The sequence below is a fragment of the Erinaceus europaeus genome, chromosome 13 (genome assembly GCF_950295315.1).
Source record: "Erinaceus europaeus chromosome 13, mEriEur2.1, whole genome shotgun sequence".
Classification (NCBI taxonomy): domain Eukaryota; kingdom Metazoa; phylum Chordata; class Mammalia; order Eulipotyphla; family Erinaceidae; genus Erinaceus; species Erinaceus europaeus.
The window spans coordinates 79,451,425-79,523,513 of record NC_080174.1 but is presented as its reverse complement, the minus strand read 5'-3'; positions in this window follow the sequence as shown (position 1 = coordinate 79,523,513).

Here is a 72,089-nt window from a genome sequence, read left to right as displayed (position 1 = left end):
TATATATATTACCTATCTTCTATCATCTATCTATCTATCTATCTACCTATCTATCTATCGAATAGAGACATGGAGAAATACAGAAAGATAGACACTGGAAGAGAGAAGAGATACCTGCACCACTGCTTCCCAGCTTGTGAAGATTCTTCCTGCAAGTGGACACCGGGGGCTTGAACCTGGCTTCTTGTGCATGGTAGCACAAGGAAGCAGAGTCATGGGTATGTTTAAGAACTTACTGAAGATCACAGAGCTTGTAACTTTGGGTTCTATAACTGGACTATCAAAAGTTAACAGAAGGCAGTACGACTGGTCACCTGGATAGTGCACATGCCTTGTCATGTGATTCCATGCACATTATAGCCAGAACTCCACTACTGGAGAAGGCTTTAGAGTTACACCATATTTCCCTCCCTTCCTTCTCCACTGTCACTCAATTTCTGTATTGATTTTCATGTGAAATTTTTAGCTCAAAGCAATGAAGTACCAATGATGATAAAAAAATTAATGGAATAAGTTTCACACAATAAATAATTTGTTCTGAGACAATATAAAAACTGAGGTTTTTACATTGGAAGAAGAGAGCAAAGTCATCACTATCACTTTGCTTCCAATCATAATAGATTAGCAGGTCAAGTTTGTCTTCTTAAGAGTCTAAAATGAAGAAGTAAAACAAAGCGTGTAGATAATTATTTTTGTGACGTCAAACAGCAAGGCAGCAAGGAGTGTGTCCTCTGGCTAAGAGGAACAAGGTAAGTAACCTGTCCCAGTACTATGCCTGGAGGACTTTTCTGTGCCACTATAAGGAAAGGGAACCCAAATAGCATAGTGATTTCTTTGAAAGGATGCAGAAAGTATTTAGAACTTGAAAACACATATAATTTCTGAGGTAAAGAGAAATGAAAAAAGAGTTATGTTGAGAAAGTTTCAAGGTGCAATTTTCTTGGGTGTGACTGAACATGAAATTCACATGCATAATATAATAATACCTGTTTTCCCCAAATCAAGTAACTAACATAGTAGGAACAATTACTACAAGACTATACTCAGAATACTAAAAGAGTACACACAGGACTGTAAGACTTTCACATCAACCAAAGCAGAGAAAATGTACTTAAATCCCGGAGAACTCACTTGTTACTTCAAAAGTATCAGGTATCTGTAGTAAGTCTAACTAGGACTAAAGTAAAACAAACAAACAAAAAAACAAAAAAACCTCATCTATTTTCAAAGGATGACAACAAATCTATACACATTAAATCAACAAATTTAGTGTCTTATATAGAGCGATAATTCATGTAAATAAGCATAGGAAAATTTGTCCTATAGCATAAAGAAAAGCAAGAAATAGAAGCTGACCTGAAAATAAAAGGACTCACATCTTACGTGAGGTAATAGAAAAATAGTTGTCATCAGTATAATTAAGCATCTAAAAGGGAAAAAAAACTCAACTATAGCAAAGAAGGCAATGGAATGTATTAAAAAGAATTTTTAAAACATCAGATTGATCGGGTTTATAGTCAACAATATTTATACACATTTCCCATATTAGGGAGCTACTCTCTTCCCAGATCCAGCTTTCTGGTCCTTTTTCCAGCCATGACATCATCTCCCCAGACAATAAGTTGGATCCACCTGCATATCAGATTTCAGGCTCAGGGGAAAAAAGACAAAGAAAAAAAAAACTAGTATAGACACAGGCCCTTTGGAATTTAACTAAAATATGCCTACTAGCTATCTACAAAATGGAGGACCCTCAATTTTTCATCTGCACTATTCCAGCCTTTAGGTCCATGATTGGTCAACAATTTGTTTGGTTTTGTATGTTAACTCTCTTTTCAACCACCACGTTCCAGATGCTACCATGATGCTGACCAGACAGAATTCCCTGGACAGACAACCCCACCGATGTGTCCTGGAGCTCTGCTTCCCCAGAGCCCTTCCCTACTAGGGAAAGAGAGAGGCAGGCTGGGAGTATGGATGAACCTGTCAATGCCTATTTTCAGCAGGGAAGCAATTACAGAAGCCAGACCTTCAACCTCCTGCATCCCACAGTGACCTTGGGTCCAAACTCCCATCTACAGGGATGCAGAGGTCACATAGGATCCTAAGCTGAATATGGGTCCCAGATCACATCAAATCGATGGGGTTTACAGTGACAATATTTATACACCTTTCCCATATTTGGGAGCTACTCTCTTCCCTGATGCAGCTTTCTGGTCCTTCTGCCAGCCATGATATCACCTCCCCAGACAATAACTTGGATCTACCTGCATATCAGATTTCAGGCTCAGGCAAAAAAAAAAAAAAAAGCAAAACCCTAGTATAGCCACAGGTCCTTTAGAATATAACTAAAATATGCGTACTAGCTATCTACAAAATGGAGGGCCCCCCCAATTTTTCCTCTGCACTATTCCATCCTTTAGGATCATGATTGGTCAACAATTTGTTTGACTTTGTTTGTTAACTCTCTTTTCAACCACCAGATTCCAGATGCTAGCATGATGCCAACCAGACTTCCCTGGGCAGACAACCCCATCAATGCGTCCTGGAGCTCTGCTTCCCCAGAGCCCTTCCCCACTAGGGAAAGAGAAAGACAGGCTGGGAGTATGGATCGACCTGTCAATGACCATTTTCAGCAGGGATGCAATTATAGAAACCAGATCTTCCACCTTCTGCACCCCTAATGACCTTGGGTCCACACTCCCAGAGGGTTAAAGAAAAGGAAAGCTATGGGTGGGGGATGAGATACAGAGTTCTGGTGCTGGGAATTGTGTAAAGTTGCACCCCTATTATCCTATAGTTTACTCCATACTTCCTTTTTATAAATAATTTTTTTAAAAAAAAAAAGAATAGTAAAGTTATCAGGGGAGTGCTGTGCAGATGTCCCCTCAGGCTAGTGCCAGTTCCCGAGAGAGTTGGAACATTCTCGGAGCACCTGTTCCGCCATGTGCCCTCAGTCTAGTGCCAGTTTCCACGAGAGTTAATACAATATTCTCGAAGTGCCTTTCCCATCCAATACTGTCCCGGCTCATCACTCCTGGTTTTTGCCCTATAAATCCTGTCTTCTTCCGCCCCTCTCTCTCTTACCCGGTTTTTACCTCAGTGGTTAGACGCAAAAAAGGGTGCTTCACAAGGCAGCCATTTTGGCTAGCTCCACGTGGCCCGAACCACTGCACTCTAACCCAAATCTGAGGTGACCACGCGAATAAAGAATTGTGTTCCCTCTCTGCTCCGGATCTTCTCTCTCTCTTTCTCCTCCACGTTACAGCACGACAGGGGAGGGGATGGGATATGGAATTCTGCTGGTGGGAATTGTGTGGAGTTGTACCACTTTTGTCCTATGGTTTAGTCAATGTTTCCTTTTTATAAATAAAAAAAAATTTAAACCATATATATATATGTATATATACATATATATATATATATATATATATATATGGGTGATGTTGACTGAGTAGAACACTATTATAAGAGTATAAGAAATATTGTGCTATAATGATAAAATATATCCAAACTGAAGTAGAAAAATAAATGGGCTGAAAGACATGCAATATCGCAGTGACATAAGGAACAATGTTCACATAAGTAAGCATGCTACTTTATGTTTAATTAATTACAAGTGAAATAAAGAGAAGTATCATAAAAATCTATTTTAAAAAATAATGGTCATATTAATTCTACAGTGGAGAGGTGGTGATGACAACTTCCATGAACATATTATGCTGAGATGTAAAATTATGCTCCTGAAACAACAGTCATGTAAAATAAGATTTCCTCAATACAGCTTAAAGTAAATGAGAAAATAATAAAAGAAGGAAAACTGGGGGGGAAAGGAGTAGAGACAAGGGAGGGTATCTGCTTTCTCATGTGTACACAGCCTGGGCATCACATAGAAGGAGGGGAGGAAGGAAGGATGAAGGAAGGAAGGAATGAAGGGAGGAGAGGAAAGAAAGGAAACAGTCAATATTAGCAGAAAGAAAATAGCAAAGTGATAACTTTAAACACAGTCATACAATTATTCAAGAATAAAATAGTTTAAAACACATACTGTCTAAAACAAAGTCACAGAAGTTTAGAATAATAAAATACAACATGTAAGCATGTAAGAATGAACATGATAGCATGAAATTATATTTTAGTATATAACTGATGTATCATGTATACAGAAAATTAGTAAACATAGCACTATCAACCAGTTCCACCTAATTTATTATACGATACTAAAACCAATCGTGCAGACTACACATTCTTTTCAAATTCACATGAAAACTTCACCATACTAGACTACATTCTGAATCCTAAAACAAGACTAAATACATTACAAAAGACTGAAATTATAGAGTATCTTCTCTGACCACAACATAATTAAATTTCAAGTCAGTATTAGAACACCTGGAAATTTTCCAAATATTTGAAAATTTGCCTGAGGCAAATGCCTGTGAAGAATCAAAAGAATGTAAGTAGTGGTTTGTGCTAATTTCATACCAAATAAACTAGTAGTAACTCCTATCTAAGAGTTTTTTCTCCTATTGTCAATCAACATATAATAGCTCATTTTCATATATAGAGCACTCTTTTTTTAATTTTTTATTTATTTTTATTTTGTATTTATTTATTTTCCCTTCTGCTGCCCTTGTTGTTTAACATTGTTGTAGTTATTGATGTTATTGTTGTTGGATAGGACAGAGAGAAATGGAGAGAGAAGGGAAAGACAGAGAGGGGGGAGAGAAAGATAGACACCTGCAGACCTGCTTCACCGCCTGTGAAGCGACTCCCCTGCAGGTGGGGAGCCGGGGGCTCGAACCGGGATCCTTACGCCGGTCCTTGTGCTTTGCGCCATGTGCGCTTAACCCACTGCGCTACCGCCCAACTCCCAGTATAGAGCACTCTTAACAGTTTAACCATATATGTAATTGTATAGGAAAATAATAGTCTCCAAATAACTGCAATGTAAGTAAACATAATTTATTTTATTGAAAATAACACTGATTTAGTGCTAGAAATATAGCCGGAATTCAATGCATCTTCATTTACTATAGAATTATCTCTACCATTCTTAAAATCACTCACTGATACCTCAATTTTCTTATTAGATACATGCAAATGTTGAAATGGTGTAGAGTGTGTACATTATATCTGATTAGATTGTCAACATTTTAATCCTTGGGAGGGGAGTATAGACAGCATAATGGCTATGAAAAAAGATTTTCTTTTTTTTTAATTTTTATTTATAAAAGGGAAACACTGACAAAAGTCTTAGGATAAGAGGGGTACAACCTCAGACAATTCCCACTACCAGAACTCCTTATCCCATCCTCTCCCCTCATAGCTTCCTTATTCTTTATCCTTTTGGGAGTATGGAACCAGGTCATTATGGGGTGCAGTAGGTTCTGTAATTGTTTCCCTGCTGAACATGGGCATTCACAGGTCAATCTGTACTCCCAGCCTGTCTCTCTCTTTCCCTAGTGGGGTGGGGCTTTGGGGAAGTGGGGTTCCAGGACACATTGATGGGGTCGACTGCCTAGAGAATTCCAGTTGGCATCATGGTAGCATCTGGAACCTCATGGCTAATAAAAGAGTTAACATATAAAGCCAAACAAACTGTTTACTAATCAATAAACTAAAGGCTAGAATAATGTAGACAGAGATTTGGGGGTCTCCATTTTAGTCAGTAGGCCTATTTCAGTTATATTCTAAAGGGCCCATGACTATTCTAGTTTTTTTTTTTGGGGGGGTGGAGCTGACATCTTATATGCAGGTGGAATCCACGTTATTCTGGGGAGATGATGTTGTGGATGGAAAAAGGACCAGAAAGCTGGATCAGTGAAGAGAGTAGATCCCTAATATGGCAAAGTGGTATAAATATTGTTGACTGTAAACCCTACTGATTTGATCTCATATGGGGCCCATATTCAGCTTAGGAGCCTCCGTGACCTCTGCATCGCTCTAGATCTGAGCTCACATTCTGTGGTAATGAGTAGGAACATTTCAAGCTGCCCCAATTTCAGGGCCCATCTTCCTCATGTGGAATATAGAGTATGTTGTCCAGTCTCCCTTCAGAGGATGAAACATTCTCTACCATTATTGATCCACATTGAAGGCAAGGTCCTATGGGGGCCCTCAAAGAGGTCTATTGTATTGTTCCTGATAGAGATGACTGATAACAATGAAAAGAGGGATCTTTTCTAGGTCTAGGCCCTCCGTGTCTGTTTGAGAATCTCAGGACTGATGTGGTGGCCTGATAGTGACTGAAGAGTCATTGTAAAAGTATGCCAGTCTCTTGCCCTTATTCAGCTTTTGCAGTCCTTATTTTGATAAGGTTAGCTTTGGAGTGAGTGAGGGAAGTGTAGTAGGAAGTAGGTGAGGAGGGTAGCTAAGTCTAAGTAGACACTATGTCATTAAGAACTTTATGGTGTCTTTTTAGGTCTTTCTACTTGCTTGCTGTATATACTCACAGGTGGTAAAGCAGGTCTGCAGATGTCTATCACTGGCTTCTGATAGTTTTACAATAAATGGGCCTTGACATTGGTCTTTTTGTACTTATAAATCTGGGTGATCATTCTGCCTCTTGAATGAGAATGTTCTGAGGGTTTCCTAAGTGAGGGAAGTTCTCAGCTAAAATTGCTCTGAAAGTGTATTCTGGGCTTTTGGCCTTGTCCTCCTCCTCAGATATACCTATCACTCCTATGTTCTATCTTTTGATGGAGTCTGCAATTTCACAGAAAGTTGCTTCAGTCTTTCTGAATAATTCCTCTCCTTCATCTTTGAATTGAAAGAGTGAGCTGGTAATATCTTCCATATTGGAGATTATTTCTTCTGAATGTGTGTGTCTACTTCCAAACCTTCTACCTGGGCATGAATTGCACGTAGAGTGTCTTTTATTCCATGGAATTCTGTTTGAAATTTTCCTTTTGTGCTTCCTAACTGCTTAGTGAGTTCAGACTTAAGTTCTTCTTTCAATATTTGAAGATTCTTAGTGAACTCTAAGTTCTTCTCTTGTGTGTTTTAATTCTATAGTAAAATGCTCTTTTAATTCTTGCTTAAATTCTTGGAGAGTCTTCATAATGAGATTTCTGTAATCTGCCTCTGAGAGTCTCTCTAAATCTGTAATTCCTTGGATTACATCTGTTTCATTTATGTCCAGCTGATACAGCATGGTTGACTGTTTAGTTGTTTCTCTGATTGCACATTTTTTGTGCTGGTTATTGATGGCCAGCAGGTGGTACTATTGTGATCTCCAGGTTTCTCTTGTTTGTATGCTCTGCAGCAGGTGTGATGGGGTGGGGATTGGGTTGCTTTGGGCTCTCTTGTGGTCACAAATGCCCCATTTTATTTTGTGTCCTTGCCTTAAATTCAAAAGGCTAAAAACTCCCTGAGTCAAAGATGGAGAGGTTTTAAGCCCCTGTCTCTTTTCTTCCAGCACTAGGAACAATGATACATGCTTGCTGTGCCTAAAGTGAAATTGCCAAAATGGTGCAGTTCAGTGCCTGTGCAGCCCAGTGCTCTGATTTGACTTTGCTGTTGTTCAGCCTGCTCCCATTTTTGCACCAACTGCATGCGAGCACTCACTTGAGCCTACAGAACTTTCATCTGTAGATTATGACTTAAGTTAGGTCTCTTGTATTTATTTGTTGTTTGGGGAGGAGAGGCAATTGGATCCCAGTTATTACATGGCCACACCTTCCCAGAAGGCCCTGCATCATCTATAGTGTCCAAAAACTTGCAAATGACTTTACCTAAAACCTCTAAATTTGCAGGATGTGTTCACAAAGTAAGGGCACTAGTATATTTTGAAGCTTTAATTCTTATAGTAAATTCTAGTACCTTTTACAAGGCAAAGGACAAAGAGAAATAAATAGAAAGAGTGGCCCAGCAGCTTCTGTTATATTTCTTGTTAAAGTGTTAATCCATGCCTCAAAGACTCTCACAAATAATAAGCTGTTGATCTTATAATGAAATTAAGGCATGCACAAACACTTAAACATTTCCCCTTCAAAGCACAGAAGGTGGGCAATAGGTAGTGGGTGACAGCATCTCGTTTTGATATGCACTACTAGTTCTGCCATTAGTATCCTCTTTAGAGGATAAGATTTTTTTTAAAAAATCTTCTAAAACTTGCCAGAAACATGATATGTTTTAAAAAGTTATTAGAGATTATACTCAGCAGTGATCTGTACTAGAGAAATATTGGCAGCAATGCTAAGGGTTAGCAGTTCCAGCTCCCATCCTCTGAGATTTGCTGCCCACCATGCAAATATCTGGGAATTTTACTATTGGCTCTTTAGTTCCCAAAGGAAATTACTTGTCTCCCTTTTTCTGTACTACAGAATAGATTACATCTAGAGAATCCAGAAAGATCCCCCACCACCACCTGCTAATCTTAGAAGTGAGAATTTCAGAATTTTATAAACCTGAGTTTGAGGAGGGTAAACATAAAGTCAATAGAATTAAGGCTATTCCTTATTTTCTATTGGAAAAAAATAGGGTGAAAGTGAGTAAAATTTCTTTTCTTTCTTTCAAGTTTCTCTGTGCTATGTTTATGCTATGAGTCATTGTTTATGTAATTTAATTAACATTGGCCAATGCCTGCAAAGTAAAGCACTGTCTTAAAGCATTTACATCTTGACTTACTTGAAAAGTCTCCTTGTCCCTGAGCTGTCATTTTTTTTTTTTACCATGATGGATAATGGATAGGAACAATTACCCAGAACAAGGCTAGACAGCTTAAATGATTAGAGTGTAAAAGAATTATCAGCTTTAGCTAAACGTCTTATTTTTCAAGATGCATTATTAAAAGAAAATACCGTAGAGACTGTGATGAATCTGAAAATCCTCTTAAAACAGTTCCATTGTTTTAGGGGCACTGTTTGATGGGTAACTTTACACCAAATATGTATTTTCAGAGACTCATTTAAATCAGCTTGTCATCAACAACTTCATAAATCCCTCCACCAAAGAGCTTGTGATAACTTTGAATGTCAAGCAGCCAAACAGGACACATATAATTGGAAATGTTGAGATTTGGCTTGGACATCCCAGCGTTTGATTAATCCCTCAGAGACAGCCCTCAGGGTCACTTCTACAGCCTAAGTATGTGATAGTTTTGCTTCTTAAATATAAGATTAGATATTTTCCCATAAGTAAGACTGCATTTCCCAGTGAAGGAGTTTTTTCTTGTTTTCCATGGAATTTCTGCCTATGCTGCACCTTTAGTAATTAGTACATTTTTACTATTTGATAACAATTTAATTTTAAGTGGCCAGAATATAATGATAAACTTTGAAGACATTCAGTTAGTTAAAGAAGTAAGCAGGACTTCCAGGAGGCGTGGCCTGTATGGTTTCAAATATACCACAATAATAACCCAGTTCTCTCTCTCTCTCTCTCTCTCTCACTAATAAAGTTTCAAATAATGTTTCTCAGATGATTCATACACAGTCTGCACAGCATTAAAGTACAATATTATGTAGCCCAGGTGCATTTTTTTTCCTCCAGGGTTCTTGCTGAAGCTGGGTGCCTGCACTGTGCCACAGAAAGATAGACAACTGGTGGTGGTGGTGTGGGGTAGGGGGATAGCATAATTATTATGCAAAAAAGGCTTTCATGCCTGAGACTCTAAAGTCCCAAGTTCAATACTCCACTGCCCTATAATCCAGAGGTGGGCAGTGCTATGATAAAAATACATAACACAACATAAAATAAAAAAGAAAGACACCTGCAGACCTGTTTTACCACTCATGAACCATCCCCACTGCAGGTGGAAAACCAGGGTTTCAAACCTGGGTCTTTGTGTGGGTCCTTGCTCTTAACAGCTACGTCACTGCCTGTACCTTGCTGTAACCTATCTTTGGTTACACCATTCCAGCTGCTAACTACTAAAAACAAGTTTTAGACAATGTGTTGCCAAGAAAGTTACAAAAATACTAGTATATGTTAGCTAACATTTACAAAAGCTTCCCAAACTCCACACAGTGCTTATAATTAGAGACAGTGTAGTCTTGAAGAGTGAATTAATTTTCCCAAAGTCAGACAAATAGCAGAGCTAAGCTAGACACCCATGTTCAGTATTCAAGGCTGTGACTTCTAATTACCCTTTATGTCAATGGTTCCGAGATCCTGTAGGAACCGGTTGTAAATGACCCCAGTTCATATGTAATCAGTCAGAAATTCTGAAACTTTATTCTATCAGTCAATAATTGAAGAAACCATACAGGTTATTCTGATACAAACAACTTCTTGTGAACCATAATCTATATACTTTTACTTCATCATCTATCTTCTGAGACAGGGGTCTAGTCTCCAAGGCACTGAGCCAGGCATTCTCCATGTCACCTGGAGATTTTCTGTGACTTTTCTTAGTACAGAGAAGATGGAGTCTAGGAACTGGAATCAGCTTCACATGGAGCACATCAGATCTGTTAGGATAGGGGTGAACTGAACAATGATTGATTCCATTTAACAGCAGAAAAAAAAAGAAATTATAATACAGTTGTTGACACAAGGATACAATGTCTCATCTACTAGATGAGATAGGTGTCTGAAAACACTCCCACCCCCAACTTAGGGTCATAAGTCCCCCAGTAATGGAATAAAATATGGAAGGGGATCAAAACAACCATAGTAAATCATTAATATAACAGTTGACATCCGTGTGGGTAAATTTTTTTACTTACATTTGCATTAAAAGAGTTTCATTTCTAGTAGAATTGTACTTATGTACAAGTGTTAAGAGTAAAATAAAAGTGGGCCCTATCCAAGGGTTCCAGGACTGGGGGAAGTAGGGGCTCTATAGTGGAGATGTGAGGTTCCTGCTGTCTTAGGGTTCAAAGAGACAATTGATAGTTAATGTTATCATCACATTATTTGTTAATTGGGTTAACTTTGAAAAGTCCTTTTGTTATGGTTTGCTGTACAGTATCCAGTATCTTGTATATAGCTGTGCTATTGGATGCTTCTAATCTACTTGGTCTGGGCTTTTGAGAGAGTCTGCATATCAAATACACAGCCTATATATTAAAAGGATTCAGTTTGTGTTTTGAGAAACTTTGAGACATACAATTGATTTCCCCCTCTCGTATTAACTACTGATTTATATGTCTACATTTTGCTAGGAGTGTACATAAACACCATTCCCACCACCAAAGGACTGTGACCCATCCCTCCCGCCCACTCCCACCCCCCACTGGCCCAGGAAGCTGCATGTCTACCCCTCACCACAGGGTTTTTACTTTGGTGCCCTACTTGGATAGGGCCCACTTTCCCATATGCATCTCCCAATCCAAACCAAATAATATTGCATCCGCCGATCACAACCTAACCAACGCAACGATTGCCACCTCAACATGCTTCACCTCAGACTGTGTCCAGAGACTTCACGTGTGGAATGACAACCCTTCAGCTTCATTACTCGGGTGAGACCTTTCCTTTTATAGTACACTCTAATTTCATCTCAGGTAGTTCACTTTCTAACAAAGTCCCATAACCTAGATATACACCAGTTTTTGTGAGAGAGAGCTTATGTGCACACGTATCCATAAACTACTGCAAAATATATACCTGAAAGCAGAAGTACACTAGAGTTTGCAGTGAGTACCTCCCTAACACTTCCTCTCCACTATTCCAAGCTTAGGGTCCATGATTGCTCAACAATTTGTTTGGCTTCGTATGTTAACTCGTAATTAAAAAAAAAAAGAGTAAAATAAAACCATAGTGTTAATTTTATAAAAAGCAAAAAGAGTCCGAAACCACTGCCTCCTCCTTCTAGATGAGTCAATCCTTCTCCAATCTGACTTCAGGGATGCTAGAATCGACAAAATATAAGTGATGGAAATAATTTTCTTTTTTTAAATGAGTTACTGTGTATACTTCACTACTAAAGAGTGCAGTAATAAGTAGGCATATCATTATAAAATCTTTTAATTACTTAATTTCAACCTTAAAACTTTTTCATGTAGGTGTAATTTGGTCAGAGCCTGAATATTTTTCATAATTTAAAACTATGATAGTTCTATTTCCTATGTTTATTCTGTTTCTTCTCCATGTTCAGACAAGTCTGGTCAACAGGAAAACCAAATTTCTAACATACTTGTTCTTTTTATAAATTGGCGTGAGCAGACTTGTAATAGAGCACTCAGTAGAGTGTATATACTTGAGAACACAGATTTGAGTCTCAAATCTGTATCTGCAGGTACAAGCTTCACAAGTGGTGGGGTCATGCTATAGGTATCTCTCTTTCTCTCTCCCTTTCATCCCTCCTTATATCTTTCTGTTTCTATAAAAAATGAATAGAGGGGCTGGATAGTGGCACACTAGGTTGAGCCCACCTGTTATCATACCAAGGACGTGGGCTCAAAACCCCAGTCCTCAACAATAGATGTAAGCTTCATAAGCTGTGAAACAAAGCTGCTTTCTCTTTCCCTCCCCTCTCTGTCTTGGCTTTTCAATTCAATTTCTGCTGTCTCTATCTGTGGGACTATGTGAAAGCTTAGTAGAGCTTAAGGGAGCTCTCCCATCCTTCGGTGGAGGTCTGGAAAGACACCCTACTTGTTGGCTTCTCCCATATAGGGATGAGCTATGAGGGAAAATCTTCCATGACTCAGTTTCCCCGTGTTAGTATCTCAAGCCCACAGAAAGCCTACAAGCCTCTCACATTTAGTTCCCTCTGCTAGCAGGCCAAATGGCTGCCTGCTTGAGAGTTCATTCAAAGTTCACATGTGTTGTTGTGGTGGTCTGGTGTCAGGCTCCACCGCGGAGAAGAGAGTGGATGTCCAGAGCAAAAGGGTACACAAATCTTTATTATAGGATGGGGGGGTTGGTTCAGACCACGTGGAGCCAGCCGGCAATGGCCGTCCCCACTACCTGACCACGGGGGGAGAGCAGGGAGCGAGATCTCAGAGAGGGAGAGCTGAGAGCCCAGAGAGAGGGGGGGTGAGGGGGATTTTTATTGGGCGACAACCAGGAGTGACGTGTAGGGCCAGGATTGGTTGAAGGGGGCACTGCTAGGATTTCGTGGGCGTAGTAAAACATGGGGGTGGAGACTGCATCAGAATAACTCCTCAGCAACATCTCCTCCTATCCCTTTATATCTAAATGGACACAGTAAAGAAAAATGGAATGGAGCAGGCTTAAATGTTTTAGAGGAATGCCGTGCTCAGGTGGGAAGATGTAGGACTTTCTGTGGAGGAGGGAAGGCTTAAATGGCTGTGAACCTTGTGAGATTTATGTGTCCTCCTGTGCTCAACCCCTCTTTAGAGAGAGAGAGACTTACCTGGAGAGACTCATCTCATAGGTTTAAGCGCAGCCTGCTCAACCATCTCTTCACAATATCTCTACATCTTTTCTATCTTTCTATCTAGTAATTGCATAAGATGTACAAAGTCTGTAAAAGACTATCATGGAGCAGAAACCTTTTGGGCATAAGCCTAAATGATATAACAAAACAGGAAGGGACAAGTAGGGGAGTAGTAAAAGCCAGTGTGGTGTGAAGGGAAGGATTGGTGTGTAAAGGAACATTCCCTGCTTGCGGTGGGGGAAGGGCAAGGGTACATAAAGAGGGGGAGGCGGGAGGGTATGACCCACCAAACAGAGGGGCTATTTGGCATTGTATAGTCCTCAAGGCAACAGTCTGTAAAGTCTATGAATTACTCAGGATCAGTCTATGAAAAACCAGCAGCGTGAAGGGAAATAAGCTGCTTCAAAATTGTGTAAAATGTATATAGGGCATGTCAGAAAGTCCGATACAAGTCTCAGTCCGAAGTAGATGGCTAGGGGAAGAATTGGCAGGGGATGTGACGCTGCATGAGGGAGGTCAGCCACTGGCATTGAGGGAGGTCAGCCGCTGGAATGTTGCTTTTCTGTAGATAGCCAGCTGGAACCGCCAACACGTGACAGGCAGGTCAGAAGCAGGAACGGCAACCAGGCATGAAGAAAGTTCTGTCCTTGGAGTCTGTGTATCAGGTTCTTCAGATCGCGTTGAGTGACATCTAGGGTTTTGGGGGGTGTGCCATGGTAGTCGTGCCATCTGGTGGGTGACGTCAGGGTGTGCAGGGGTTCAGATGGTTTTTCCGGGATTCCTGTGAAAGAAACACAAACAATCTGCTTCTCGTGGTTAATTTGAACTTGTAACAAGTTATAGGTTTGTTATAGTTGATACCTCGATTATTATAATTGGTTTAAAATCTCTTTATGATTTTATTTAAAGGTCATCTAATGTGACCTCCTGTAGCAGCCTCTACCGCAGGATCTTGAGACCAATTTTAGCTAAAATATGTATTTTAAACAGACTCAAATTGCTTAGAGAGTTAACACATATTCGTGACAATGATTTTAATGTTTACAGTGCCAGATTGATGCCAGATCTGTTGTGGATTAATTTCCACAAGATAGTTTACAGGGCACCTTTGGGGGCCCTTCAAAGGTGTCCTGTATATAAAATTTATATAGTTTAGTTTTGGGAATGAATAGTCACGTTGAACATTTAGACTTTTACCTAAATAGTAAGTTACCTTAACAAATTAATTTTTACCTTGTCTGGTAAAAGTGTAGCTGTAGGGTTACACTTTTGACCGTTAAGTTAGTATTACCAAACTTGAGACATACCCATAAACATTTAGTTATAACAAACTGGAGGAAAAAGAACTTTTGTTATAAAAACACATTATTTAAAAACAAATTTATATCTGTCATTAGTCACACAGTTTAAGACTAAACACTTACATATATACCAAAACTATATATAAAAATCAAAAGAGGGGGAAAGAAAAAAAATTTTGGAATGTTTCTGGACGTCTCCAGAAACTTTGGCTGCATCCAGCATTTTTATATAAAGCCAATTACCTTTTAGAGTACTCCAAGCAGATGGGTCATGCAAAAAATATATATATATATATTTTCATTCAGCACACTCACTCACAAAAACAACTGGCCAGTTATAACATAAGACATACAGGAAGAGGGTAGGAGAGAGGTCTCTGTGAGCCAGATTTTGTAGGTTCTGCCATTTCATATTATGGGTCCTGGGATGTATCCTGCATCTGGTCCTCTTGTAGTATTTCTTGTTCTTCAGGAATAACAGCACCATCCTGCGGGTATTGTCGGACATGGCGGGCAGGAACCTAGACAGGTTTAGAGAAATTTTGAGGGAAAACGCATGCGAAACCCCTTCCCATGGTCAATAATGGGTCAAGCCCTTTCCAAATTTTATTGAGTGGATCTCTCCATTTGACCTTAATAGATGGGAGGGTAGATGGTGTTTGCCAGTGAAGAATAATAGGGGTAAGGCCGAGTTATTGTAAATATTAAAGAGATTTAATGTAGTTAAGGCTTTTGCTAGCTGGATATTGGGGGGATATGTTCCTCCTTTATCTTTATTTAGTTGAGCCTTCAGAGTTTGATGGGCCCTCTCGACAATGCCTTGTCCCTGTGGATTGTAGGGAATGTCTGTGGTATGAGTAATATTCCAGAGGGAACAAAAATCTTTAAATTGTTTGCTTGTAAACATAGCTGCATTGTATGTTTTCAAAAGTAATGGGACCCCCATAACGGCAAAACAAGAGAGCATATGGCATACAAGCTTTTTAGCACTTTCTCCTGTCTGAGCTGTAGCCCACATAAATTTAGAAAAGGTATCAATTGAGACAAACACATATTTTTGTTTGCCAAAGTTTGGTATGTGGGTGACATCAATTTGCCAAATAGAATTAGCTTTTAAAACTCGGGGGTTAACCCCAAGGGTCTGGATAGCAGGTGTCTTTATGAGACTTGCACAAGAAGAGCATGTAGCGAGGGTATGTTTTAACTGTGGTACAGGAACATCAGGGAATCAAGCTCAAAGGCCTTTAAGATTAACATGGGTTAGAGTGTTGGGTAGTATGCCACCTCCCCCTGGCTTCTGCTTAACCATATGCCTATATAGGGATTTACTGATCCAAAGCTTTGGTCTATTTACATAAATCACTTTTACATAAAGCACTCCAGGGCATTGGTGGTTCAGTGATAGGATTCTCGCCTGTTCCACCCCCTCCTTGTCACACTCTGATTTTCACCAGTCACTTTTCTCTCCACCCTCTCTATATCACATCCTGTTTCCACCCTACTTGGAGAGTATAAAAACAGCTGCTCTTCTGATTAAAGACACTTGGAAATTGCTTTCCGGCTCCGAGAGTTCCAGAGTGTATCTCCTGCGGAAGTTGGTGCAGCACGAGTTCCTGATCCCTCCCCACACAGCAGCCTAGATCAGCTCCAGTTGAGTTCTCTCCAACCCAGAGAGCACTAGCTTGGGAAGAAGTACCCTCAGGCTATCCCGGCATTAGAGAATGAAAATTAGCAGGATCAGAGACAGAGACTGGGAAAGTTCCTGTGGAGGCAAGGCGGTCAACTGCGGCATTCCCTTCAGACAGGGAACCAGGAAGAAGGCTCTGGGAATGAAGGTGCTGAATATACAGTGGTTGGGTTCGAGAAGAGAGCATAGAGGCGATTTGAATCAAGAGAGGGGAAAGTGGGTTGTCATCAATTTTCACATAAGAACGAGCAAGCCATGGAAGTAAGTTAACAGTATACACACTGTCAGAAAAAAGGTTGAAGGATTCTGGTACAGCTTTTAATGCAAGGAAAACAGCATAAAGTTCTTTGTACTGAGGGGAATTCTCAGGAAGCTCAGTAAAGAGAGGTTTAGGAGATTCTTTGTCTGGGTAATATATAAGGGCAGCAGCTCCCCTTTTTCCGCCATCAGTAAAGATTGTAGGAGCGGAGGGAATGGGATCCCGAGAGAAAAGTTTAGGTGCTAGTAGAGGCAGAAGAGGTAAAGAAGCTATCAATTTATTAGAAGGAAAATGGTTATCTATTTGTCCTGGAAACCCCACGAAGCTTATGGCAAAGTAGGAATGATGGCGTATAAGCAAGCCACTCTGTATCTGTGAGCGAAAAGGGCAGAATGATTAAATCCAGTTCTTTCCCTAAGACCTGCACAGACCTATTTCTCCCTTGGCGAACCATGAATGCTAACACATCTATCTCAGTGAGGAGTCTTGGAGCTCCTCCTCCTGGCGTGTGAAGCCATTGAGAACCCCATGGTCTTGCCACAGTGCCCCTACTACTGTGGGGGTGGAGTTGAATATTAGAAGGTTTACCGGAGAGTAGGGGGAGAATCGAACAAGGTGCATGTCCTGGAGGGCCTGGTTAACCCTTTCCAGTGCCAAGGAGGCCTCAGGAGTTAACTTATGTTTTGAAGAGGGCTATTTGTTTCCTTTCAACAGGTCAAACAGTGGTTGGAGGCAGCTTGTGGGCAGATAGAGATACTGCCTAAGCCAATTTAAATTTCCCAGAAAACTTTGTAAAGAAGCAAGAGTAAGGTTAGAAGGGAAGGTAACATTAGGTTTTAAGGGACAAATTTGCGTTAGAGAAATCTCTGAACCTAGGAAGGATATTGGAGGGATTAGCTGTATCTTCTCAGGGGCTACATTAAGGCCGCTTTTCTTTAATGCTGGAATGAGAAAATCACGTAAGGCATAGAGATCTGTATCTGATTTTCCCCATATTAAAATATCATCTGTATAATGAAAAATATTAAGGCCCTTATGAATATATGGGACAAGGGCAGATTTAACAGCCTCCTGACAAATAGTAGGACTACTGGCCATACCCTGAGGCAGCACCACCCATTCAAATCTATCAGCAGGGCTGGCGTTATTAATAGACGGAACAGAGAAGGCAAAACGTTTACAATCTTGCGGATGCAAGGGGATAGAGAAAAAACAATCTTGTATATCAATAGCTATGATTGGAATTCCCATGGGAATTGCAGAAGCAAGAGGCAAACCCCTTTGGGGGGAGCCCCAGACCTGCATGGTTTTATTTACTGCACGGAGATCTTGAAGGAGGCGCCATTTTCCCGAGCGCTTTTTAATCACAAAGACAGGAGTATTCCATGGGCTTCGAGAATGACGAATGTGTCCCAAGGACAACTGCTCTTAGACGAGCTCTTTTAAAATTTTTAGCTTATCCCTAGGTAAAGGCCACTGTTCCACCCAGACAGGCTCATTAGAAAGCCAGCTTAAGCGGGGTGTTTGGCTACGAACAGTGGCATTTAGTATTGGGGGTGCTGAATAGACCTGGTATCGCAGGAACGAGTTTTACGCTCTGCAGAGGCATCTGTGGATATCCTAACATCAAGACATTCCAGAAGATCCCTGCCCAGTAAGTTGGTGCTAATATTAGCTACCAAAGGGCAGAAGTGTCCGGTAGAACCTTCTGGGTCTTCCCACATGAGCGAGTCTTGTGTGCAAAATGCTCTGGTCATCCCTCCTATTCCATGTATACTGGGTCCAGGGATAAGTTCCCAATCTTGGGGAACCTCTTCTTGCCTTAAAATCATCTTTTCTGCCCCCATGTCAATCAAAAATTTAAAGGGAATATTGCCAATCTTTACTGTCATAGAAGGGTGGCCCCGTTCTAAAACAGGAGTGGTCCACAAAAATCTCAGGCCCCGAATTTGTACCATTCAGGGGCGAACCATCTTTATGAAATTGGGACCAACAATCTCTCTTCCAATGAAACCCCTTACAACATTTTGGACAATCAGTATGTGGTCTCTGGCTCCCTGACTGAAATCGGGGTTGCTCTGGCTGGAGGCGTGGTTTCCCTGACTGGAGGCGTGGTCACAACTTATTAGGACATTGGTTATGCCAATGTCCTTGGCGACCGCACTGAAAGCAGGCCCCGTTTTGCTTACGTGGGGCAACTGCATAGACCTGTGTCGTAGCGGGTGCCCCATAATTGCCTGATATAAGTTCCTGTGTCGCTAGAATCCAATTATCTGGGTGTAGGTGTTTAAAATTAAGGCATACCTGACGGGGATCATAAAATATTGAGAGAATGTGCATACAAAGTCTTAGTGTAGTGTTTGACCTACAACTCAATAAGCGAGTGTCTTCTTCTTCTACCTCCTTGAAATGTGGTCCTATTTAAAATAAAGATTCTTTTCCTCAGAGAGAGGTCAAAGAATGAGTAATCAATTGAGCTTATCCCTCATTAATGAATTCCATTATTATTGGATATACCTCTGGATGTGGAGGTCACTAAGAGTTTTAAAAGTTTGGACTTCTAAAGAGACTGTTATTTTTGAATTATTCAATTATTTTTTTAAATTTATGCCACCAGGATTATCTCTACAGTTATGTTCCTGTGGGACTTCACTGTCTACAGAAGCCTACTCTTTCTCAGTTTTCTCTTGCTAAATGGGAAGAGAGAAACAGAGGAGAGAAACTTCATCTGTGCAGGTAGGCGCCATGGATATGAACCCAAGTTTTTTCTCACAGTAACACATACACTCTAATGGATGCATCATCTCCTGACCCCTCAAGTAGCTGTTAGCAATGAATACTGATTGTTTTGGGGATCTCAGTATTGTATTCTGTTGTCTACTGATATAGAGCTGGTCGGAAAAATAAAGAACTTTCATAAAAATCCAGAAAATTTCCTATGTTCCCTTTTACTTATCATGCTCTAGGATATTTTAATCCTCATTTCCTTTTCCCTAGCTATCCCAACATGTCAAACATCTGATTCAAATAGAGGAACAAAAGTAATAATGTTCCTAACAAGAGAAATCAATGTGACATATATGTAAATACATACAGTATTCATCTGCCAGAAATTTAGGGCTGCTGACTACATCTAACAATCTATAAATTTGCAGATTATGAGTTTAAAATTTAAATCCAAATTACTCCCAAGTAGAGTTTGCCTGATTTTTTGAAGCATAGATTTCATTACCAAGTAGACAGTGCTTGTCACACTTCTTGATCAAGTAGAATTGAAGCAATCTTGACTCAAATGATAGATATATAGTGTTTGATATGTAGAATGTAGTCAACAATTATAAACAATTATTTCATTTTAAATGTGTATTACCTAACTTTTTAATGCTATGAACAACACATGTTAATCCAAAAAACAGAATATAACACTACCCTAGAATACATAATAAGTCTAATAGTAAAACTGGTTGAAATTTTCCATCATGAAATCTAGGGTAAAAGGCAAAGCTTATCAAAAAGTCTTTAGGTAGTCTGGAAGAAAATTAACTGGTACATCCAGAAAGGAATACTACTCAATACTAAAAAGAAACACACCAGGCTGGGTGGTGGTGCACCTAGTTGAGTGCACATGTTACAATGCACAGTGACCCAGGTGCAAGCCCTTAATCCCCACCTGCAGGGGGAGAGATTTGCAAGTGGTGAAGCAGTGCTTGACGTGTCTCTCAGTCTCTTTTACCCTCTTCTCTCTTGATTTCTGATGCTGTCTATCTGACAATACAAAATAAATAAATGAAAACAAATACACTCTCAAACTATAGGGAGACACGAAGAAAACTTAAACACATATTATTAAGTGAAAGAAACTAAGCTAAAAAGGAAGGTTTCTAGTATATTTTGTATGACTCAAGCTATACAACACTTTGGAAAAGACAAAGTTAAAGGATCAATGACTGCCAAATGTTAGGGTTCTAGACATAAGGAATAATAAACAGAGCACAGAGAGTATTTAGGACAGTGAAAAACGTTCTGCATGATAAGCTGCAGGGGGCCAGCCTTGGCAGGTACCTGAATGAAAAGGGGAGTCAGCGAGTAATGATGTGAGAGACACGCCAGCTGCTTCAAGTTCAGGAGATAGGCACCACTGGTATTCCTCTGCAGAGCTTTATTTTTTAAACACTTTTCACTTGGATACAGTTGACATCATACAAGATTATTTTTATTAACATTAAAAATAACTCCAGACATTATTATCATTTTAGGCATTTTTTTTAAAGTTTCCTTGGTCTGAGACAGCCTGCCCTCTTCTAGGTTTTGACCACCTCTGTGTTCTTGATGTGGCCAAAACTTCAAACATTACTCCCTTTGTTTTGGCCATCTATGTTGGGTTAGCCTATATTTTCTGGAGCTTTTCTTCCTAACCCATTCTTGGATTGGTCTAAGTAGATCATTTAAACCAAGTAACACTTTTCTAATATCTAGTAAACTGTCTACCTAAAGAAATCTTCTGCTGTAAAATAATCACACAACATGGGGGCTCTCTTCTGGCTAACATTTTTTTTTAATTTTAAGATTTTATTTATTTATTAATGAAGATAGAAGCAGAGAGAGAGGAAGAACCAGACATCACTCTGGTACATGTGCTGCCAGGGATTGAACTCAGGACCTCATGTTTGAGAATCCAACGCTTCATCCACTGCACCACCTCCCAGACCATGTCTTCTTGCTAACCTTTATATATATGAGAGTTTACTAACTTCTACCCATTAACCTTTACCATTAACTACTTAACTACACAACCTCTATATTCATCATAGATACAAGCCACCCATAGTTCTGGATTTTGGTCTGAGTACAGCTAATTGAGAAGCTGCAGTGGTGACAAATAGCTCTTCTTCTGAAAGCCTTTTAATGAGTGCAGCAGCTTCTGCTCCTAGGCCATTTTTACTCTTGTTACACTCACTGCCATAATTGTTGTCACTATGCACTTCCCCTGGGGATCTCTTTTGATTATCCCAGGTAATATTTGTGTATTTCCAATATAGCCAATAAGTCTTCAAATTACCAATGTAATTGAAAACAAAAGGATGAATAGCTTCAGTTTGGACTAGGACTTCCTGCTTTGCAGGCAGTCTCAGACTTCCCTGACTTTGTCAGGCAGAAAACTTGACTTCACCTCCGCCATTAAATAAAAGGATGCATAGCTTCACTTTGGTCCAGGACTTCCCGCTCTGTAGGCAGTCCTAGCCTGCCAGGACTATGTCAGACAGCAAGCTTGACCTCGCCTCCGCCAATAAGCAATGAGAGATTATACGTTATACATTTTTTTTCTAACCATAGAATAGATGACAACAATAGAAAGCCCTAATATAAACTATAATTGTTGGTGATCATGTTGTGTCAAAGTAGGTTTAACAATCATTAACAAATGTACCACTCTGTGAGGACAATATTGATAATGGTGGAGGCTATCCATGTTTTAAGCAGAACTACATGAGAAATCTCTGAATCTTCCCCTTCATTTTGTGTGAGCTTTAAGGCACTCTAAAAAAAAAATAAATCCCAATAAAATTAATTTAATCCACTGGCTTTGGCTCAGTTCCAGTCATCCAACCCTTTCGTTATCTGTAAAATTAGAGAAATGTCCTCCATGAATGTTATAGTCACACACCCTGCTTTTATGGATTTGCATACAGACTACAGTCATAATGGATTGCTTGCTTATTTTACTAATACTTACATCATATTTTAAATCTCCACTAGAGACTGTCTTATTCATTCCAATACATCCTAGGATCTAATATAATACCTGTAACCTAGAAGGTTCCCTATAAATAAATCAGAGAATGTGACTGGGTGTAGCATAAAAATAATTGTTCTTTTACTTAACTTTCATTCATTCTCACAATGATCATTCTGAAATGTTTTCTATGAGCCAAGTCATGTATTTTTGTAGTTAGAATAGCAAATATGCTCCTAGACATACTCATTCAATCTTCTCAAGACTGTGAGGAGACTTTGCTCTCAGATTCATATTTCACATAAGATAAATAAAAGTATTAAGAAACTTCTCTGTAGTGATGAAAATTTCTTTATAGTGAGTGAAAAGATAAAGAAATTATTATAAATTTTATTTATTTAATTTTATGCCGAATGGCAAATCCATTGGATAAGAGGGATACAATTCCACACTATTCCCACCATCAGAATTCTCCATCCCACCCCCTCCATTAGAAGGACCCAGGGTCGTTATAGGGAATAGAAGATGAAAGGACTGGTATTGCTTCTCCACTGTACATGGCATTGGTAGGCTAATCCATACTTCCAGTCTGTTTCTGTCTTCCCCTAGTGGGGCAGGGCTCTGGAGATGGTTCAATTTTTTTTTAAATAATATATTGATGATTTTGTATTGCTTTACAAAATTATAAAATAACAGGTGTATAATTGTAAACCTATGTCACCACCAAAATTCTGTGTCCCCATTCCCTCCACTGGAAACTGCATTAACTCTCCCAGATCACAGATACAGACTATTATTTCTATATCTATCTATGCTTATATATATATTTGCCCATTTTTTTCTATAGTCCTGCCTTCTCTTCCATTCTAAGTCACACCTACTACTATCAAGTGTCCTCCTTTTTTTTTTTTTTTTCTCTTCTATCTCCAGGTCCAGATGGAGTTCGAGTTCATCTCCCCCTATCATTTCTACCCTAATTGGAGAATGGACCAAAATTCTTTATGGGGTGCAGAAGATGGAAGGCCTGGCTTCTATAATTGCTTCTCCACTAGATGTGGACATTGGCAGGTTGATCCATACCCCCAGTGTGTTTCTATCTTTCCCTAGTGTTGCACGGCTATGGAGACGTGAGATTCCAAGACTTATTGTTGAGCTCATCTGCCCAGGGATTTCAGGATGAAATCATTATAACATCTACAACTTGCTAGCTGTGGTTTGGTGAGTTTCTAAAGAAACTTTGTTTTCACATGATTTTCTCTTTTTTGTTTGTTTGTTTTACTCCATTGCCACACCTCCAAAAGTCTCCCATTCCTCATATTTCATTACCAGGGCATTTCATTACCAGGGCTTTACCTTTCTTTTCTCTTCATTCATTCAATTTTAAACACGCCTTTGTGCAGTGCTTTTTATAGCAGGAACTATTCTAAGCATTTCATACATATTAAATCTGCTTTATCTTTATCAAAAAAAGACTTTGAAGTTTTTACTATTGTTGTCATCAGATTTCATATGAAGAATCTTTGTTCTAACAAATGTCTGTAACTTTCCTAAATATACAGAAATGTGTATAGATTAAGCAAATTACCTCTGAACTCAGTCAACAGTCAGTAGAGACTTAAAATTGAAACCTGTAGAGTCCATATACTCAACCATTCATTATATATTAATGCTTATCAGAAATCTGAACATAATTCCAAAGGAAATGATGAATAGTGCAAGCCTCCTGGAGAGTTAAGTGACTGGGTGGTATTCTTCCACAGGGGGAAACATATCTCACACCCAATAGTCATTTTCTTCATCTAACAGAAGATGATTTATACATCACAGAAACTCTCCCTTTAGCTAAATAAAGGGCAAGATATGGACATTTTTGCTTTTAGAATTGGTTTATTCTAATAATTCATGGGAAATGTTGTATATTTCTCTAGAGTGGGGGGGGGGTCAGAGTTTCATGCCCCACCTGATGCTCTTGAACCAACAATTTTCTTTTTTTTTATTCTCTATGTGTAAAGAACAAAGGAGTAAGAGATACCACTGTAGCTCTCCTCACTCTTAGTGCTCCCACACGTTGCTAAGGCTCAAGCCTAGGGCTGGTATACAGCAAGGTGTGTGACCTACTTGTTCCCATCATGAGAAATACTGAACCATGGAACTTCATGACTTACCTTAAACATGGTTATAAGCAGGTAAAAAAAGAAAAGGCAAGGATTTAAGTCATTGTTTTTTTATTTATAAAAAGGAAACACTGAAAAAAAATCACAGGTAAGGAGGGGTGCAACTAAACACAACTCCCACCACCAGACCTCCATATCCCATCCCCTGCCTTGATGGCTTTCCTATTCTTTATCCCTCTGGGAGTATGGAAGCAAAGTCATTGTGGGGTGCAGAAGGTGGAAGGTCTGGCTTCTGTAATTGCTTCCCCGCTGAACATGGGCATTGATAGGTCAATCCATATTCCCAGCCTGTCTCTCTCTTTCCCTCATGGGAAGGGCTCTGGGGAAGCAGAGCTCTAAGGCACATTGGTGGGGTTGTTTGTCCAGGAAAGTCTGCTCGCACCCTGCTGGCATCTGGAACCTGGTGGCTGAAAAGAGAGTTAATATACAAAGCCAAACAAATTGTTGAACAATCATGGACCTAAAGGCTGATATAGTGCAGATGAAGTGTTGGGGTGTCCTCCATTTTGTAGATAGCTAGTAGGTATATTTTAGTTATATTTCAAAGGGCTTGTAGTTATACTAGTGCTTTTTTTGTTTGTTTGTTTTGTTTTATTTTGGTTTTGCCTGAGCCTGAAATCTGATATGCAGGTGGATACTAATTATTGTCTGGGGAGATGATGTCATGGCTGGGAAAAGGACTAAAAAGCTGGATCAGGGAAGAGAGTAGCTCCCTAATATGGGAAATTGGTGTAAATATTATTGACTGTAAACCCCATCTATTTGATGTGATCTGGGGCCCATAATTATCTTAGGAGCCTGTGTGACCTCTACATCCCTCTAGATCTGAGCTCATATTCTGTGGTCATGAGTAGGAACATTCCATGCTGCCCCAGTATCAACTTATCTTCCTCAGGTGTAGCATAGAGTATGTTGTCCAGCCTCCCTTTGGAGGATGCAACATTCTCTACCATTGTTGATCCAAGTTGAGGGCAAGGTCCTATGTGGGACCCACAAAAGGGTCTATTTTGTTGTTCCTGATAGAGATGACCAGTAACAGTGGAGAGAGGGATTTATTGGAGTTCTAGGCCCATCAAGTCTGTTTGGAAATCTTAGGATTCCCCAATTAGGGCCCCAGCTGGTGGAATGGCCTGATAGTGACTAAAGAGTCATTGTTAAAGTATGCCAGTCTCTTGCCCTTATTCAGCTTTTTCTGTCCTTGCTTTGCTAAGGTTAGCTTTGGAGTGAGTGAGATGGAGTGAGTGAGATGGAGTGAGTGAGAGAACTGTAATAGAAAGTAGGTGCCACCTTGGTCATTGTTTTTAAGAGACTGTTAATTTATATAAAGGCCATGGAGGAATTTCAGAGCTATTTATGGAATAATAAACTTCAGGATTCCATGTTCAGCATGAACACTATACACAGATTGCTAATCTTTGAAATAATAACAGTTTGATTATAGGGATTAGTACCTTCCTAAATCTGATACCTACAATCCCCCCTCCCCCCACACACACACACACAGCATTGCCAACTAGCAAGGGCAAGGGAGCAAAAAGGGGTTTGTGGCTTACTTGGAGCAAAATGTTATAGAGCCCTTATGGTTGAAATGGGAGGCAGTGTATTAGAATGAGGAATGGTTGGGGCTTTGCTATAGAAGGAACTGGTTTTAGTTTTGTTCTTGGTTCAATTATATGCTACAACAACATTGAGCTTCTACAACAGATTTAATAAGTATCTACTTACTGTAAGATTAGCACTGTGTGAGCAGGTGTACAAGGAAGAATGAGGACAGAACACCTGATACCAAGGAGTTTACAAGAGAAAATGCAGGCATTGAAACTTTCAAAAGAATATAGAACATAATTTGCAGATTAAAAAGAGAGTGATACAAGCATGGAGGAATAACATTATCACCACTGAGCTAATTACTGACCTGAATCTTGAGATAAGGAAACAGTTCATCCCATCCACAAACAGTAAAAATAAAATTCTAGGTATAAGAAACAGTATAAGTAAAGACACAGACAAAGACATGTCTGAAAATACACAAACAACATCAAGTGAAAAATCAGGATATATAGGTTCCATGAGCATGGGTATATTTGTTTTCCTTTCTGATCCTCCAGTCTCCTCACCATAAAATAATTAGAAACAGGGGCCAGGCAGTGGTGCACCTGATTAAGTGCACAGACTACAGTGCCCAAGGATCCAGGTTCAACCCCCTGGTCCCTATCAGCATGGAGAAAGCTTCACAAGTGTTGAAGCAGGGCTGCAGGAGTCGATCTGTCTCTCCCTCTCCATCTTCCCCTCCATCTTAATTTCTCTGTCTCTAATAAATAAATAGGAAAATAGGTTAAAATTAAAATAAATAATAATTATTATTAGAAACAACACCAATGCCACTAACAGGTGGCAAAAATTAAAAGTGGAAACAAGTACACAGAATAACATTTATATTAGAACTGTGAAGTAAGATAATTCATAAACCATTTACTCTTGGTATGTTTAATATTTTATTTTAATTTCCATGATTGGAAATAATGATTTTAAATAAATATATACTTGGGAGCAAATTTCATGAGAATTATAGCTCCTAGTTTGCTAACTTTTTTGTGGAAGTTTAAGGGTATAAGAAAGAATATATTTGGATTTTCTTGACACTTTCTTTTCCTAATAAAACCTCCTATAGGTCTTCATTCTCACACTAGAAATAAATAATGAATAAAGCCTGGAAGAGCAGACCCAGACTAGTTGCACCCAATCTGATTGGACCTTTAGGGAAAGTATGTTTTATTAGTTCACCATTGCACTGGATGGCAACGATATTCTCTTTTTTAAAAAATATTTTCTTTATTTTATTTTAATGAGAGAGAGAGAGAGCTACAGAGAGAAAGGTACAGAGAGGAAAACCAGAACACTGCTCAGTTCTGCGGTGCTGGGGACTGAACCTGAGACTTTGGAGAGTCAGGCATGACAGTCTTCTGCATAATCATTATCCTGTCTCCCCAGCCTGCAAGGATATTTTCTATTCTAGAAGAGAGTATATCACAGCGATCAACTAAGGCTCCTATGTTCACTAAAGAGTTTCCCTATAAGCTTTAAAATATCTGACTTAAAATATTTGCATGTACCTATTTATTTATTTAATATAATAGATGATAGATGATAGATAGATAGATAGATAGATAGATAGATAGATAGACAGATAGATAAATAATGATGATAGATAGATAGATTGATAGATTTAAAAAATGAGAGAGAAGGTAGAGATAGAGAAGGAAAGAGAAAAGTATTATTTTGTTGCTGGAGAAGCTTCTCCTATACAAGTGGGGACTAGGGCCTTTAACCTTGGTCCTTGCACATTATAACCTGTGTGTTCATCCAGACGTGCCATCGCCTAGTCCAAAAGGTTGAAATTTAGACCCTGGCCTCTTAAGTATAACTGCAATCTGGATCATAACCCATCACCTTACAAGTAAGCCTAATGCAGTGACTCTAAGTCTCACACTGATGCCAAAGATCAATTAAATTCCCCCTAAGGGCTTAGTTTTCACTTCTGAGACAGGTAATGACAGATGATAGGTAGATGATAGATAGATAGACAATTGAATAATGCTTATGTCTATATTATCAGTTTTGGAGATCCTACTATAAGCATCAAATCTTATCTGCACCTAAAGAATGCTTAGACTTGAGCATCTGAATTTGGTGAGGGAGGAGTCCATCATGTAAATTACAGAATGGCACAGATCCAAGTGGATTTCATGTTCACTGATACATGGGACAATTGTAAATGGTCAAAGAAAAAATGCATAGCCAAGGAGGGTAGTATCTGCATTAAGTTTAAAAGTCTTTGAGGAAAAAGGTTTAACATGTAATTTTTTGCTAAACTAAGCTGAAGGGAGCAGTGGTACAAGGAAGACCAACAAGTCATTTGTTAAATTCGATGTAACCAATTCTAGTGACTTCCTACTCTCTACCAGAGTTCAATGTTACATACATGTATAGCTAATTGTCCACCAAACATCTTCTACTACTCCAACAACTATCTCCAACTAAAATAGAGCTAATGTTTCATGTTCTATAAATCTGAAGAAAAACAACCCCAAAAGTTCCCACAGGTACAAGGAGTGACTTAGTGTATCAGATTGGGCTGCCCTGGGAGTATTTACCTAGGCAGATCTGAGAGACTGACCCAGGACTTTAAGTTTCCTTTGTCTTCTGTGCTTTTACTTGCTCTATTTTATGTCATTCCTAATTTGAAAGCCACTTGAAATTGTCATTATTTTCATTTTCACCAGGGATGAAGAGTGAAACTCTAAAAGGGCAAATGCTTATTCAAAGTCAACTAGATAATCAAGTCACAAGTTAAAATCCCTACCTGCATTTGAGTCTAAAGCCCACATTCCTCAGACTAGACTGTCTTCAGCCATGAGACTATCAGAGAGCTGGTGCAAATGATGCTAGAGCATAAAATAGGTGAGCTCTTGTTGGGCATTACGCCAGCTTCCCTGCATTGCTTGATGCTGTGGTCTATTTACATAATCATTGTTTTGCCTGAAACCCACCCTGCCTGCAGGGTATTGGTTAATCCCACTGGTTAGAACCTTCCCAACAGCTGCTATGGAAGCTTTCTACCTTCAGGCTCTTTTCTCCACCCCCTCTCCTAGCCATTTCATTTTCCCACTTGCTACTTGCAGTTAAAGATACAGAAAGGCTTGGTCTCTGATAAATAAAGGCATAGCATTGCGTTTCCGCTCCACTATGAGTTCCTGGTCTCTCTCCCGTGTCACTGAGTAAGCAGCAGCCCAGGTTGGCTCCGGTCAAGTTTTCTCCAACCCAGAGAGCATGTACCCAGGAAGAAACACCTACAACGCTAGCCCAACCAGCTCTGATCCTGAGAAGAGGCTGCTCCTTAGTCTCTGTAATGAATGAGCAATGAGAAATGCTGACTATCACAAGAAGAAAGTTATAAAATTGTCAAGTGGAAAAAGATATTAGGATACAAGTTCAGCAACTCTCAGGTAATATATTCGGAGGATTGTACTTCACACACACACACACACACACACACACACACACACATATATAAAACACTCATTCTCTGACTCATAAAGGGACACACATACAAGCATATAAATTATACACACACTCATAAACAAACACACACACACATGAACACCTTCTGCCTAGTTTTTGCAGACACTGTAAAAATGTGCAAGATTTATTCTAAGTTTTCAGACAGCTATCTCTGGTTCACTTTTAATTAAAATATATCTCAGTTATTGAACACCTATTGGGAGAGTCTGCTTTACCTGCCCAGGCAGGCCAGCTTAATTTTTCACAATATTTCTCTGCAAAAAGATAAAGCTGCTTACACTTGAGACACAAAGAAACTGAGGAGTAGAGCATTTAAAAATTGTTTGTAATGGTACAGTTAGTAGGGGCATAAAGGTGGATGAAAGGGTAACCATTTGCAAAGGAAGGTCTGTCTATCACCCAGTTCCAGGATTTTACCAACACTTAGATGCCTCAACAGGCTCTGTTGGTGTGGTTCTGAGTAGATAATCTTTCCAAGACAATTTCCTGATGAAGGAAAATGATTTTAAAAATGATTGGTCTCCCGCTATTGACTTACAGTTAACACTTAATTCTGGTAAAAAAATAAAAAAAAAAACTATATTCAAGAGAGTTGTACTCTTTCTCTGAAGTAAGGAAAAACAAATCTAATGAACACAACTTCACTCTGGTTCAACTGAGAGGTAGCTGTGTGCGGGACTCAATGAGCATTTCCTGCTACCAGAGACCAGGCCCGGAGGACTTAATCCAGTGCAGCAACACTGACACCATGTGGCCACACCAGCCTCACCAGGCCTTCCTAGAATCCCCTGTTAAAGCCTCTGGGTAGAGGCCCACTGACTCTATCATCCTTTCTCTGGAAGGGAACACAGAGGAGGATAGATCCACAGAGCAAGAGCCAACCACTGGGTTGCCATGGCTGCTCATTTACAGTCCTCTCTGTTCTCATCTGAAGGTAAATACTACTGCCAGTAAATACTACAAAGCTGATGTATAGGCATTAGCGATTAGGAAATTGGACATTTTTTTCTTATGTTTGCATTTGCATACCAGTCGGTATATTCCTTTTTAAAAATATATACTTATAGGCAACTTACATCAACATCTAGATAGGTAATACATTTTGTAATTTGATAGATAGGAAGTGAAAAAAAATAATAATGGTAGAAATAAAGCCAAGTCCAGAAATGAAAGAATATACAAAGTGCATGTGTAGATGTTTTCCACGTAAGAATACACATATATATATCTGTGTATATATTTATCAATCTATTGTATTTATCTTTTAAACTTCTAGAAGTCAGTGAAAGTATGGAGGTCTCATTGGTCTATGAAATAAAAACAAACCAGAAGCCAAAGAGAACTGCAGTCATCCCTAATACAAACCACAGGGGGAAAAGAAAAATCCCAAGTGTCTTCAAAAAGAGGTCAAGGTTGAAAAACATCAGTAAATCAATGAGCTTAGCTGGCTTGGATGATCATTCTATGTGGCTCAGCAATTCAGAGATAGATAACAGTCTTATTCACCCCTCCATTTTGCATTCTTAAAATAGTACCAGGCTCTCTTTTTTTCATCATTGGTTTTGATTCTGTCTATTTAGAACACTTTGTGCTTCCTCTTTAAATGATTGCTGCCAATTAGCTTTGTTTGTCTAAAACGCAATAAGATTCCATTTTAAGAAGTCAATGCGGGGCTTTTACTGAGGAACACAATAAATTAATCATTAAATCAATTGTATTGATTGGACCTTGCAAGACATGAAAAATTGCAGTGCAAGGAATATTTCCACTGAAGGGTAGAAATAGACTTCAGTATCCTAAGGGAAGGTGGGTCACTAATCTCAGATAGCATTATCTCATTCCTTTCCTAAAAATATTAGTTTCATTCATCAATGTTAGTATACAGATGGAAAGCATTTAATTTCAAACATCTACTATAAATAAGGAATCCCATGTATTAAATATTCACTAAACACTCAATACTCTTACATATTACCATATAAAATCTCTATAGTAAATCCATTAAGGGTATATTTTTATGGCCTTTTGGTAGACAAGAATACTGAAGCTAATGGATACAAGAAACTTAGGAGAAGTAATGTCAGGATTTGAACCCTCTTCTGAGTTGACCTCATGGTTTATGTTCTTTATTAGCTCTCAAGCACAGGCAACTATTACTAAAATTATGGGCTCCCAGGAACATAACTAAAATGGACTCTTTAGCTAAAAGATCCCTAGTTTCTTCTACTCTATTCCTATCTTCAGTTTCCTGTTTGTTATACAATTTGTCCTGCTTTATATCTTACCACCTTACAGGAACCAAGTTGCAGATGCTACTATGATTCCATCCTGAATTCTCTGGGTAGATGACCTCATCAATGTGTCCAGAAGTCTCACCTCTCCAGAGCCCTATCTCACAGGGAAAGGTAGAATTAGGGAGGGGGTTTGGATCCAACTGTTAATGTCTGTGACCAGCAGAGAAGCAATTACAGAATCCAGAACTTCCACCTGTTGTACCCCATAAAGAATTTTGGTCCATATTCCCGAAGGGATAAAGAATAGGAAAGTTTCCAAAGGATGGGTTGGGACACAGAACTCTGGTGGTGGGAACTGCATGGAATGATATCCCTGTTATCTTACAATCTTGTTAATCCTTATTAAATCACTAATTTAAAAGAAGAAAAAGATCTATGCTGTCAACACCATGTTAAGCTTTTCATCAGTGAAAGGACAGTATCATGGGTTGGGATCGTCACAACATAAACCTCTGCCCATCACCTGGGCTACCTGTGTTCCTTCACGGTGTGTCAGTGCCAATGTGCAGAAGTCGAACGGTGGAGCCAAAATTGGGCTTTATGTAGAAGACAAACATTATTGCATACCAACCACTAGACAATGAGTGAAGAAAAAAACAGTAGCTGGGGACTGAGACACCAAGCCAAATTCCATGTGAAGGACTGAAACAAGAGATGGAAGATGAATACTGGGAATGGTAGCAAAGACTTGAACAAAGTCCACATGTTGTGGCCCCAGGGTCCTTATCAGGGACTGCCAGGGCGTGCACACATAGTTTTCAATTATCAAGTATACATCAGGCACCTTGAACACATCATTTAAAATCTCTACGGTGAAGTTTCCTTATGGAATAAGATAGAGACAGTCATACATCTTTCCGAGAGCTGCTGTAAGATCTACATGGGGGAGTGTCTTTGAAGTGCAGGAGGACCACTTGGTTCACAGGTGGATAATCAGAAGGAAGCACATTTCTTCCCGCCCTCTACCTCCCTTAGCAAGGACTTTACTAAGGAATCTGCACTGGACTTTGTGGCATTAACATTCCCTTTCTAAGAAAATAAAAGAGAGATAAAATCATATGATTTCATAAACTCCTGGTGTAGAGCACAGTCATTTGACATTTTTAAGCACTACATTATGACTGCAACCAAAAGTCTAGTTCCCATCCCTGTGATTTTTCAGGTGCTTACCTAAAGAACACAAAAACTCAGCTTTTAAAAGATGTCCATTGCATCCCTATTTACAACAGTTGAGATTTGGAAATAGCCTAGGTATCACAGCATTCTTGATCCCAACTTTGTTCAACAGCTCTGGTCACCTTCTTCCTATACACTTTAAATAGCACACACCAGTTTCCAGTAACCTGGCTTTACCTCTTTTTTTACTTTTTTTTATTTATAAAAAGGAAACATTGACAAAACCATAGGATAAGAGGGGTACAGCTTCACACAATTCCCACCACCAGAGCTCCTTATACCATCCCCTCCACTAATAGCTTTCCTATTCTTTAATCCTCTGGGATATGGAAGCAAGGTCATTGTCGGATGCAGAAGGTGGAAGGTCTGGCTTCTGTAATTGCTTCCCCGCTGAACATGGGCATTGACAGGTCAATCCATACTCCCAGCCTGTCTCTCTCTTTCCCTAGTGGGGAAGGGCTATGAGGAAGCAGAGCTCCAAGGCACATTGGTGGGGCTGTATGTCCAGGGAAGTCTGGTCACACCCTGCTAGCATCTGGAACCTGGTGGCTGAAAAGAGAGTTAATATACAAAGCCAAACAAATTGTTGAACAATTATGGACCTAAAGGCTGGTATAGTGCAGATGAAGTGTTGGGGTGTCCTCCATCTTATAGATAGCTAGTAGGCATACTTTAGTTATATTTCAAAGGGCTTGTAGCTATACTAGTGTGGTTTATTTTTGTTTGTTTTTTGTTTTTGTTTTTGCCTGAGCCTGAAATCTGATATGCAGGTAGATCCTAATTATTGTCTGGGGAGATGATATCACGGCTGGGAAAAGGGTCAGAAAGTGGTATCAGGGAAGAGAGTAGCTCCCTAATATGGGAAAGGGGTATAAATATTGTTGACTGTAAACCCCATCTATTTGATGTGATCTGGGGCCCATAATTAGCTTAGGAGCCTGTGTGACCTCTACATCCCTCTAGATCTGAGCTCACATTCTGTGGTCATGAGTAGGAACATTCCAGGCTGCCTCAATATCGACCCATCTTCCTTAGGTGAACATTCTCTACCATTGTTGATTCAAGCTCAGGGCAAAGTCCTCTGGGGACCCACAAAGGGGTCTATTTTGTTGTTCCTGATAGAGGTGACAGGTAACAATGGAGAGAGGGATTTATTTGAGGTCTAGGCCCATCAAGTCTGTTTGGGACTCTCAGGACTCCCCGATTAGGGCCCCAGCTGATGGGGTGGCCTGATAGTGACTAGAGTCATCATTAAAGTATGCCAGTCTCTTGCCCTTTTTCAGCTTTTGCAGTCCTTGCTTTGATAATGTTAGCTTTGGAGTGAGTGAGAGAACTGTAATAGGAAGTAGGTGAGGTGGATATTTAAGTCTAAGTGAAAACTATTTCATTATGAACGTGATACTGAAGCACAGACTGAATCTGTTTAATACATAGGCTGAGTCTTTGATATTTTGATTCTCTTAAAAGCTTAGTCCAGGGAGAACAAAAGCAACTGGTGGCTTTACTTCTTTTATTCTCTTTCTCTCTCTCCCTGTGTGTGTGTGTGTGTGTGTGTGTGTGTGTGTGTGTGTGTGCCTCTCCTCAGCCCCCTAACTTTAGAGCTTTGAGTAATAGTTAACAGTACAGTCTTTTTAATTCACTGCTCCTGTCACCAAAGGTCTGTGTTCCCATCCCCACCCCCATAGATAACCACTGTATTTCTCCCACAGTCTCAGATACAGTTGACTTTTTTTTTTCACATTCCTATGTTCAAGTCTCTACATTTCACTTATGAGTGAAACCATTCTGTAGTCGTCCTTCACTTTCTTACTTGTTTGACCTATGTCCCATAATATTTTTATCCAGTCATCTGTTGAAAGGAATTTTAGCTGCTTCTAAGTTTTTGCTATTGTGAATAAAGCCACTGTAAACATGGGTTGCATATGCCCCTTTCAATCAGCGTTATTATCTCTTTTGGTTAAATGGCCCGGAGTGGCATTGCTGAATCATAAGATATTTCCATTTGTGTCTAAGGATTCTCCGTACTGTTCTCCATAAGGGCTGCACCAATTTTCACTCCACCAGCAGGTGTAGTATAGAATTCCTCTCTCTCTCTCCACATCCTCTCCAGCACTTATCTTCTCTTGCTCTAGTGGTGGAGCCCATTCTTACAGGTGTTAGGTGGAATCTCAGTGTGCTTTAACTCGCGTTGCTCTAATGATGAGTGCCCTGGAACATGTCTGTTGGCCATGTGTATCTCTTCTTTAGAGAGCTGTTTATTCATATCTTTGGTCCACATTTTGTTTTGTTTCTTTGAAGGGTTAAATCAAATAGGGCATTTTAGAATTCATTTTTGGCTTTATCTTTCTTTTTTTTTTTAATTTCTTTATTGGGGAATCAATGTTTTACATTCAACAGCAAATACACTAGTTTGTACATACATAACATTTCCTAGTTTTCCATATAACAATAATAATAAATCAGAAACAGAAGGATGAATATGGGATGATCTCACTCTCAGGCAGAAGTTGAAAAACAAGATCAGAAGAAAAAACACAAGTAGAACCTGAACTGGAATTGGCATATTGCACCAAAGTAAAAGACTCTGGGATGGGTGGGCTGGGTGTGTGTGGGGAGAATACAGATCCAAAAAGGATGACAGAGGAGCTAGTGGGGGTTGTGTGGCCCACATTTTTACTGAGTTGTTCTTTTTCCTTTTGTTGAGCTCTATGAATTCTTTATACATGTTTAATATCAACCAATTGTCTTAAGTGTAGTGTGCAAATATGTTCTCCCAGTTGCTAGGTTTTCTGTTTATCCTTATGGAACTTTCTTTTGATGTGTGGAAACTTCTCTAGACCTACCGTCAAGATAGATATGAAAAGGTAAAATGCTACAGAAGTGTACAGAGGAATGGTAGGAGTGATGCTGCTAGCAGAGGCATCTGTTTTTGTTGCCTGATTTTTCTCTTTTTTCATGGGACAAGACCATCTGGTCTCCTAAGACTGTTGTGATTATATAAGAAGCAAAGATAAAAAAAAAGGTCTATGTTGAACTACCTTCTCTCTCAGAAGCACAAACTCTCCCATGCTGGATGCTAGAAGTAATCCTCTTTGGGGAATATTTTATACAAGAAGTCTGATATAAAAAGCAGAGTTACTATTGCTTGGAAAAATATGAGCCACATTATAGGAGGAAAAAAAATATACCTCAACTAAGGTTCTATTTTGCAGAGATGTTTTTCTATTTTTTATGAGCAATTTAAGTGTTTTACAGTGTCATCATATTTCATTGGTATAATTTCATACCCACATGTGGTGTGTGTGTGTTACCAAGTCTTCCATTAAAGTACAGTGCTGCCCTTCAGCCTATAACCACCAGATCTTTTAGTCTCACAAAATTCAAGAGACAGTTTGGTTACCAATCTTTTTTTTTTTTTTAACCCAGGAAATTTTAAAAGGAGAAAAATCTCAGTTAAAGTTACAACAGCATTTAAAAGCTGACTGAATATTCAGTTGAGAATTGGACACAACATTCTGGTACTAGATACAGTTTGGGATTCTGGGGAGCAATAGGAAATGGCCTAGCTCAGAGTATTCCTTTTCACTTCTTGAGTCCATTTATTTTATAGTTCTGACTGCTTGCCAGGGCCATTTGGAGTCTTAGAGAGTTTAAATAGTGATGTCCAATTAATAAGGCATAAAACTGCAGCTTCCTCACCCCTATGCATTTAGCCAGCTCCTCTCTGTTCAGAATATCTAATTGACAGCAGACACTTGCAGGTTTGCCTCTCTGTGTCCAGGCCAAAGATGGAGGCAGTCAGAGTCAACTCCAGCATGGATTTGTGGATCTGGAACCCGTCTAACCTGTCATGTCACGACAAATTACAGTTCCTCATGGATGATTGGAGTAGGATTAAAGTTTAATAGTTGTTTTTTTTTTTTTTCTTGAGACATTCTGGAACATTATACCATGAATTTATCTCCAGGCTTTTTTTTTTTTTTTCTACAAACTCCCCCACATAGTATTTCAATAATGAGACATTCTGTTGAGGGATTAATAAGATAGCATTGAGGTGCTCACAGTGACAATTAAAGCTGTTGTGTTTTCCTAGTGATGCATTCATCTCTTTCAGAATGATTATTAAAGGGGGAAAAACATGTTTATGTTTTATATTTCACCTTTATTTGAACAGAGTCAAACTACAAAGTCTATGAGAAACATTTGGTTCCAGGAATAGTCAATCACATTTATTATAGGAGAATCCATTACATCTTTCTTCTCCTCTTCTCCTGCTTTTTTTTTTAATTTAACTTCTTTTAGTATATAGCAGATACTCACTCCCCAATTTAGAAAGGATAAAAAGCTTCAATTTGGGGCCAAAGCTTTTAGTTTTGAGGGAGAAGGACTCAGAAAAGATCTGCAATAGCTTCTCTACATAATTTGTAGATTACGGAAACCTTTGTGCTTTTAACGGAGGGTTCCTCGTTAAACAGCTCAACGGAATAAAATAATTGTCTTCTATTGTCCTTGAGAGGCAGGGCCAAGTCTCCCGCCTCCACCCTATCCAGACATTATCATATCAAACAACCACTTTAAAAGCAATGGAAACACAGGCTTTATGGGAAACCTTTGGATTTCTCCCTTCGGCCAAAGGAGTTCTAAAAGATGAGCCCTGTTGTTATGGATGGCTCTGGAGTTCTCTAATAGGTGTACCAGATGAAAGATGACTGAAGACATCCCAGATGGAAGAGTTGGCTAACAGTAGTGCCATAAATACCTGATGGACATACAAGCCTCTTGGCATGAAATCTGGTCTTTGCTCTGATTTACACTTTTAATGCCTATTTAAAAGAATGCCCCCTTTTGATGGTAGAAGGGAGACAAAAAGCCTCCTGTCCGTAACATCTGCATTTCTGGGTTTTTCTTACCAGAGTCCCTCCTTCTAATCCAAAGACAATCTCAGGGTTTGTTTGTTTGCTTTGTTTTGTTTTGTTTTTAATGTCCTTGTTGCTGTATTTTGAAAGGGCATATTCTGTTATTCTACATTTGATTATGAGTGAACTTTCCTGGATAGTAAAATGATAACATAAGGAAATAATACTGACTGGTGAAACCAGGAACAGGAACCTTTCTTTTGATATAAAGTCTTGTGCTTGCTGTTGTGACACTGTTGCAAACAGGACTGTATCTTTATATATATGTATTTTTCCACTTTTGTTGCCCTTGTTTTTTTATTGTTGTTGTAGTTATTATTGTTCTTGTTATTGATGTCATCGTTGTTATATAGGACATAAAGAAAAGGAGAGAGAAGGGGAAGACAGAGAGGACGAGAGAAAGATAGACACCTGCAGACCTGCTTCACCACCTGTCAAGTGACGCCCATGCAGGTGGGGAGTAGGGGACTCAAACCCGGATCCTCATTCCAGCCTTTGGGCTTCGCACCTTGTGCGCTTAACCTGCTGCGTAACTCCTGACTCCCAGGACTGTATCTTATACTTAAAAAGCTCTAAGCAAATATTGACAGGTAATTTGAGCCTCGGTTTTCTCATCTGCAGAATGGGAGTTAACTATAGCTACACCACAGAGATTCAATTCACATTTAATCAGAGCCTCTGTATGTCATGGCCTTTGTTTAGCACATAGTTCTAGACATCTACCTGCAACACTATAGATTTAAAAGAAAAATAATAATATGTGTGAGGAGGTCATAACATGGTGAAGTCAAGCAAATAACTTCAAATTCAGTTGCTTGTTAGCAATGTGACATTAGAAATGTTATTTAGGGGGCTAAGTGGTAACACAGTGTGTTAAGAGCACATGGCAAAAAGCGCATGGACCAGCATAAGGATTGGCTCCAGCTCCTGGCTCCCCACCTTCACAAGTGGTGAAGCAGGTCTGCTGGTGTCTATCTCTCTCTCCGCCTTCTCTGTCTTCCCCTCCTCTCTTCATTTCTGTCTGTCCTATACAACAATAGCATTGGCAATATTAACAATAACAACAACAAGGGCCACAAAATGGGAAAAATGGCTTCCAGGAGCAGTGGATTCATAGTGTAGGCACCAAGCCCCAATGATAACCCTGGAGGCAAAAAAAAAAAAAAAAAAAAAAACTATGTAGCCCATTTTGACTTACAATTGTCAATTTGTAAAATGGAATATTAATAGTTCCAACATTATACAGTTATTTGACAAATTAAATAAGATAGTGCATTAAAACTCTTTAAAAAATTGCCTGCATAATAAATACTCCATAAATTTTAATCAGTAACTTGGCTGGACTTAATGAAACCTAGGGCCTAAAATGAGCTCTTCACTCATTTTCCTCACCAAACCTTATCTGGAATGATATTTTGACATTACAATTGAAACAAATTATTGGTCATTTAATAAAAAGGAATCTGAGACCATGAAAGATCTCAAAAATCACATTAAATGAAAAAATAGTTGAGTAATCTAATACTTCAGTTTAAGAGGAAAAGCCCATCCTCATGTTATGCGTCTGGGAGGAGTGATTCAATTCATGAAGAATCTGTAAGGGAAAAGTTGGCATGATCTAGCAGAGAGACAGACACCACTTCTATTTAAAAGAGGCGTTCTTAATACTTAAGAATTTCTGAGAACAAAATTTTGGTTTGTTTGCTTATTTTTTAGGACAGTAACTGTTGTCACCAAATTAAGAGAATAGACCCCCTTTCTTTGACATGGATCCAAGAATAAGGTAGAAAACTTGACTCTCTAACCTTAAATATTATGGTATTCCATAGAAGTATGAAGAAAGTCAGTCTCTCTCTCTCTCTCTTCCCATATATATGCATACACATAAAATACATATAAGTACATACATACATATACATATATCCATACATATATATGCAAAAATCCAGAGAGATCCTGACTTTCTAGCTATTTATGGTAAAGATGTGCTGTTCATTCATCCTGCAAATTTCATCTCAATTTTAGAAAGTCATCACTTTTACAGTGAACTTCTTCAAGTGTCTTTCTGTCATCATATGCAAGGCCAAGCACTTGACATTTCTTCTTGAATTTGTTCTTTCTCCATATTCCCCTAGATTTAGATCTCTTCCTCTTTAACTTTCCTTTTTCTGCTGTAAGAGAACCTAAATGTATTTATTTGTTTATTTTTACCTACTTATTATTAGATAGAGACAGAGATAAATTGAGAGGGGAGGGGAGACAGGGGGGAATAAACAGACACCTGCAGCCCTACTTTACCACTCGTGAAGCTTTCTCCTGCAGGTGGGGACAAGGAGCTTGAACCTGGGTCCCTTCATATGGTAATGTGTGTGCTTAACCAGATGTACATCGCCTGGCCCTGGCAAACCTAAATTTAAAAATATACTCAGAGTCTCTTATGTTCTCAATCTAATACTTCATTTCTCATCATTTTAAAAAATTTTCTTATCATCTTTATTTGATAGAGACAGCCAGAAATCAGAGGGAAGGAGGGAGGGACACTTGCAGCACTGTTTCACCATTGGTAAAGCCCTGCATGTGGGGACCGAGGGCTCAAACTTGGGTCCTTGTGCACTGTAACGTGTGCTCGACCAGGTGTGCCACTACCTGACCCCTCATTTCTCATCTTTTATCTTAGAATGTAATAAGTTTTTGTTGCCTCCAGTTACATTCATTTATTCATTCCTTACTCCACCAATATTCCCAACACAACTGAAAAAGTTCCTGCAAAAGGTCCTCAGCACTTTTATATCTCTTTTAGCATGTGACTGACTCTAAAAATGTTGAGTATTGCATGTATGCAGAGGAGACAGATACTATATAAGAGAAAAAGGGACAATCAAAAAAAGGGCAAATGATTTGGGGATGATCTGAAAAGTTTTTCTTCTCCCCCCAATCCACCCCACTGGGGTGACATGAGTTCAGAAACTTACCTTTTCCCCTCCATTGTCCAATAAATCTTCTCAATAAAGTTTAAAAATTTTGATCACCTTCCAAGTTACATGTGATACTGATTTTTTTTCTAAAAATAGTCCTATTTTATTTTCTTATAAAACGTGTGTGATTTCAGAGAGATAGTAATACAGCACTGTTGTGATGAATTTTCCCAAAGTGTGGGCACAGAATGCCACCCAGCCTGGTAGGATCAATAGTAGGAATGGCTAGAGAAAGGATATTAAGTAACCTTGATATATGTATGCATCTCAGTAAGTTTAATTCTTAGAAAAAGAAAAAAAATAGCTTCAGTGCTCAATAACTATACCATCACTCTTAACACTTTGATAATCTTCATTCTTCACAAAGAAATTATGCATACAGCCATCCAGAAATAAGATCCTATAGCAAAAAAAAAAAAAAAAAGAATACCATTATTAACCGTTGTTCCATTTACTTATTTTTGTTATTACAATCTATTGATGGCCATATCTATCTATCTATTTATGAAATTGATTTCAGCTTATGACGGAAGTACACACTTTCCTTTTAAAATACATTTAACTAAGTAAAATTAGAGATAAAATTTGACCCATGGAAAAATGTTTAAATGTACATGCTATGCAGATGAAATAAAGATGTGAAAAGGAACACAATGAATAGAATTTAGAAACTCATAATTTGATAGAAAGCATAGACTACAAAGTCAAACAAAATTGGTTTAATATCCCAGCTCTACTGGATAACAGAGGACAATTCACTTAAATGATTTTGGTCTTCATAACTTCATTTTTAAAAACAAAGAAAATAATACCTACTTAATAGGACTATTGAGAGGAATTAAAAGAAGAAACATTTTTAAAAGTGCTTAGCACAACAGTGCTTGGCACAAAGTAGATACACAGTACATTTTAGTTCCCTTTTTCTATTTCTTCCATTCTTGTTGGCCACTGAGACCCACCACTACTACTTCTACTCCTATGGTTCCCAGTTTGCACTCAAAACTAATGTATCTGACAGGCTCTGGATCCTTTTCTCCCAGTTTCTCCACAGACAGGCTGGCATGACATGCGTATGTCCACGTGCAGGAAGAGTGAACTGCATGATCACAGGTAGCAGGAGCTTCCATACAGGCAATTCCACATACATTCTCCTACCTCATCTTTGTTAACGAGTCATTTGTTCCTCTTCCTCTCCTCCTTTAAGAGCAAATCATCTATTTGCCTTTTTTTAAATTTCTTTTTCTTTCTTTATTTATTTGAGAGAGGGTTAGAGACAATAGTGAGGGGGTGAAAAGCAGAACAAAGGAGACACGTGCAGCCCTGGTCCACTGTTCCTGAAGCTTGTTTTCTGCAGGTAGGAACCTAAGGCTTGAACCTGAGTTCTCATGCATGGTAATGTTTGTATTCTACTTGATGACATACCACCTAGTCCCATCCCTGGAATATATATATATATTCAATATTAAATCAGCCTTTTAACTGAGACCCCTATGGAGTTTTTCTGGAACCCAAATAATGTAGTCAAAACAGTGAGAACCATTTTAATTTTATTTTCTGAATCTTTCATGAGATAAAATGCATATGTCTATTGCACCTTTTTCAGTCTTGGGGAAAATACTTAGTTCCGCTACATATGTTATAATTTTCGTTTATATATATTTATATTTAATAGGACATAATGAAATTGATAGAGGAAGGGAAGTTAGAAACAGGGAGAGAAAGAGAGACACCTACAGCACTGTTTTACTTCTCACAAAGCATTTCACCCTACAGATGGGGATCTGGGACTTGTACATTGTAACATATGTTCTCAGCCAGGTGTGCTACCACCCAGTCACTACGTCACAATTTTCTTACCTGGAAAACGGAATTTTTAAGGCCCCTTTATAGATTATCCTGAGGATGTAAAAACCTCTAGCATAATGCCTGGCTAAGTTGCTAAGCTTTCATCTAAGTTTGTTAAAGCTACCCCCATAATGATATTCATCTCTGAGCTCTGCTACATTTTTTAATTAAACTCTCATTTCAAAACTGAGTAGAATTAAGAAATTACTGATTTTTTTCTCTCATTAGAAACCTGTTTTTAATCATTCCTGTTAAAGTCTCCTACTGCCATATTGGATACACCCTACCTGGAAATAGCATGATGATTATGCAGAAAGACTTTCAGACCAAGGGGCCACAAGTAGATAGTCCATACCAAGCACCATCACAAACCAGAGCTCAATAGTGCTCTAGACGGAAAAATAAAAGCAAATAAAAGTCATTGCTTTACAGATTCAAGTTGTTATAAATTTGATCCCAGTATTGAATCTTCTGCTTTTTCTGGAGCAAGACTGGATTACTCTTAAGTTTCAATGATATTTCATCATTTTCAATCTAATTCCAGGTGGCTGCTGACCTTTCATTTGTCCAAACTCTGGAACCTTTGGAGGATTTTCCCTTTGCCTTTGACTTCTTGGCACCAGACGGTTCTCCTGTAACCTTCAATTAGTCCCACGAGCCTCATTATGGTCTCTGAGACGCAGAAAAGACACTATGACCTTTAGGAAACAACTTGTATTTTTCTGAAAATTCCTTAAACAAGTGTAGTTAATATGACAGTACCTAGATGAAAATACAAGGCAAATTCAGAATGCAAAAAAAAATAATATTTATTTAATTATGAGACGGTGTTGGGGCAAAAAGCCAGAGCATTACTGTGGCACACGTGTTGTCAGGAATAAAAGTCAAGACCTCATGCATAAGGTCCAGTACCTTATCCACTGCACCACTATCTGAGTTACAAAAATCTTCAGTTCCTAAAAAATTAAAGAAGGGGGTCCGGGGGTAGCAGTGGGTTTAGCGCACATGGTGCAAAGTGGAACGGCCTGGCACAAGGATTCCTGGTTTGAGCCTCTGGTTCCCCATCTGCAGGGTGGTCGCTTCACAAGCCATGAAGCAGGTCTACAGGTGTTTATCTTTCTCTCCCCTTCTCTGTCTTCCCTTCCTCTCTTGATTTCTCTCTGTCCTATCCAACAATGACGACAGCAATAACAACAATAATAACAACGATAAACAACAAGGGGAACCAAAGGAAAAATGGCCTCCAGGAGCAGTGGATTCGAGCGCAGGCACGGAGCCCCAGCAATAACTCTGGAGCCAAAAAAAAAAAAAAATTAAAGAAGGAGGCTAGCCACATGGTGGATGGAGACAACCATTGCATAAGAAAATAAATTAAGAGTATCCAACCATAGAGGGGCCAGGTGGTGTTGCATCTGGTTGAGCATACATGTTATAATGCACAAGGACCCAGGTTCAATTCCCTGGTCCCCACCTGCAGGGGGAAAGCTTTGCAAGTGGTGAAGAAGGGCTGCAGGTCTCTCTCTCTCTCTCTCCCTCTAGCCTCTCAATTTCTGACTGTCTCTATCCAATAAATAAAGATAATAAAAATAATTAAAAGAAAAGAATATCCAACTAGAGTTGGATAAATGAAATACATACAAGTTAAGAGCTATTTTATTTTATTTTCCTTTATAATACAAATGATGAGATAGTTGGAAACTGCTATATAAGTGCAATCAAATAATACCAGAGTTAGATGTCAGTTCTTGTAGCTTAACCCAATGCTCTTTCTCCAGTACCCCACTGCCTCCTGACTTCTCACCACAACTTTCATTCCTATTAACTTTCTCCAATGTAAAACTCTCTATTGGAATAACATCGATGGAATAGTCTTAACTTAAATTCTTCAAAAGTACTGGACTTCCAACTAAGCTCCTGGGACCTTTAATTCTTAGAATGAAAGGAAATGAGAATCTAGAAAAAAAATAAGAAGAGAGATATTCTAGTGTGACTCTTAATTTCAGAAGGGAAAACATAAAACAAAACCAATTAGAAAAAGAAATGAGAGTAACAGACATGAAATAAGAATTAAGGCCTAAATTTACTTCCAACATAGTTATATATCTTACAACTGGCTGAGCTGAGATGTGAGTCAGAGCAATAGTAGTTTTACAGAATGTCTGTTATGTGCATGATATAGTGTTTGATGATCTTTCCGAACATTATCACATATATTTCTCTCCACAGCTCTGATATATGAATGATTTCACCTACATATTTTAGATGAGGAAAATACAACATGGAGCATGTATCTTACCTGTTTCACAAAAGACATGCTTAGCTCTGTGTAAGATAGGATAGATCTAGAAGTCATGATGATCCACTGTTAACCACATGAGATACGTACTCTGGTCATACACGTAGACAGATGAGTTGTCGATACTGCAATGAGTACTGCGGTAAGAACTTCTGATAAAGGCAACTCAGAAAACAAAGTACTAACCATCCCCCCCCCCCCAGTCTACATAGCACACAATTTGTATTCCACTAGTCCTTTTTCTTTAGACCAGGATTGGAACATTTTCCACATTATAAGAAGTGTTCTGTGTTATGTAGTGTTCTTTGAAGTAGTTAAAATATCATTTACTTATGCTTTGGTTGATTTGTAATGGTAATAATTATAAATGACTCTTCAATGAGTATCTGTAAATATCAACCTTTTTCTGTTTTTCTCTCTGACCATAAAATACAACTATTGCCTCAAAATATTTTAATTTCTTTCCCAATTGCAACTTCCCACATTGCACATACAAATAGATTTCTAAAGGTATTAAGTTACCAGAATATGAAAATATAGAAAATAAATATTTTACATAAGTCTGAAACAAGGATTATATAGCTTCTAAGGTGATGTCTAAAGGTTGTAAGAGAAAAAAATATTTCTCTAAGTGCCAGTGAAATGACTCGTCCAGCCACCACCACATTAAAGGAAATTTCAGTGCTTCTCTCTCTCTCTCTCTCCTTCTCTTTTCTACCTCTCTCTCTCTCTCTTTCTCTCCCTATATTTACTTGGTCAGGATTTCTACATTGTATTATTATTGATATATGTGGAAGAAAATTTTTTCTTGTTGTTTGAGCATCCTATGATTGTGGGATACTTAACAAAATATTTGCCTCTATCAACTAAATGCTAATAAAATTTCTTCATGTACAGATATAAACCAATTCTAACAATTGAAAGTATTTTCAAGTCTTGCAAAACATCCTCGAGGGGTCAAAGTGGCAGAATTGCTCTCCACTAAAAACAACTATTATGAAGATACTCTATAGCTTAGATCTAAATGAAGATCTTTACTGAAAGCACTATCTGTGAGAGGCCATACTTTTCATACTGAAGAAACTTCAGTTTACAACCACAGTGGACAAATGAATCGAGTATACTTACATGTGAAACCTCAGCAAGTTCAGGATAAAATTTCCATAAGAGTTTTAAAGTAGGTTATCCTAAATAAGAGGAAATATATTACTCTGAAAGGCTTTTAGAATGCCTCCTGGTGTCCTAGAGAATATATGATCTACGCAGATCATAAAATGAAGGAAAAAGAACATAGAAACAGAAATCAATTCCACAACTATCCTGATCTTCCAAACTGCAAATCTAGGATTTCTGTAAAGATGCAAACCATATGGAGAGCTTGTTGAGCTGGCACCAGTGTTTATGATTCCTTAGGTAGTGGTACCGGACCTTGCGACGATTCTGGCAGTCAATGGGAAGGACTGTAAAACCGGAGAATGACTTTTAGCTAATACATGCACAGGTATCTGGTTTCTTAGAATTTTTGAGTTAAGTGGGTTAAAAGTTGTGTGGTGATTCCATATGTGGCCATGCTTTACAGCTCTAATTTCAAGAAAACAGGGTATAACATACTAATGGTTCTTCCCAAGTCCACTATGCATAAAGTAAGCAGAATTTGCCACAAAGAGCTTTGCCTAAATTGTTCTCATATGTGTATAGGGGGAAAAATCATATTAGTTAGAAAAGTTGCCTGAAAACTCATTTGAAATCATTTGTCAATGCTAAGACCAAGGGCTTGGGCAACAGAACTTTGGGTTGATATTTCCTCATTTCATCTCTGCCGCCTTTATCTTCAGTTTGTTGACTCAATGAACAACAGCATATATACAAGCTTATATGTAGCTTGTTATTTTTTCTTTATTTAACTTTCTAGGACAAAGAGAAATTGAGAGGGGCAAGTAAGAGAGAAAGATAGACACCTGTAGAGCTGCTTCACCTGCTTCAGATGGGGAGTGGAGACTCAAATGGTATGTGCTCAAGCAGGTGCACTGCCACACAGCTCCCTCGTTTGTTCTTGACTTTAGTCTTTCCATACAGGCTAAGTTCTTGAGTCTAGTAGAATTAGGCTAGATCTGACTACGCTTTCTCCTTTTCTTCTTATTTCTCCATCTTGGTCTGTAATGTCTTATAGTCCTGCAAAACCTTCTCCTGCTACCACTCTGAAACTCAAGGAGACATTGACAAGTATACTCATTTGGATCTGGCTCACCTTTTCCTTGTTGAAAGAAAATCTCTACTTCATGGCTATGTCCAGTACTGGGCAGATGTTCAGAAAAACTAACCTTGCTTATACAGTGAATAAGAAAAGTATAAGTATGTGTTCACAGAAAATTTGAGTGTGATCAGGTCAACGTTTTTGTTCTCCTTCATGTCCTTCTTTAATCATTTGGTCTTTCTTCCAGCTTCTTCAGTTTTCCATATTCTCTTCTAAAGTCTCTCTCCATCATTTAGGGGATAATAGTCCCACTGGACATATATACATTGATGGAATTTCTCCCAATTGTGAAAGGAATCCAGCACATGTCCCAAAGATGACCATGCTGTAGGGCTTCTCAGTCAAAAATTGATCAAATAATCACTTAATCTTTTCTTCCCCAAGGAGGATGTGTTTTACTTAGAACTGAAAATAATGTCAGAAGAAAAAAATCAATATAAACGTGTACAAAGCATTATGTATGAAAACAATGCTTATCATTGGTGTGTTAGTATAGCAGCAAGAAAATAAAAAAGAAGAAATCTCCCTCTGCAAGCATCCGAGAAAGCAAGAACCTGACAAAACCTTGATTTCAAACTTCTCTCGTGTGGAGTGGCAGCACAATAAATTCTACTGTGTAGGCCATCTTTTGTGTTGCACATTATAGTAGACCTAAAAAATTAATACATATCTTCTGCAAGAAAAATTGCCCAGCATATTAAAGTACCTTACTCTTACTGTTTTCTTCTCCCGTTGTTGGAGGTTCTCAAACACAAGAGGAAACCTCATTTAATGGTATTGTTTTTGAGGAATTTTAATTGCTATATAAATTATTTTATAACAGTCTCATCTAAACCAGATAGCATGATCTTAAGTGCATGAGGGGAGATAATTCTTGGGTTATAATATATTACAACATTCAGAAGTGACTTTTACTAATATTTCTAGCACAGTTGGATTTTTCTTAATGAATTTCCCAGTTTTATTGACTACAACCATAATTTAGAAAAAGATATTTTGAACTGCTGTCCAGAAATTTCCATTGATTTATCTGCCATTAGATGATCTTCATTTCCCATGATTACTGTGGATTTAATTGCTTTGTCTATATGTTGCCATTTTTCAGCTCAAAGAGTGAAAATATATGTTTCAGATATGAAATAGTCTCTTGACCAAGAAATCAGGCATGGATAAGACTCAACCAAGCCCTCCTACAGAACTCCCAAGTTCCTCAAAAGCTTTGGAAGTTAAGTATTAAAGGACTATGACTATGGAAAATACCAAAGCTACAAATGAAGAAAGTTATAGCTATTTCGAATAGCTCCTCCAGTGTATGTTCTTTGTTAGAAATGGAGACCCCCCTGCTTTTTTATTATTAAAAAGAACCTCAGCTTTTCCTTCTGATTATTCTCTACTATTAGATATTGATTTATCATTTTCATAAATTGCAAATGGGAGGCCTGTTGCCTGAGACCATACATAAATTATGAAAATGTGTTCAGCTCTTCTGTAGGGATAGATTTCTGGGGAGAATTTCACAGAGTTAAATCTATCTGGTTTACATTGGTTAGTTAGAAAGTTTGATGTTCCCGTTCCTCTGATGAAGAAGAAAAATAGAAAGAAACTAACATTTGCTGCAAATTTACTGGGGATGAAATTTATTGCATGTTAGTCAGTTTAATGCTGTTAACACCGTGAGTTGTGATCACCATGACATAGAGCATATGTACACATGTATCCATAAATTAATATATCCCTTAAAGTAAAAGTGCACAATAGTGTGCATTGACTCAGTAAAGTGCAGCAAGCAATTAGAAAGACCTAAAAAAGACACCTGAAAGTCCTTAATCAAATTTTTTCTACTTAGACCTAGATAACCTCCTCAACCACTTCCTATTTTGCTTTCCTCAATCACTCTTAGGTTCAACTGTGTCAAACGAAGTAAGGACTACAAAAGCTGGATAAGAGAAAGAAATTGATACACTTTCATGATGGCCCTTTTGGTCACTACCAGGCCATCCCATCATCCCAGGCCCTAGTCAGAGAATCCTGGGATTCTCACATAGATATAATGGGGCTACCCAGCTAACAGATCCCTCTCTCCACCAATACTGTCCATCTTCATCAGGAACAACATAGTGTACCTGCTTGTGGACCTCTACATGACCTTGCTCTCAATGTGGAGGAACAACGGTGGAAACTGCCCAACTCTCCAAAGGAAAGCTGGGTCAACAGATGTACACTCAAGGAAGAAGGATCTAGAAATAAGTGCAGCCTATAAATGTCCCTAGCTATGACCATGGAAGGTGAGCTCAGACCTGCAGGGACGCAGAGGGTACATGGGCTCCTGTGCTGAATATGGATATGGGCCTCAGATAAGATTGATGGGGGTCTACAGTTAATGGTATTTATATACTTTTCCCATATTTTAGAGCTACTTTCTGCCCTAACTCAGCTTTCTAGTCTTCTTTCCAAGTCTAACACTATCTCCTCAGACTATACCTTTAGCCCACCTGTGTGTTAGTTATCAGGCTCAGTAATGAAGTTATGGGGTCCTTTAGGAATATACCTAAAATAGATTTCCTAGCTTTTTTTTTCCAAAATGAAGACTCCAAATCTCATCTGCTCTATTCTTACCTTTAGGTTCCTGATTATTAAACAAATTGTTCTGCTTTATATCTTAATGCTTTTCAGCCACCCTTTGCATTTGCTACCATGACGCCATCCTGACTTCCCTGGACAGACTACCTCACCAATGAGTCCTGGTACCTCACCTCAAAAGAGTCCTACTCCACTAGGGAAAGACAGAAACAGGCTGGGAATATGAATCAACCTGCCAACACCCATGCTCAGCAGAGAAGCAATTACAGAAGCCAGCCCACCCACCTTCTGCACCCCATAATAATCCTGGGTCCACACTCCCAGAGGGATAAAGAATAGAAAAACTTCCAATGGAGGGGATGGGATATGGAACTCTGGTGGTGGGAACTGCATCCCTCTTTCCTACAGTCTTGTCAAGTATTATTAAATCAAGAAAGAAAAAAAAAAAAAAAGACCAAATAAGGGTCCAGAAATGGTTAGTGAAAAAGTAGTGCTAGGGAGCCCCGGCGGTAGTGCAGTGGGTTAAGTGCAAATGCAAGGACCCGTGTATGGATCCTGGTTCGAGCCCCGGCTCCTCACCTGCAGGGGAGTCGCTTCACAGACGGTGAAGCAGGTCTGCAGGTGTCTATCTTTATCTCCCCTTCTCTGTCTTCCCCTCCCCTCTCGATTTTTCTCTCTGTCCTATCCAACAGCAATGACAACAGTAACAACGGGATGCATTGGATCGACCTTCCCATGGTGCATCCCGTGAGTACCCATTCATTGGGGAAACTGACTATCCTTCCTAGCCGACTGAATCCACATGGATCCCAGTCACTTTCAAAGCCATTAACTGGCTACGAAAGAAGGGCAAACACTAGAAGAAGAATAGTAACAACAACACCGATAAACAACCAGGGCCACAAAAGGGGGGGGGGGGAAATGGCCTCCAGGAGCGGTGGATTCGTGGTGCAGGCACCGAGTCCCAGCTATAACCCTGGAGGCAAAAAAAGAAAAAAATCAGTGTTAGGTTCAAAGCTAAGAAAAAGGTCTCTTTCTACACACTACATGCCTTTCTAAAGAGAAATAGTAATACCTCAGATAGAGGTAGATAGGGTAGCCTTTTTATTAACATCAACCTAAATCTATGCTCTTCAAGTCTAGATGGATTTACTCCAAGGAGCCATTAGGAAAGGCCACTGATCCAAGGGCTATAAATTAACACTTTATATACACAGCTATAAGCAGCTATTTAAAACCTGGGTCCTTAAAATAAGTATCAGTTTTCAGGGTATTTATGCTCTCTCACTCTTGCTTTGTTCATCCTTCACTCCATTAATAGAATTTTTTCTTAATTCCTTTTCACTTTTTTATGGCTTTGCAAGAGACTAATTTGCAGGCAAAATTGCTAATTTTACAGTTGCTTTCTGCTTTGTCAGCATGAGCCTACTAAGGAGTTATTAATAAAAGAATAGGATTCCCTTTTCATCCTTGTGCTCTTGATTGTTGCAAGAGGTGGGACAAAATCCATTATTTAATAACATTTGTTCTTCTTGAAAGGTCGTCATTCCGGCCTTTCAGTTTCTATTAAACTGTAGCAGTATCAGCAGCAACAGCCACAACTTTCTCTTCCTAAAGGCTCCTGGAATACCTCCAGGGTAGACAGTTGGGATAAAACTGTCTTTAACACCACCTTGGAAATGGGGTCCAACTGGGGGGACTCTCTCGGTATTTCTGTGAATTTCCCAAATAGTAATTTATAACCATAAGTTGTATCAGGAGGTGCCCCAGTCGCCTATATTCCTGTAATAAATGCTGAATTTGGAACATATCAGCTAGGAGTGTTATTTGTCTGTTGATAGCAGAGACTAGAAATAACAGACATAAGTAAGATACAGATTTATTTTTCACATGAAGTAAATCTTAAAAATTCAGGATTGATAATGGCGACCTCATATGGTCATCCGGGACTCTTTTGCCTTTCATTGTCAGATGATTTCCATCATCAAAGCTGACCCGTCGTTTCACAGGATCCTAAGCAGAAATCAGGGTATAAGGTAAAAGACAAAAGACACAGGCCATCTGCTTATCAATATCTTAAGGAGCTTTCCCAGAAGTCCATTCCAAAATATGTGCTTATAACTTAAGATGTAAGGGAGATTGGGAAACATTGCTTTTCAGCAAAGGCCGTTCTGCTTCCACTAAACTTTGAATTTTCTTTTTTTAAGATTTTCTTTTTTTCTATATTTATTTATTTATTTTTATTTTTATTTTTTTTTAATTTTTTATTTAAGAAAGGATTAGTGAACAAAAGCATAAGGTAGGAGGGGTACAACTCCACACAATTCCCAACACCCAATCCCCATAACCCACCCCCTCCCCTGATAGCTTTCCCATTCTCTATCCCTCTGGGAGCATGGACCCAGGGTCGTTGAGGGTTGCAGAAGGTAGAAGGTCTGACTTCTGTAATTGCTTCCCCGCTGAACATGGGCGTTGACTGGTCGGTCCATACTCCCAGTCTGCCTCTCTCTTTCCCTAGTAGGGTGTGACTCTGGGGAAGCTGAGCTCCAGGACACATTGGTGGGGTCTTCAATCCAGGGAAGCCTAGCCAGCATCCTGGTGGCATCTGGAACTGCAAACTCTAGTGTAGTCCTGCTTTCAGGTATATATTTTGCAGTAGTTTATGGATACGTGTGCACATAAGCTCTCTCTCACAGAAACTGGTGTATATCTAGGTTATGGGACTTTGTTAGAAAGTGAACTACCTGAGATGAAATTAGAGTGTACTATAAAAGGAAAGGTCTCACCCGAGTAATGAAGCTGAAGGGTTGTCATTCCACACGTGAAGTCTCTGGATACATTCTGAGGTGAAGCATGTTGAGGTAGCAATCGTTGCTTTGGTTAGGTTGTGATCGGCAGATGCAATGTTATTTGGTTTGGATTGGGAGATGCATACGGGAAAGTGGGCCCTATCCAAGGGTTCCAGGACTGGGGGAAATAGGGGCTCTATAGTGAAGATGTAAGGTTCCTGCTGTCTTAGGGTTCAAAAAGACACTCAACAGTTAATATTATCATCACATTATTTGTTAATTGGGTTAACTTTGAAAAGTCCCTTTGTTATGGTTTGCTGGACAGTACCCAGTATCTTGTATATAGCTGTGCTATTGGAAGCTTCTAATCTACTTGGTCTAGGCTTTTGAGAGAGTCCGCATATCAAATACATAGCCTATATATTAAAAAGATTCAGTTTGTCTTTTGAGAAACTTTGAGACATACAATTGATTTCCCCCTCTCATATTAATTAGCTACTGATTTATATGTCTACATTTTGCTAGGAGTGTACATAAACACCATTCCCACCACCAAAGGACTGTGACCCATCCCTCCCGCCCACTCCCACCCCCCACTGGCCCAGGAAGCTACATGCCTACCCCTCACCACTGGGTTTTTACTTTGGTGCCCTACTTACAATTTGATCAGGTCCTGCTTTTAGTTTCCCTTTCAGATCTTCTTAGTCAGCTTCTGTTGATGAGTGGGATCATCCCATACTCATCTTTATCTTTCTGACTTAGTTCACTTAACATAATTCCTTCTAGCTCTGTCCAAGATGGGTCAGAGAAGGTGGGTTCATTGTTCTTGATAGCTGCATAGTATTCCATTGTGTATATATACCACAGCTTTCTCAGCCACTCATCTGGTGTTGGGCACCTGGGTTGCTTCCAGGTTTTAGCTATTATGAATTGTGCTGCTATGAACATAGGAGTACACACCTCTTTTTGGTTGGGTGTTATGGAGTCCTTGGGGTATAACCCCAGGAGAGGAATTATTGGGTCATATGGAAGGTCCATGTCTAGCCTTCTGAGAGTTTTCCAGACTGCTCTCCACAGAGGCTGGACCAATTTACATTCCCACCAGCAACGTAAAAGGGTTCCTCTGTCCCCGCATCCTCTCCAGCATTTGTTGCTGCTGTCCTTTTTGATGTATGCCATTCTTACAGGAGTGAGGTGGTATCTTAGTGTTGTCTTTATTTGCATTTCTCTGATAATCAGTGACCTAGAGCAGTTTTTCATATGTTTGTTAGCCTTTTGGATCTCCTCTGTGGTGAATGTTTTGTTCATTTCCTCTGCCCATTTTTGGATGGGGTCATTTGCTTTTTTGCGGCTAAGTTTGCTGAGCTCTTTATATATTTTGGTGATTAGTTTCTTGTCTGATGTCTGGCATGTGAAGATCTTCTCCCATTCTGTGAGGGGTCTCTCTGTTTGTTTAATAGTTTCTTTGGATGTGCAGAAGCTTTTCAATTTGATGTAGTCCCATTGGTTTGTTTCTGCTTTGGTCTTCCTTGCAATTGGGTTTGATTCATCAAAGATGTCCTTGAGGTGTATGTGGGAAAGTGTTTTACCAATGTTTTCCTCTAAGTATTTGATTGTTTCTGGTCTGACATCTAGGTCTTTGATCCATTTGGAGTTGATTTTTGTTTCTGGTGAGATAAAGTGGTTCAATTTCATTCTTCTGCATGTTTCAACCCAGTTTTCCCAGCACCATTTATTGAAGAGAGCCTCCTTTTTCCATTTAATCCTTTGGGCCCCATTATCAAAGATTAGATGCCCATAGGTGTTGGGATTTACTTCTGGGCTTTCAATTCTGTTACACTGGTCTGTATGCCTATTTTTGTTCCAGTACCATGCTGTTTTGATGATGATGGCTTTATAATATAGTTTAAGGTCTGGGAGTGTGATGCCTCCATTTCTGTTTCTTTTCCTTAAGATGGTTTTGGCAATTCTAGGTGTTTTCAGGTTCCAGATAAATGATTGTAGTGTTTGTTCTATTCTCTTAAAGAAGCCTGGTGGAACTTTGATGGGTATTGCATTAAATTTGTATATGGCTCTGGGGAGAATATTCATTTTGATGATATTTATTCTTCCAATCCATGAGCATGGGATATCTTTCCATTTCTTGGTATCAGTTTCTATCTCCTTGAGTAGCGACTCATAGTTTTCAGTATACAAGTCTTTCACTTCTTTGGTCAACTTTATTCCTAGGTATTTGATTGATTTTGCTGAAACAGTAAATGGGAGTGATTTCTGGATGTCTTCTTCTTCAGATTTAGTGTTTGCATAAAGAAATGCCACTGATTTTTGTACATTGATTTTGTAGCCTGATACCTTGCTATATTGCCTAACAACTTCCAGTAATTTTCTACTGGATTCTTTAGGTCTTTCTATGTATACTATCATATCATCTGCAAATAGTGAGAGCTTGACTTCTTCCCTTCCAATCTGTATCCCTTTGATTTCTTTCTCTTGCCTGATTGCTATGGCAAGAACTTCCAATACTATGTTGAAGAGTAACGGTGACAGTGGACATCCCTGTCTAGTCCCCGATCTGAGGGGGAATGCTTTCAGCTTCTCTCCATTGAGTATGATGTTGGCTGTAGGTTTGCTATATATAGACTCCACTATCTTGAGGAATTTCCCATCTATTCCCATTTTCTGTAGAGTTTTGAGCATGAATGGGTGTTGGTTTTTGTCAAAGGCTTTCTCTGCATCTATTGAGATAATCATGTGGTTTTTGGCTTTGCTTTTATTGATGTGATGAATGACATTGATTGATTTACGGATGTTGAACCAGCCTTGCATTCCTGGGATGAATCCCACTTGGTCATGATGAACAATCTTTTTGATGTGTTGCTGTATCCGGTTGGCCAAGATCTTGTTTAATATTTTGGCATCTATGTTCATCAGAGATATTGGTCTGTAGTTTTCCTTTTTTGTTCTGTCCCTATCAGCTTTTGGTATCAGGGTGATGTTGGCTTCATAAAAGGTGGAAGGGAGTATTCCTGTTTCTTCAATCTTATGGAATAGCTTAAGAAGTATGGGTATTAACTGTTTCCTGAAAGTTTTGTAGAATTCATTTGTGAAGCCATCTGGTCCAGGACTTTTGTTGTTGGGGAGATTCTTAATAACGGTTTCAATTTCTTTGTCTGTGATTGGTGCATTTAGATTTTGTAGTTCTTCTTGGTTCAGTTTTGGAAGTGCATAGGTTTCTAGGAATTGTTCCATTTCTTCCAGGTTCTCTAGCTTGGTGGCATATAGTTCTTTATAGAAGTTTCGCAGAATTCTCTGGATTTCTGTGGTGTCAGTTGTGATATCTCCTGCATCGTTTACAATTCTATTAACTTGAGTCTTCTCTCTTTTTTGTTTGGTGAGTCTGGCTAGGGGTTTGTCAATTTTGTTTAATCTTTCAAAGAACCAACATTTGGCTTCATTGATCTTTTGTATGTTTCTTTTATTTTCGATGTTGTTTATTTCTGCTCTAACTTTAGTGATTTCTGTCCTTCTGGTTGCTTTAGGGTTCCTTTGTTCCTCTTCCTCTAAGTCCTTGAGGTGTGTAGTAAGGTCGTTCATTTGGGCTTCTTCTTGGTGTTTAATATATGATTGTATGGCTATAAGTTTCCCTCTCAGTACTGCTTTCGCTGTGTCCCAAATATTTTGATAGGTTGTGTCTTCATTTTCATTAGTTTCCAGGAACATTTGAATTTCCTGTTTGAGTGAGTCTCTGACCCAGTGGTTCTTAAGGAGCATGTTGTTTAGTTTCCAAATTCTATGTCTTTTAATAATTTTCCATTTGTTGTTAAAAGTTAGTTTTACTCCACTGTGGTCTGAGAAGATACTTGGGATGATTTCAATGCTCTTGAATTTATTGATGCTGTCTTTGTGGCCTAACATGTGGTCTATCCTTGAGTATGTGTTATGTGGATTTGAAAAGAAGGTGTATTCCAGTTTTTTGGGGTGGAGGAGTCTGAAAATGTCCAAGAGGTCTAGTCTGTCAATCTCTTCATTCAATTCTCTTGTATCTTTATTGGTTCTCTGCTTTGTTGATCTGTCTAAGTGTGAGAGTGGGGTATTGAAGTCTCCCACTATTATTGTATTACTATTGATGTATTTTTGAAATTCTTTCAGTAGGTGTTTAATGTATTTAGATGGTCCCTCGTTGGGTGCATAGATGTTAATAATTGTTAAGTCTTCTTGGCTGATTGATCCTCTAATCATTATGTAATGTCCTTGCCTATCTTTTATTACTTTATTTAATTTAAAATCTATCATGTCTGAGATGAGAATGGCTGTTCCTGCCCTTCTTTGTGGACCGTTAGCCTGTATGATAGTTTTCCATCCTTTCACTTTAAGTCTGTGTTTATCTTGTTGTGACAGATGGGATTCTTGCAAGCAGCATATGGTTGGGTTATGTTTTCTGATCCATGCCCCCACCCTGTGCCTTTTTATGGGTGAGTTTAAGCCATTGACATTTATTGATATTATGGATTTAATGTATTGTAGTGCCATTGTTCTAAAAAACGATTTGTTTACTCTGATATATTACAAGTATTATAGTGATGTTCTTGTTTATAAGAGGTCTTTTAGTACCTCTTTCAGGGCTGGCTTGGTGATAGTTGCCTCCTTTAACTGTTGTTTGTCTAAGAAGGTTTTGATCCCTCCATCTAGCTTGAATGAAAGTCTAGCAGGATATATTATCCTTGGTTGAAACCCTTTTTCATTCAGGGCTCGATAGATATCTTGCCACTCCCTTCTGGCTTTTAGAGTTTGAGTGGAGAGATCTGCAGAAAGTCTTATGGGTTTTCCCCTGTATGTGACTTTTTGTTTCTCTCTTGCAGCCTTTAGGATCCTTTCTTTATCCTTACTTCTTCTCATTGTGACTATGATGTGTCTTGGTGTTTTCAGGTCTGGGTTGATTCTGTTTGGTACTCTCTGGGCCTCTTGCACCTTGATATCCTTTCTGTTATTCAGGTCTGGGAAATTTTCTTGTATTATTTCCTCTAGAATGTTTGCTTCCCCTTCCTCTCTTTCTTCCTCTGGCAGGCCAATTATACGAATGTTACTTCTTTTGAGATCATCCCATATGTCTCTGTTGTTGTTTTCAGTGTCTCTCAATCTCTTTTTAAGCTCTTTCACCTCTTTCTTAGTTTTCTCTAACTCATCCTCTGTCTGACTAATTCTGTTTTCTGCTTCTGTTAGTCTGCTTTCCCTTGCCTCAGCTTCTTTCTTCATTACAGCTATTTCAGCTTTCAGTTCTCTAATTGTCTCAAGATAATCAGTATTTTCCTTGGGGGTCTCAACTGTTGTTTCCCTAATACTGCCATTCCTTTCCTCCAATGTTGTTTTCATTTCTGTGATTAATAAGTTTATTATTGCTTGCATACTTTTCTTATCTATGGTTACTTCTGATTGATTTATGGTTTCTTCTGGGCTCTTGTCTTCATTCATTGGGGTAGCAGTTTTATTTGTTTTTAATCTACCCATTTTTTTTTATTTATGTGTTTCTCTCTCTCTCTTTTTTTTTTTTAATGTTCTGTTGTTCCTCAGTTGTTGTGTTTTGAGCACAAGTAGCACTGTACTAAATACCTTTATGACAATTGCACTCACCAACCTCCGGAATTACAGTAGCAACTGAAGTAAGTATTGAAGGAGTTTAATCGTTACCAGTTAGCCAAAAAATTTCTCCAGTCCGTGAAAAAATAGTAACCAAATCCCAGTGAAGAAAGAGAAAAGAAAGAGAGGATAGTAAGAATAGACAGTTATGCAAATCTACTATCCAGTGTATATTCTAGGGGTAACAAGAGTGTAAAGGGAACTAGAGCAGAGATACACACATAGAAAGTCCACTCTGGGTCAGATTTCTTCCCCAAAGTAATTCACAAATTCAGAAAGGCAAAGAAGAAAGAAGTGTATGACAAGATAAAAAATAATAATAATAAATAAAAAAAAGAGATAGAGAGAGATAAGAGAGAGAAAAGGGAGAATATAAGAAGAAGGGTTGTAATTAAAGAGCAGTGTGAGGAACTTCCCAAATGTGTATCAGTGAGTTTAAAAAAAAAAAACCCTGTTTGGTGGTATGGGGTATCCTGCTAGTAGCTGGTCCCAGGCACTGCTTATGGTGGGGGGGGGGGGGGGCGGCAGGAAGGATGTATGCTTGAAAATTAAAAGGAAGAAAAAAGAATTTTTTTCCCCTACTCTAATTCTTAACCCAAATTAAGTTATAGACACCTCCTTGGTATGACCGCTGTGGCCCCTTATTGGCTGGCCTGCTAAAGGCAGAAAATCCTATTGTTTACACGAGATGTGTCCGGAGCTCAAAGGCTAGCCGCTTCTCCGTAGTCCGCCATCTTCCGGGAAACCCCCCCCTCCAGACTTTTTTAAAGGATTTCTCAAAAATGAAAACTAGCTCCAAATCCTTTGATCCAGTGAGAGCTATACTCAAGAAGTCTTTGGATCTGCTCTCAGGGTCGCGGTGGACCCTCGATTCTCCCAAGAGGAAGCCCCTGAGCTAAAGTGCTCTCTCTGGGTCCTCTGTCTGCCGCGCTCTGCAACCGGCGGAGGAGCCACCTTCCTGGGCGGGCGGAGGACAATGCCCGGCGCACTCTCCTTCCCCGGCGCCCTGGGAATTCTGGAGCCCCGCTAGTCCGTGTCAACTTTACTCTAATTCTTAACCCAAATTAAATTGTACCCATTTTTTGGTGTCACCCCTTATTAACTGGCCTGCTAAAGGCAGAAAATCCTACCGTTGCCGACGATGCGGTCAGAGCGCTCGCTGTCAGCAACTTCTCAGGCCGCCATCTTCCTCTCCCTCCCTATTTATTTATTTATTACCTCCAGGATTATTGCTGGAGCTCAGTGCCTACACCACAAAACCACTGCTCCTGGAGGCTTTTGTTGCTTGTCCCTTTTGTTGCTCTTGGTTTTTTTTGTTTTGTTTTGTTTTTTTAATCATTGTTGTGGCTATTGTTGTTGTTATTGCTGTCATTGTGGTTGGCTAGGACAGAGAGAAATGGAGAGAGGAGGGGAAGAAAGAGAGAGGAAGAGAAAGATAGATGTCTGCACACAGGCTTCACTGCTTCTGAAGCAACCCCCCTGCAAGTGGGAAGCCGGGGGCTTGAACCAGGATCCTTGTGTCAGTCCTTGTGCTTTGCACCATGTGCGCTTAACCCACTGCACTACCCCTCTATTTTTATTTTTTATTAGTGACTTAATAATGATTAACAAGATTGTATGATAATAGGGGTACAATTCCATACAATTAACACCACCAGAGTTCCATATCTCTTCCTTCCCATTGGAAGCTTCCCTATTCTTTTTCCCTCTGGGAGTATGGACCAAAGATCTTTATGGGGCACAAAAAGTGAAAGGTCTGTCTTCTGTAATTGCTTCTTTACTGAACATAGACACTGGCAAGTCAATCCTTACATCCACCCTGTTTATATCGTTCCCTAATGGTATAGGGCTCTGGAGAGGTGGGGTTCCAGGACACATTGGTGAGGTTGTCTTCCCGGGGAAGTCAGGATTGCATCATAGCATCGGCAACATGGTGGCTGGAAAGCATTAAGATATAAAGCTGTGGGGGGTCGGGCTGTAGCGCAGTGGGTTAAGCACAGGTGGTGCAAAGTGCAAGGATCGGTGTAAGGATCCCAGCTGGAGTCCTGGTTCCCCACCTGCAGGGGAGTCGCTTCACAGGCAGTGAAGCAGGTCTGCAGGTGTCTATCTTTCTCTCCCCCTCTCTATCTTCCCCTCCTCTCTCCATTTCTCTCTGTCCTATCCAACAATGATGACAATAATAACTACAACAATAAAACAAGGGCAACAAAAGGGGATAAATAAATAAATATAAAAAAGATATAAAGCTGAACAAATTGTTTAATAATCAGGAATCTAACGGTAGAAGAGCAGATGAGGGAGTCGGCGGTTGGAGCACTGGGTTAAGCACACATAGTATGAAGCACAAGAAATTTCTCAAGGATCCCCACCTGCAGGGGGAGTTGCTTCACAAGTGGTGAAGCAGATTCTGAAGATATCTATCTAGCTTTCTCTTTCCAGCTCTATTTTCTCCTTCCCTTTCAAATTCTCTCTGTTGTATTCAATTAAAAAAAAAAGGAAAAAAAATGGCCACCAGGAGCAATGGATTCCTAATGCAGGCCCCAAAGATAATTCTGGATGTAAAAAAAAAAAAAAAAAAGTGAAGCTTAGGGTCTTTGTATGGGAAGAAACTACAAAGTCTATTTTATGTATATTCCAAGGGGCCCATAACTTTGCTAATTTTTCCTGACCCTGATAGGTAACGTACAGGTGAGATAAAAGTATTATTTGAGAAAATGGTATCAGAGTTAAGAACAGAACTAGAAAGTTGAATCAGGGAAAACAGTAACTCCCAAATATGGGAAACGTATATAAATACCATGAACTGTAAACCCCATTGATGTGACCTAGGGCCCGTATCTCTTCATATTTAGCACAGGAGCCTGTGTAACCTCTGCATCCTGTCGGTCTGAGCATGAAGTCCATGGTTACAGCTAGGAACATTCTAGGCTGCACCCATTTCAGGACCAGTCTTCTTGAAGTGACAGAGTATGTTGACTCAACCTCCCTTCAGAAAGTGAGGAAGTCCCTACCATGGCTAGTCTACATTGAGGGCAAGGTCCAGTACAGGCCCACAAAAGGGCTTGTGATGATATTCCTGATGGAAGTGACCAGTGATGGTGGAGAGAGGGATTTGTATCTGTTAAATGTATTGGCCCATCATATCTATCAGGGAATCCAAGGATTCTTTGACCAGAGCACCAGATGATAGGCCCTGGTAGTGACCATAAGAGGTGTCATTAAAGTGTGCTAGTCCTTTGCTCTTATCCAGCTTTTGTAGTCCTTATTTTATCTTTATCTTACAAGGTTAGACTTAAAGTGATTGAGGGAAGTGAAGTAAGGGGTACGACAGAGGAGACTACCTAGGACTAAGTAGAAAGTATTTGATTAAGCACTTGATGGTGTCTTTTTTAGGTCTTCCTACTTGCTTGCTGTACTTATTGAGTCTATGTCTACTCACTGCAGACTATTGTGCACTTTTATTTGAAGGTATATATTTTCCCTTGGGCACTGGTCTAAATCTAGGTTCTGTAACTTTGTTAGGAATTATACTATTTGAAGGGGAACCAGGGAGCCCCATGAGTTAGGGAAGTTCTGAGCAGAGTATTGGAGCTGGAGCACTGACATCAGGCATCAGGCCTGGTAATTCTGGATACAGTCTGAAGTGAAACATGGTGAGGTGACACTGGTGGCATTGACGTGGCAGTATCTAATGGTAGGGATCAAGAGGTAGAAGACCATATCCAACTCATGGAGAGAAGAGAATAATTATATAAACTAATCCAGTAAATCATTATGAAGCATCTATATTTTGTTTATAAATGAAGCAATAATTTTTCATTAATCTGTTAAAATAAAACATACATACCTTTTGCTCTTGTTTTCTTCATCGAGGATGCATTTCCTTTTCTTGATCATCTGGAAAATCTTATTATTGTGATTGTTCTCAAATATCACCTGTCTGATACTTCCCTGGGAAGTTTTCTGCAGGAAAAGTTTATGGGTTCCTAGGTGCTTTCCTTGCAGGACTTATCTCTAGTATTTGTATGCTATTTGAGTCCTCAGAAACCATTTGTTCAATAATAAATTTGTTCAATATAAAAGTGCATGATCCTAACGTCTATTCAAATATTTCACTTACTGTCATTGGACTTACTGCTTTTGCCTGTTTTTTGTTTGTTTTCCAGTTTAAAGTTTCTAAAACATAGTACAGTAAATCCAGTACTGAGACTTTAATGCCTTTTAAACTATTAAAATAAATATACCAACATAAGTGAAATGAAACTCAAAAAAAATTTTAAGGTTAAATAACTGGAAGGCCGGGGCATAAAGTATGTGAATAACAAAACTGCCAGTCCCTGTTCAGGGCACCATTTGCTGGCCTAGCTTCACAGATGGGAGAGAGACTACCAGGGACTCATGGCTGAGCTGGGAACGCAGTTCAATCTTTATTGACGAGAGGGGATGCAGTTCAACAATCTAATCTAATCTAATCTAATCTTTCTTCATTCAAAAGCCCTGTCTTTTATGTCTCCTGAGGCGAAAGTGTCAGGAAGAGGAAGTATGTAGGGTGGGGGGTGGGGAGAAGGAAAATAGCACCGGAACCAATGGGGATTAAACCAATGATTATGTAAATAGACCACAGCCTCAAGCAATGCAACAGAAGGGGTCTTAGAAGCAGAATGTAGAAGCAGACCAACATTTCCCCCTTTCTTTTTTTTTTTTTTTTTCCAGAGTACTGCTCAGCTCTGGCTTATGCTGCAGGGTAGAAGTGGGGGGAAGGTTTCTTTGCACATTTTGAAATAGATTCTTACATTTATTTTGGACTTACAAATGGTAAACCAACTATCTAATTGAAATTTAATGTTTCCTTAGAAAAAAATTATTACTTAAATTTCTTTTTGCTGGATCTGATATTATAGCAATTGATTTAATAGCACTTGAGGAATAGTGAGTTAATAATTTAAACATAAATTTATAATCTCAGGTCACAGGCATTCTGATTCTTATGTTTTTCAATACTATGAGGCTAACTAACACTTGGGCATGCTTTAACGAGTTTGAAATTTCTTTTTTTTTTTGACTGTAATTTTGTTTTTATTCCATTCCATCACTAGCATCACCTAGTAGACTCTCAGAAAACACTGAAGCTGGACCAACAGAGCTTATTTGAACAGTTCACTTGCTTTGTCATGGACATGATCCAGGCTCAAACTTGGCCCCTTGTTGCACTTCGGTGCTGCCGTGTTTTTGTCTCTTTGTCTATATCTTTTTTTTTTAATAATTTATTTCTTTATTGGGGAATTAATGTTTTACATTCAACAGTAAATACAATAGTTTGTACAAGCATAACATTCCCCAGATTCCCATTTAACAATACAACCCCCACTATGTCATTCATCATCTTTCATGGACCTGTATTCTCCCCATCCACCCACCCACCCCAGAGTCTTTTACTTTGGTGTAATACTCCAATTCCATTTCAGGTTTGACTTGTGTTTTCTTTTCTAATCTTGTTTTTCAATTTCGGTCTGAGAGTGAGATCATCCCATATTCATCCTTCAGTTTCTGACTTATTTCACTCAAGGATGGACCTTGAAAAAATCCCCTTCTTTTTAACTAATGGCCATAGTATCAGGAGTGTGGGGTGAACAGAAACCTATATCGTACAGGCATTTTCAAAAGAACTGGCACAAGACAAGGAGGAACAAGTAAGAGAGCAGCAAGAACCAGTGTAATGCCAAGGGGAGGCCTGAAGGGGCATTTCCTGCCTCAAAGGGCAAGGCCTAGAAGGCGAAAGGGCATTTCCTGCCTCTGGGGACATCTCTTGCCTCTGGGGGTGTTTCATGCCTCAAAGGGCATTTCCTGCCTCTGGTGGCAGGACCTAGTAAGCAGGGGGGTTTTCCTGCCTCTGGACGGTATAGGCCACACCCCTTCACCTGCAGTAGTAACAATATTATCATTAAATTTAATTTAATTTAAGGCTATTTGGTATTAAAGGCACTCAAAATAAGCAAACACTACATCTCTCCTAGTAGCAACATTAATCTAGGTTTCATGGGAGTCCCAAGTATAAACCCCCAACATAAGGCAATTCACAGTCCAAAAGAAACAAATTACATAGCACCAGGGAGAAAAGTCAAAAAAAAGAACAAAATGAATAAGAGTCAGCAGAAAATACTCAAAGTAAAAACAGAGCTCTCTGAAGATTTCATACTTAAGTATTTTCAATACATTTAATGAAATGAAAGAGAACTTTAAGTACCAAGAAATTATTAAAAGTAAATGAAGATATCTGAAAATAATGGGAAAATACAACTAAATGTGTAATAATTAAAATTAAAAACAAACAATAAATTACATACTACTAGGGGAGGAACTGAAGATTAGAGTGGCAATTACTGAAATTACCCACAATATTATGTGAACTGAAATAGTAAAGCATAAAAGTTAGAGCTTATATGAGCCAATAAACACAACCATAAGCTCTAATATGCTTCTAATAATAGTTCTGTCAAAATATAACATAAGGCAGAAAGTTCTGAAAAAGGTGAAGCAGTGTTGTAGGTGTCACTCTGTCTCTTTTCATCTCAATTTATGTCTCTCAAGCAAATAAATAAAAATATTTTTTAATTTACACTGGACTGCAATACTAATGCAAAAGAACACCAAAAATAAACATCTACTTTAAGAATAAATGCAATTAACTCACCTCAGAAAAACAATAATAAAAACAGCCAACACTTGGATTCTCAAATACCTTAACAGAAACTAAAAATAGGAAAAAATATAAGTAGAACAATTTAACAGAAGTAGAACAATTTAACTCTAAAAACTTAGAGTCATATATAGCAAAACTATTTTTTTCTTTATTAGTGGGTTAATAATTTATAGTCAACAGTAAAATACAGTAGTTTGTACATGTGTAACATTTCTCAGTTTTCCCCCTAACAATTCAAACCCCCTTAGGTCCTCTTCTGACATCATGTTCCATTACCTAACTCTCCACCCACAACTCCAGAGTCTTTTACTTTGGTGAAATATAACAGACCCAGTCCAAGTTCTGCTTTGCATTTTCTTATTTTCCGACTTCTTTTTTTAATTATTAGTGATTTAACAATGGTTGGCAAAGTTGTGGGATAAGATGGGTACAGTTCAATTCATACAATTCCCACCACCAGAGTGCCATATCCCATCCCCTCCATTGGAAGCTTCCCTAATCTTTGTCCCTCTGGGAGTATGGACCAAAGATCTGTATGGAGTGCAAAAGGTCAGAGATCTGGCTTCCATAATTGCTCCTCAGCAGGGCATGGGCATTGGCAGGTTGATCCATACCCAAGTCTGTCTCTACCTTTCCCTAGTGGAGTAGGGCTCTGGGGAGGTGGGGCCTAGGACTCATTGGTGAGGTTTTCTGCCCAGGGAAGGTAGGTTGGCATCATGGTAGTATTTTTCAACTTCTGTCTATGAGTAAGATCAACCCATATTCATCCTTCTCTTTCTGACATATCTTACTTAATTTTAACATGATTCCTTCAGCCTCCATTCAAGATGAGGTGAATGGTTAAGCAGGATGAATGAACTCACACTACAGTGAGCAAGGATGCAGGTTCAAGCCCCTGGTCCCCACCTGCAGGGGGAAAAGCTTCACGAGTGGTAAAGCAGGGAGCAGGTGTCTCTCTGTCTCTTTCCCTCTATCTCCTCCTCCCCTTTCAGTTTCTCTCTGCCTCTATCCAATAAATAAATAAAAATATTATTTAAAAAAAGGTGAGGTGAAGAAAGATGATGATGAGGTGAAGAAAGTAAAAGCAGCTTTTTTTTTTTTTTTTTTACCTTCAGGGTTATTGCTGGGGCTTGGTGCCTGCACTATGGATCCACTGCTCCTGGAGGCCATTTTTCTCATTTTGTTACCTTTGTTGTTATTGTTATTGTTGTTATTCCTGTTGCTGCATAAGACAGAGAGAGATAGAAGAAGGGAAGACAGAGAAGGGAGAGAAAGACACCTGCAGACCTGTTTCACCACTTGCCAAGTAACCCCCCTGCAGGTGGGGAGCTGGGGGCTCCAACTGGCATCCTTATGCCCGTTCTTTTGCTCGAGGCCATGTGCGCTTAATCTGCTGCACAACCACCTTTCCCTGAAATGACTATTTTTAATAGCTGAGTAGTGTTCCATTGTGCGTGTTGACCACAATTTTCTCAGCCACTCATCTGTTGTTGGACACCTGGGTTGCTTCCAGATTTGGGCTATTACAAATTGTGCTGCTAGAACATAGGTATAAACAAATCTTTCTGGATGGATGTGTTGGGTTCCTTAGGATATACCCCCAGGAAAAGAATTGCAGGGTCCTACAGTCGGCTCACTTCAAGCCTTCTGAGAGTTCTTCAGACTGTTCTCCACAAGGGTTAGATCAATTTACATTCCCACCAGAAGTACAGGAGGGCTCCTTTCTCCCCACAACCTCTGGAGCATTTGTTGCTACTGTCTTTTCTGGTGTATGACATTCTCACAGGAATGAAGTGGTATCTCATTGTTGTCTTTATTTCCATTTCTCTGATAATCAATGACCTGGAGTATGTTTTCATATGTTTCCTTGCCTTTCAGATCTCTTCTGTGGTGAATATTCTATTCATATTTCCTCTCCATTTTTGGATGTGGTCATTTGTTTTCTTGTTGCTGAGTTTAGTGAACTCTTTATGTATTTTGGTTATTGGCCTCTTGTCTGGTGCATGGCATGTAAAGATCTTCTCCCATTCTGGGAGGGGTCTCTTTGTGGGGGTAGTGGTTTCTTTCGCCATGCAGAGCTTTTTAATTTGATGTAACCTGATGTGTGCTATTATGGCTATGAATTCCCCACTAAGTACTGCTTTAGCTGCGTCCCAAATGTTTTGATAGCTTATGTCCTCATTTTCATTTGATTCTTAGAACATTTTAATTTCTTCCTGGAGTCCCTCTTTGACCCAGTAATTGTTAAGCAGTATGTTGTTGAGTTTCTATTATTTGGGTATTTTACTAATTTTTTTGTTTGTTGTTAAATGTCAGTTTAATTCCACTTGTTCTGAAAAGATATTTTGAATTATTTCTATGCTCTTGAATTTGTTGACACTGTCTTTGTGGCCAAACATATGAGCTATCCTTGAGAAAGTGTCATATGAATTTTAAAAGAATATGTATTCCAGTTTCTTGGGGTATAGAATTCTGAAAATGTCCAGAATCTAGTTTATCTATCTCTTCAACTAATTCTCATTTCTTTATCAATTCTCTACCTAAGTGTGAGAGTGATATGTTGAAGTCTCCTATTATTACTGTGCTACTGATATAGTTTTGTAGCTCTTTCAGTAAGTTGTTGATGTATTTATATGGGTCCTCAAGTGCTAATGATTTTATGTTGTCTGTTGTCTACTGTCACTGTTGTGAAATGATGTTAGCAGGAGATATCACTTTGCAAAATTTTGTCTGCTTATCAGAATCAAATCTTCAAGTGTATGAGGTTCTTTTAGTATGCTTGATGACATCGTTGTGGAGAAAATACTCGCTAACTTCATTGCAATTCATGAACACACCTTTTATAAGTTTGTTTTGTGTATCTTTGAAATGTTCCAGAAGTTCATTTGCATATCTGATTTCAATGATCTAAGTAACTTCAAAATATGCTTCTCACAGGAGAAACCAATTAATCCTCTTAAGTAGGCTAGTACCTGTTAGTCTTCTTTGGGAATAGCCTTTTCATTTAAGCATATTTTAAAAAGAAAATGGGAACCATTCAATACGTAGTATCTTTCACACTCTGCCTCTCAGGTCTAATGGACCTTTAGCAAATGCCCAATATGAGAAACAACCAGGGAGTTACTAAAGCATTTGCAAAAGAGGATCTACTTGGATTCAGTAGTTAGTGCTCCTCATTTTTTATTATTACCACATTATCATTTAGATGATATAACTGGTTTGTTCATATGTACAGTTACATAGTGTTTTAATGACTCACTTTCATAACACTTAGAAAAATATAAAGTTTTTTTCAGGAAGTTTAGCTCTTTGCTAGCATGTAGAACAAATACTTCAATGTTGGCTAGAGGACAAGTTCAAGAGCCCTTTATAATTTTGTTTGAAGTTATTTATGTAATATTAAAAGCAATATAAAAGTATACAGTAGAATATGATTTTGTTATTACCACTGCTATTACTCTAAACATAAATATCAATTCTTAAGAACCGGTGATGTACTTTATAGCCTTATGTGTTCTACCCACACTACAAACTCACTTGAGTTGAACTTAGCATGTACAGTATGTTGGATGTCATGTTTTTTCTTCAGATCTACTCTTTTCCCTTTGCACCAGGTGTTTCAAGATTCTCCCCTTTACAAACTGTTCAATTTCTAAATAGCTCTCTGACTTCCACCTGTGTAAAGAAAACTAGCAGAATATCAGATGACAAGTATAAAATGAGACTGAGAACTATTGTTCTGCTTCCTCCCATTTGGACTTGTTCATTGCCATCCATTAAAGCTTCTATCCTGTGTTACAATTATTTCCCAATGTTCATCTTTGTCTCTGGTTCAATAATGGACGATGACTCTTGATGAAACTCAATTTTGTGAACTAAAACTCAATTCTGAGAGCTAGCTGTATGTCTAGCAGGCACAAAAGGAGATCCAAACAGACAAAGCAGGAGTTACAGGCTTAGTAAAGATTAACAACCTGAAAAGCACTGGGGAATGAAAATGTCAAGCATGGCCTAAATCAGGATAAATGTGAAGAGTTCAGCACACTAAATTGGCCTGCTTACTCTAACGTAAGGTGAGACTTGCTTGCCACAGTGCTGTTCTGTCTCTTCTTCTTCACAGTGTCTCCAAAACTCTGCTCTCAAACTTTGTGGGACCCTCTTCAGATAAGACTCATTGATTCATCTGCAGCCATTAAGTCCAAAATCTTAAATGTCGGCTTCATGAAACAAAATTCTTACCCTGAAGCAAACTCTGGAGAACTTTCTTCTCTGACCTACTTTGTAATGTATACCTTTGCTTTGATATGTTCATATTTTATATGTTATGTGCTGTGTGTTAGTTTGAAATTCAATCTGAAAAGACATTTCAAGTTCTATGTGATATTTGTTTTATAGTTCAGCTTTTTTTTAAAAAACATTTTTACCCTTTTTTTTTATTTCTCTCACTTGTTATAGGACAGAGAGAAATTGAGAGGGAAGGGAGAAAAAGAGAGATATCTGCAGCACTGTTTGATGCCCATAAAGCTTCTCCCCTGCAGATGGAAAATGGGGGTTTGAACTCAGTTCCCTGCACGCGGTAACGTGTGCTCAACCAAATATATCCTCACCCGAACTCCTCAGTTCCAGCTGTAATAGGACTGGCCAACCATAAGTTGGTTCTTGAAGATTAACTGGTCATCAGAGAGAAAATATTTGCCTAGTTAACCAGAAGTTCATCACCCCAAGTCACAAAGTAGTCACACTGACATGTCACCTCCTCTCTGCTCCTAAAAGTAACACTTTCCTCTCACTAACCAGAAAGTACCTCATTATACTTTGCCATTCATCTGCAAATTGTCACTTCATTGGGGACCTGGCAGTAGCCTAGAGGGTTAAGCTTATATGGCACAAAGCGCAAGGACTCCCGTAAGGATCCTGGGTCGAACAACAGGCTGGCTCCCCACCTGCAGGGGAGTCACTTCACAGGCAGTGAAGCAGGTCTGCAGGTGTCTATCTTTCTCTCCCCCTCTCTGTCTTCCCCTCCTCACTCAATTTCTCTCTGTCCTATCCAACAGCAATGACAACAGTAATAGCAACACAACAATAAACAAGTGCAACAAAAAGGAAAAAATGGCCTCCAGGAGCAATGGATTCATAATGCAGTCACCGAGCCCCAGCAATAACCCTGGAGGAAAAAAAAAGAGAGAAAGAAAGAAAGAAAGAAAGAAAGAAAGAAAGGAAATTGTCCCTTCAATAAATTCCCTTCTAATTTTACAATTTAAAATATATTTCTAGATTGTTGGTTCTATGATATCAGGGAGCCCTGCTATGGATTGCTCATTATCCCCCCCCCCCCCCCAGAACTCAACATAGTACCTGCCATGTGTTACTCACTCAATACCTATTTATTGAATTATTACCTGTTCTCTAAATAGGGAACTGTAGCCTGGAAGTATATGCAGAAGTAGCATATACTTGCACAGGAAAACCAGCAATAGCCATAGCTAAGCAGTGTTCTTGTCAAAAATGAAACAAATAAAACACAACAAGAACTTTAGCATAGATTTTATACAGCCAAAGGCATTTACATGTTCTCTAAGAATATTTGGATATTAGGCAGGGGAGATGGCATAATGGTTCAGCAAAATATCTCATGCCTGAGGCTCTGAGGTCCCAGGTTCAATCCTAAAATATTACCATAGTCCAGAGCTGAGTAAAAATATGAAAAGAGAGAGAGAGAAAAAAATTGTGTGTGTGTGTGTATGTGTGTGTGTTAATACCTCAATATTGCAAAGTTTAGAAGAATATCTGGTCTCATTTCTAATGTCCTTCCAAGGTCTTCAGTGGGTTTATGCAAATGAAAGACCTTAAAACTTTACATTCTATAATTTCAACTTTCCTTTTTTAAGTTTCTAATCAGACTCAAAGAATCTGCCAGTTTCCCTCAGCAATGTGAAATATGTTCTACTGCAAAAAGTATAGAATTGAGTCAGACATAGAGGGGGGGGCTTCAACTACTCTGCTTATTTGTCATGAACTTGAAAAGGGTCTTTACCTTCCAGGGATTTCAACTGTTTTATCTATAACAAAGGGAGAAAAAGTCTTTCTTCAGAGATTTTGTCAGGAGGCTTGCCATGAAAAAGCTATGAAAAAGTCATGGCATACAATAGAGCTTACTGATTTTTCAATCTTGCCTTGGTGAAGGAATATTCTTTCCCCTAAACCTATCAGTTATCATCAAATTGGATTTTTATTCTGTGAGTCAGTAGCTACAGCTGCAGGATCACACATGGACATGCTCACACAAAACTCTGTGGTTAATGTTTGCTTTGTGCAAACTCCAGTCTCTAGCACTGTGTGCATATGGCCAAATATCCAGCTCTGCTGGGGATTCCTTCCTGTCACCATCCATCATTCACCCAGATCTCTGAGGAACCACTTCGATGCTCCAAGCAACTGTTTCCATTACTTTCCTAGAGGAAAAAATTCTCTCCATATTTCACTTTCTAAGTGATCCTCAAAGGCATGTCAGTTGCCTCTATATAAACATTTTATTTCAGGCCTTAGTAAGTCAGATTTCAGAACCTATGCTGTCTTATTTTTTAAGATTCTATGTGCTCTGCTAATACTCGTTACTCAAATATGAGTTATAACTAAATCCTTTCTTAAATAATGCAAACCCCATGAACATAGAGATGATATTTGTTTTATCCTTGATTATATTCTCAGAATACAGCATGTTCTTAGCATTTCAAGTTACTCAGAAAATATTGTTTTGAATCAATGAATGAATGATAAAGTATGCCTTACAGAATATATTATAAGAGGACAATCAAGGAGGTATATGCTAAAATTAAAAAATAATGAATCAAATGTGGTCAACATTTTAGACCTTAGAACTATAAGGGTTAATTACCTCTTGAGTAAGAGGCTTGGTTACAGGAAGTAATAAGGTCTCTTGCAATGAGTTGAAAGTAGAAGTTAGTTACCTCTCTTCAGTCCTAACTCTGAGAATATATAATATCACAAATTCATGCAGCAAAGTGCCAAGTGGCAACTTAGGGACCTAAGTTCTAATTAGACCTATGTTCTAATTCCAGTTCTAATACACTAGATTTAACTG